This window comes from Trachemys scripta, chromosome 5 (assembly GCF_013100865.1).
Source record: "Trachemys scripta elegans isolate TJP31775 chromosome 5, CAS_Tse_1.0, whole genome shotgun sequence".
Classification (NCBI taxonomy): domain Eukaryota; kingdom Metazoa; phylum Chordata; order Testudines; family Emydidae; genus Trachemys; species Trachemys scripta.
In genome coordinates, this window is record NC_048302.1 from 13242573 (window position 1) to 13314661 (window position 72089).

The 72089-nt window shown below is 43.4% G+C and overlaps 1 protein-coding gene across 1 annotated transcript; it reads right to left on the reverse strand.

Annotated features, from left to right (window-relative positions):
• Window positions 1-293: 293 nt before the first annotated feature.
• CCNI (cyclin I) lies at window positions 294-52879 on the reverse strand. The gene is made up of 7 exons (XM_034772753.1): window positions 52650-52879; window positions 30875-31031; window positions 11462-11596; window positions 5503-5577; window positions 5194-5334; window positions 3529-3759; window positions 294-1973 (listed from the first exon to the last, which is right to left on the reverse strand). The coding sequence occupies exons 2-7, from the start codon at window positions 30986-30988 to the stop codon at window positions 1515-1517; spliced, it is 1155 nt and encodes a 384-aa protein (XP_034628644.1). The 5' UTR covers window positions 30989-31031; window positions 52650-52879; the 3' UTR covers window positions 294-1514.
• Between the last annotated feature and the right edge of the window lie 19210 nt (window positions 52880-72089).

A 72089-nucleotide genomic window follows, 5' to 3' on the forward strand; every position in this document is an offset into this window, starting at 1 on the left:
GAAGGAGTAACCAGAGAGGGATGGTCTGAGCAGTAAAGATGAAGGAGGAATGGATGAAATAAAATCCAGGTGGCCTGTGGCTGCAGTTAGCATCCTGGATCCTTGGCAGCTCTGGAAAAAAAAAAAAAAAATCACGACTATAGTGTATTAAAACCTACTCTTCCTTTTCTCTCGGGTGCCCTGCTTGGAAGAGTCCACCTGGCAGTGGCTTGTCAGCATTGCTGCAGCCCCAGCGTAACCCTCACCTTTGCCCAGTGCAAAAAGCAAAAGCAAAAAAAAACACAACTCACAAATTAAAGGACAACTTTTTTTTTTATTGCTACCAGAAGGCTTCCATCAGTACAATGGCTCTGAACACCATATCTTCCTCAGGGCTGCAGAGAGAGCTAAAGATTCAGGACAGGTCATTCTGAGGAACAGGGATTAAACATTTAAAAAGGACAAGCTTTTAAAGGGTTTTTTTTTGTTTTTTTAAACTTTGGGTTAAAAGTTACATAAACACAAACCTTGGGGTATTTTGTGGCTTATAATTACACACGTTCCAAAACTCAGAATCACAGAACCGTCCCAGCACCTAAATGAGCAGCATTGATCTCATGCTAAAATTTACAAACATATCAAAATCAATTGCAGACTTTACGGTTTGCATTTGACGCACGCATTAATTAAATCTTGTGTGAGCATCTACAACAGAGCCAATTGACTGCAAAAATCTGTGTGTGGATGTGAAAAAATAATATTTGAGTCAAATTGGCCTAATCATTTGACTGATTGCTTTCACTTTTTAAAATCAAAACCACAATCACTTAGTTTCTAATCACAATGACTTCTTATTTGTGTAAGACACTAAACACAGTCTCCCTACTGCTTTTCTATAGCATGTTCACACTGCTTTGGCTTTTTAAATGTGGGGCAGTTTGCAAATGCCGTAAGATTGTTTTTCCAAATCTTTTATTTAAAGCCAGTTTGAAATATTCTTACATTAAAACACCAAAGCGGCTAATGAAATAAAGAAGGATTTTTGGTTGTTATGGGGAAAAAAGATATCTGTGGTGAAGGGCAGAGTATAGAGAATCACACAAAAGACTTGCAGAGTGTTAAAGGAAGAGGAAATCGGAACAGAAAGACACGGGATGGCTGGAAAACCTGGAACAATTTTGCACAATGTGAGCTCTTGGACACGGAAGACGGATGATAATACACAGTAGCAGAAAAACAGGGGAACCAATGACACTAGAAAGAAAAAATTTTTTTTGCTACTTTTTTTGTTTGTTTTTTGGGTCTTTTGTAGATTTTTTATACTTTTTTGTGTTTTTAAGTGCTTAAATAATAATTGGACTATAATTAGCCACATGGGGGAGAAAAGGGGAATCTTCAAAAAAGGTTTTCTTGGCTCTCTTCAGTTCAGCCTAATGAGATACAGCTTCTTTCCCAGCCCACTCCCACAAACATCATAGCCTGATTTTGCATGGTTTAAAAAGTTGCTTTCCTCTGAACGCTTGCGCAGGCAGTAGCTACATAACAGAGACCGGCTGTAAAGGTGGGCAAGGGGAACTGTTCCCCTCTTGCCTCGACACATCGGCGCCACAAACAGACCCCACATTTTCTAGCGCCGCCACCTCTGGAGCACTGTCTTCATTGTAGAGCCGCTTGATTCCATCGTAGAAGTCATCCACCTCCATCTCTTCCACTTTGCGCTTGGCGGAGGCTTGCTTGCAGCCGGTGGGAGCTGGCAGACACTGGTAGAACCCGGCTGTACCTTTGATTGGCACTTCTGGTCGGCTGTTGTCCTTGGAGAATTCTGGCCCTGGGACAGAGGAGGGGTTGAATCTGAACGCTCCTCTGTTACAGGTCACCAGGGTACGCTTGAGGGGACTGTAGACATATACAGAATTGGGCGGCAGAGCAGACTGCAGAGTGGAAAGGTGACGGGCCACAAGCTCCCGACAGTGGATCAGCTGGGAGCTGTCCATCTAGATTGGAGAAACAGACACGGGCATTGCAAAACAAGGTGAGTCACTGCAATTCTGGCTCTCTACACGTCCATCGTCCACATACCTAGCTGCTGCTTGTTTACGTGCTGAAGTGATCAGTTGGAGGCGGGATTATTCTGTTTAAAGGCCAAGATTTTTCAAGATGGCCCAAGAGATTTGGACACCTGGTTCCCATTACAATGAATGGGAATTGGGTGTCCAAATCCCCTAAGTGGCTTTGCAAATGTCATCCAAAATGTTTATCAAAGGCCTGTGTGTTCCTACCTCTTACATATCGGTCTGTATGCAGCAGAAAAAAATTAACCCTTCCACAAAGCCTTCCTAGTTAGGAGACTTAACGTATTTAAGTGTGCTATAACCACTTCCATCTCTGGCGTATCAAGGGAATATTTTATACCTTCCCTTGCTACACTGGCGGGGGAGGGAGGGAGGGGGGATGGCTGGGAGGAGAAAAGAATGATCGCATCTTTCTGGTTAGTTTTAACCCCTTGTGGCCAGGCCAGTTGGGCCTTCCCTGCAGTAAACCATTTTGATTTGTACATTAGCTCATGCATTAGGCTCCCTCTATCAAGAAGTGAACATATTAATCACCAAACAATGCCAAATATTTGCAGAGATGTCTTAATGTCAGGCTGTCCCCTGAGCATCTTTGCAAAACATAGAAACTCCCCCCTCCCCCCCAAAAAAGAGAGAAAACAAAAAATCTCAACCACAAAACCTCAGAGGCTGGGAATCTGACAGCTCTTGAGGCCTTATCCACACCCCCGTACTCACAGAAAAAAAGTGCTGTTTTCAATCCTATTTCAGATACAGATCCAGAGATTAGCTCCACTGAAGTTGACACAGTTACAACCAGCTAAAGATCGGTGCCATAAAGTCAGATCAACCAAAGTCTAGGCTTATTTCCACTTTCTAATCTGGGGGCTCAATTCTACTCTCATGCCCATTTGACACTATGGGGGAGATCCTCTGACTTATACCAGCAAGAGAACAATCAGCCCCAGTCTGTCTCTATGCCATGCAAATATATCATTAAAGGTACATGCATCTTCTTGTAACTTGCCTATGACTTGACTCCGCTTTTATTGGATGGGTGTGTTACACTGACTGCAGCAACAACTACTATACTGGTGTCAAAGATTTCCTGGAGCCTAGGGACACAAATCAACTTGAATGAACAAGAAGTAGGTCTATGTTCATCTTCAGTAAGGTGGGAAGAGATGGTGTGCAAGAGACATGAAGGGGGAGGAAAAACCGCCTGTCCTGCTGAATTTCAATCTATTCAGCTCTCTCCATTAGCTTGATGATTCACTTCCTGGCCTATGGCTAACCCAAGTGATTATCTCTCAATTGCCTACTGCCAGAGTAATGGTCACAAGACGAGAGAGGTTTCATAACCACTGATGGCTGTTTAGTGCAGACCATCAGCTTCTCCTCCTCCTCCTTTCAGTGGCTGTCCCGGAAACACGGGACCCTTCTCCTACCCAGAATGCCAGTTAGCCGGGATGTCTGGAAGACTCTGCCCGGCCCTCACCTGTGCTTTCTGGAGCAGTTCAAAGATGAGCGCGAGCCAATCAGGAATCAGCTTCTCCAGTTCCAGACTGATGATGGCCAGTGCCAGCATGGACCCCTTGAACTGCAGCAGCTGGTAACAGGCCATGCAGTGCAGTAACTGCTTGGTGAGAACAGCCACATGCTGAGATGGGTTCATCTTGGGCAGGACTGTCAGTAACTGAGGCCTGGTTGACACAGCAACTGCATGGAACTGAGGAAAAAGAGAAGCAAACCAGTCGGTCTGTTACTGACAGAGTTTAACACACTGCTTCATAAGCATATGCAATGGCATCCGGAAGCCATTTGTTCCTGTGCCTTTGAAATAACATAGCCCACTTGAACCTCCAACAGCACACACGGAGTGAGATTTTCTCCCCCACCCCCCAAGGATCTCCCATCCCATGCTCTGCTTCACCCCAGCCAGGCACTGTCCCCCACGGCAGACAGCTCTGGGAGGGGTGGGAAGCCTCATGCTGGGTTAAGATGGGTCTAGGGGATGCACACTGTCCCCTCATTGGCCCTTCGGAGATACCCCAGGAAAGGTGACACAGCCAGGGGAGTCCTGTCCATGGTGGGGACTGCCTTGTAAGGGGTGGGGGAGCAGGGTCCCAGGGCAGCTGTGGCCAGGAGAAGTCCTGGATAGAGCAGTTCTATCGGCGTAGTGCTGCCAGGGAGGGCACGGAGCCCCTGTATGGATGGTCCTGTCCTCTTCCTGAACTGCAGACTCAATGGTTCAACTGGACATGGACAAACAGGGTTCTCCCCTGGGATGAAACCATTGAGGAGAGACAAAGTTTTCTTTGCCACTGTCCCCCTGCCATGGGTTTCACCACACGAAAGGGCTTTCTGGCCCCAGTTTTTAACCCATAAACAAAAACCTGGGTCAGTTAAGGACACATTGAAGCACATTTCACATCCACTGATGATGTCTTCCCTCCCTCCCCCACCCCACTCCTTAATTCCTTTGTGTTCTATTGTCGTCTTGCTTTGATCCTGGAGCAGATATACTGGCAATTAACATTTAGGGCCAAGATTTTCAAGAGGGACTAAAGGTTTTGGGTGCAAGTTTTGGGTGCTCAACTTGAGACATAGGGGCAGAACTGGAAGGGACCCTCTGTGTCACAAAGTCCAGTCTTGGGCCACCACAGGCAAACCCATCAGATAATCCTGTTCATAAACCTATCAAGCTCCATCTTAAAACTAGTTGGAGGTTGTTTGCCCCCACTACTCCTTTTGGAAGGCTCTTCCAGGAACACACACTTCTGATGGTTAGAAACTTTCTAATTTCCAGCCTGAATTTATACATGGCCAGTTTATATCTTAAGGGGGCCTGATTTTCAGACGACACAAGCTCAGCATATTCTGAAAATCAGGCACCTTTAAGGTGTCTAAAGTTGGTCCCCAAAAATCACTAGTCACGTTTGAAAGTCTTTGCCTAGATTTTTGTTTAGGCCATGTCTATGAACATGTGGCCAAATCCTAGAATCCTTACCCTACACCAGCAGTAGGGATTTTTGCCCAAGTAAAATCTGAGTAAGTCCCTCAAGATTTGGCACATACTCACATTAATGCCAATGACATGGGGCGGGGGGGGGGGGAAACCAAGGACGAGCACTGGAAAGAATGTAAGTAGTAACATATTTACAATATGAAGGAAATCCAGTGGCGTAGCCATGTGAAGATCCCAGTGCAGTTTATCCAGAATAATCTTCTCCATCCTGCGAATTTCAGCTGGGGAACAGCCACAAAAACTGTCTCTGGCCAACACCTTCAGTACTGGGATCCTCTGCCGAAACAGACGTTAAAAAACAAAAGAAAAGCAAGAACAATAGTCAGTCAGAAAAGCCGTTTCTTTCCTGTCCTGGCAAGTGGCAACCCCCCTGCTCAAGCGACCAAAGAATTAGAGGAGCATATCATTTAAAGTAGCTGCTAGGCCTTTAGAGAAAAATATTACCTCATCTTCCTCAATGGTCTTGGCAGCAAGGAAGAAGCAGCTGATCGCAATACAATTCAAGTACTTTGGACGGGCCTAGGAAACAGAAAAAAGTCGCAGCGTGAGTACAATGCAGAACCTGATTTGTGACCATTTGGCTCTAACTCCCTTACCCTGTGATCTCAGGATGCCAAAACAATGCGGACGGGATCAATGGGCTGCCCTCCAACTACACTGCTCCTATTGTGAGCCGCGGAAAGGAAAAATCCATACTCCATTACATGAGGCAGGAGAGAAGTCAGTCAGCCCCAGCGTCCTAATTGGCATCCAGTGATGCGCATCGCTGGAGAGGAACAGGAGCTTGTTTTTAGTGGGAGCAGTGGTACTTGGAAGGAGAAAAACAGAAGGTTGGATCCTCCGTTGGCATAACTCAGCACAGCTCCACCTACTTCAATGGAGTCAGGCCGATTTCCACCAGCTGCGGATCAGGCCCAGAGAACAACATGGGTTAGATGTGAAGCAAGGGAGAAGATAGAGCGGACGTGCTGACGTTGTATCTAGTCAGAAATAAACACCAAGGAGAATTATGTTTTATGGCAGCAGCTCTCAAACGATGGTAGCTGAGCCCTTTCTGGTGAAATATTTTGGAGTCAGCAAACAGTGGAGCGCAGGGAGAGGAGGGGACTAGGAGAGACCAAATAGCAAGTGTGAAAAATCAGGACAGGGAGGGTTAATAGATGCTTATATAAGACAAAGCCCCGAATATTGAGATGGTCCCCAATAATATCGGGACATCTGGTCACCCTAAGAGAACCTCTCTTGCAGAGTGACAACAATGAAGAACCCTTGTTATGGGCCCCAATTCTGCAAAAGCACTTAAGCATGTACTTAACTTCGGGCACATAGGTAGTCAATTGAAATCAACAGAACTCATGGGTGTGCCTGAAGTTAAGCACGTGCTTAAGAGTTTTGCTGAATCGGAACCTTAGTGGTTATATTAATGTGATTCAGGACTTTGTTTCCCATGCCAGCGAAGCGGGAGGGCGAGAAAGGAAGATGCATCCCTCGATTCTGTACGCACAGCGTACAGTATTCAGCCCTGTGAAAACCAGGAGCAATGTCTAATATCTAGGACAGCATGCTGTGCACAAACTGAGCAGCGCTGTTATGTCCTCCCCCCCGCCACTCCCAAACAGCTAGCTGACAATTTATCTCACGCTGTCGCTATTGACAAAAATTTAAATGCCCTGGTGGAACATGGAACTGAAAGAATCCGCCGGGCACGGGAGAGAGAGAAATAAGTAAAAGCCCTGCAAAGAACACAAAATCCATTTTTAACCTAGAGCACTTCCGTGATTAATTCCAGGCGGATTAATTCCAGCAGCCAGAATGGAGCTACAGGGCAGTTTCAAGGCCCGATCCTGCAATCCACACTCACACAACTAGGTCCCTAAACAGTCAACATGACTCCTCCCAGCAGGGAGCGAGGGGGAAGGGATGCAGGATCAAGGACAAACATAGCCTCTAACAGGTTCCTGTGACACAAAAGGAATCAGTGATCCCCAGGGACTTTGGCTTCTAATGGCGAGGCACCAGGAGGTTTGAATTAAACAGCTGTATAAAATAGCTGTTTCAACGTGTCCAGGTACTGCTGACAGTGAGGAGAACAATGTCCTTGAGGGGGAATCTGTGGTTTGTTCTACATGCCCACACAAGGAAATAAGGCAGGGCGGGGTGGAATTACCCACACCACAGGTGACAGTGCAGGAGGAAGCAGCAGCCTCCACAGGCCCACAAGTGGGGGAGGCTTGATTCAGCCCCTCTCCCACACAGCACAGCTCAGCCGGCACAGAGGGGGACGTAATCTGCACAAGGTAAAGGGCTGGCACCAACCATTTTCCCTTGGTGCAAGTGCGGAAAAACTAGACAGCAGAGAGGCTTCTCGAGTTCCCTGGTCTGCTCCAGTTAGGGCCCTGGGTAACGCCCCATGAGAGGTCTCAGTGAGTAACCCCTAAATCCACAGCATCCTTCCACACACTGTACAGCACCTACTGTCACCTGACACGGCTTGAGTCGGTGACACTAGTAAACGCAGCCAGGACGGAGATCAAAATCTATTCATTTCTACTACAAACCTAGGTCCCTTTCATGGTAGACAGGCAAATCCTTTCCAATTAATATTAACTTACTAAACTGCAGAGAAGAACCTAAAGTCTTTACCCCACATCAGTCAGCCAGTTCTGTAAGAGACCAACAGCTAATCTCCTGGGAGACCTTCTTAACAACTGCCATCTTCAATAGGAAACTGGGTTCTACTAGAGAGCCACTGCAAGACCTTGGACAAATCACGTAGGGCCATGGACTTCAACGGGCTTTGGATCAGGCCGACAATCAATTCACGCCTCAGTTTCCCCCATCTATACAATAGGGACAATATTTCCTTGCATTACAGGGGTGTGGCAAGGCTTAGTTAAAGTTGTGAAGTGCTTTGACATCTCTGGATGGAAGGGGCTGGAGAAGGGTGCAATGGAGCAAGAGGAAAGTATTGGGGATTTGTGAGAAACAGTACATTTTATTTAGTAGGGCGAAGGCAGATCCCTGCATGCAGAGAATGGAAAATGAGCTGTTGAAGACAGCTTGTAGGAGAGTTTCAATGTGTACTGAAAAATTCCCCCATAAAATATTGCATTATTTTAGCAGAAATTGTCTCCTGCTCACCCCTCCTGCCCCTGACATCATCGGGGCTCTAAACTAAAACAGATCAGAGTCCCTTTGTGAGACAGTATTAAAATACTCCCACACCACCCCCTCTGTGCTCCCTGTTTATTGGCAACTGCCACACAGTTAAACCAAGACTGTAATTATGTTGAGGATTAATTATTTAGTGCAGTGATCTACAGCAAAAGCCACTGCTGGTATGTGAATGAACCAGAGCATGGCTGGGCAACAGGACGGGGCGTAGAACAGTCTGAACTATTTCAAGGCCCATTCGAGTTCAAGAGAAGCTATTCTCTGTCTCAGTATAAAAATCCCAGGCAGTGGCTAAAATTCTCCTTTCACACTTCTGTACATCGGGAGTAACTCCAAGTCAATGGAGTTACCCTGTTGTAAATCCGGTTTAAATGCAGGGAGAATAGGCCCTGTTTATTTGCAGTAGGGAGGGGAAAAGGACATGTTTAAATGATCAGTGCTATACCTGGGGTGGGGAGACCATGTTAACTGAAAATCCGCCCCAAACTGCTTTCAGTGTTTTCTATTGTCACCACTCCTTGGCGTACAGGATGGAGTTTCTTTTAGTCCTGGTCTATGCCGCTTCATTTCACAGCAGCCTCTACAGAGCAGTCAAAGGCTTTGACTGCTACAGAAATACTGAAACCACAATATTTTCCTAAGGGCATTAGCTATTTAGGGGTTTCAATAATGCATTTTCTATCTGTTCAACATGTGACCCAGTCACTGAGATGTCAAAACGGTTAGGTCAGGATTTCTTTAAAAACAAAAAACTTTTCAGTGTCTCGCAGTTTAAGCACTATCAATATTTCACCATATAAAAGACGTAGAGTATGTCCACACAGCCGACTGCCGCTGTGTAGTCGCGGCTCCGGCACTGGGAGAGAGCTCTCCAGAAGTCAACGTGTGGAACTCCTTACCTGAGGAGGTTGTGAAGGCTAGGACTATAATAGCGTTTAAAAGAGAATTGGATAAATTCATGGTGGTTAAGTCCATTAATGGCTATTAGCCAGGATGGGTAAGGAATGGTGTCCCTAGCCTCTGTCTGTCAGAGGGTGGAGATGGATGGCAGGAGAGAGATCACTTGATCATTGCCTGTTAGGTTCACTCCCTCTGGGGCACCTGGCATTGGCCACTTTCGGTAGACAAGATACTGGGCTAGATGGACTTTTGGTCTGACCCGGTACGGACGTTCTTATGTTCTAATAAAACCACCTCCGTGAGGGGAATAGCACCCCGCACTGAAGCACTGTCTACACTGCCACTTTACAGCGCTGAAACTTGCAGCGCTCAGGGGGGTGTTTTTTCACACACTCCGAGCGAAGAAAGTTTCAGCGCTGTAAGAGGCAGTGTAGACAAGGCCTTACTGGAAGATCCAATTTGTACTTTAGTGAGACAAACTATGTTAATGATGTAACCATGGGGGTAAAAATTTAAACTCCTCCACATATATTGCTGACCTCTATTTTAGCAATGTTTGTAATGGGATTAAAAACTCAAGCAGAGGAGACTGCCCATTTACTGAGAACCAAGCTTAACAGAGCAAACAGAATAAAGGATTATATTAGTCAAAGGCAAGACTGCCAGTTTCTAGAACTCAAGGCCGGGGGACATGTTTCTCCACTGCTCTGCACCTCGTGCAGAGCACTACCATTTCGATTCAGTGGCATTTTCGAACCGCTTTGCATTTACTCTGCAAGCTGTAAGTGATTGCACCGGGGTTGGGCAGGACAGCACAGACTCGGGGGCCATGAGTCATGGTACCATGTATGCCCCAAAGGCTGGTTTTTAAAATATTTTAATCAGTTTTGTGGAATTTTATTTCTTAAACCACTGCGTTCACTGTACTCTTATAGGCACACTCACAGCTCCACTCCAATAGACAATACGGCAGGCCTCTTTGGCCTGCCACTCCTCCCTTTATGGCCTTCACCGAGAAGCTCCTGAATTTATTATTATTATTATTTATTTATTATTTATATTACTGCAGCACCCTTGTAGCCCTAATTGTAGGCCAGGACCCCACTGTATTAGGTGCCGTCTTTTGCCCTACCATCTGCATAGAGCCCTCCCTCCCAAACCTACCCCTTGATGCTCGGCCCATTGACATCAATCAGGCTCCTGGCGGTGAAGGTCTCCACACTTCCCTCCCTGTGTCACCCTGCTCCTGAAGCCCTTTCCGCCATACTGCTTTCTTTCCCCGCCTTCCCAAACATTCTTCTACCACCTCACACTCCAGGAATTACGCTGGGGCAGTTCTCTGGCCTGTCTTGAACAGGAGGTCAGGCTAAACCATCACAATGCAGCCTCAATCTATGAATCTGTTCCCTGTCATGCTTCTGGCTAATCCACGGCCATCCCACTACTCCTATGTCCCTAGCCCCTGGGCAACTGCAATGCCAGGTGATGCAAACCATACAAACTCAGACCTACCCAATGTCAGAGTTAAATATTATAGAAACACAGACCCTCCGTGTCATTCCATAGGACATACGAGTATGGCAAGGGCTTACCACGAAGGCTGTTGCATTTCAGAATCTATTTAGTTTAATGAGCTTTTTTGTATATTTTAAACCAGAGGATGCATTCCGATTTCTACTTCGATCCTTCCCACCCCTCTTCGGAGAAAATATCTGCATACAGCTTGGAAGACAAATGCCTAGGTGAGGCTAACTCAACATTCAAACAAGGTTAACAGAGACAGCATGAACATGGATAGCTTCTAGAGAGTGGAGCGATTATCTCCTCTCTTTGGTTAAACCGATGAGCTGCAGCACGTCAATGGAAGCTGGCAAAAAAGGGAAGAGAGCAGGTATTCCTGACACGGATACGCCAGATTCTCAGCTGAGGTAAGCTGGCATGTCTCCACTGCAGTCAATGCAACTATGCTGATTTACATCAGGTGAATATCTGGCCCATTAACTAAAAAATGAAACTGGTGCAGAAAGCCATCTACTATTCGTATTACTGTAGCACCTAGGTGCCCTAGTTGGAGATCAGGCCCATTGTGCTCTCATGATAATAGGGGGTTTCCACAGACCCAGCTGCACAGTTAGAAAAGGATATACTGAAGACACTAATCTCATTCAGCATCTGAAATCGAAGGCATCATGCAGTGTGTAAACCGGAAGTACGCTCTCTCATACAATGAGCCTGCTTGGATTTGGCCCAGCAGCAAGGAGTGTCACTTTGAAAGCCATGAGCTGGTGGTATAAATCCACTGGAAGATACAGATCCTGAAATGACTTACCTTTACTGTGGCTAAAAACCGGTCCAAGAGACTGACGGCCAGGGCGAGTGTTTCTGGATAAAGGTGGAACTGGTACTTGAGTTTGGCCAGCCACTGAATCACCTCATCCCGTTGTGCTGGAGAAATGGCTACATCCTGTTGAAGAATAAAAACAAGCTGTACTCACACCCAGAACCTGAAGGCTAAGTGAACAGAGAGAAGGCAAAATATTAACATATGCAGAAACAAAGCCCTATGTGGCTGTTCAAGGGAAGGGGGGACCAAGGGGGTGCTTTTAACATAGCCTGAAGCCACTTTCTATGTCTGCACCTGGGGTTCTTAGTGGTCATATTGACGTCTCCTGACCTGATTTGTGGGTGCGCCCATAGAGTTAGAAGTCTAGCAGGCTGGAGCTGCGGCATGCCCTAGGAGAGACTTTTAGAATGTGGCCCCATAACACTGTTGTCTAAACGAAGGTGTACGAAAATTGACAAGCTCCAATCAGATAGTGTTGTGGCTGAAAAGGCTACGTTAGGTGATGCCAGTCTCATGTTTAACAAAAAATAGTACATACAGAAAAATGCACTATTCAAGTGAAGATGCAAGTCAACAAATATGAACCCTAATCTTTATGGTAACCACAGGCCACATCCTGTAGAGTACTGAGCACTCTCTGCTCTGACTGGAGTCAGTAGGAAGCAAAAGTATTCAGCAACTTGGGGGATCAAGCCCTCGGCCCTTATCCAAGCTGACCTATGAGAGACACCTATGCCTGCAGTGATCCCTTCAACGACAACAGGGGTCCCCCCCGTAAGGAGCTTAGGATTCAGACCTATTTAAGTTCCAAGATAATATTTCCACCACCAACCATAAGCTCTGTACCATCTTGTTTGTGGGGTTTGTGGTTTTAGTGCGTCTAGGGAACAGCCTTTAGTGGCCGATCTAAACAGTAATGCCTCCTCTAGCCTAGTTTAGGCTTAAACAAAGAAAGCCCAAAACAGAACACACACAACCTTCTGTGTGTCATGAAATGTGATTTGGAAGCTCAAGAGACCCACAGTGCAGCTCCCACCGTGAAAGAGAAGACAAAGTGTGCTCCCGTGAAAGTTACTGACGTTCCAGCAACTTGAAGAGAACATAGTCGAAGCCTGATTTTCCAAAAACCTCACGCATCTAAAAAAGGAGGAGGCCATGCCCTCGGATACATATTCATTTCCTATTATCTGCACTGTTTATTATCTGAAATAATTTGATCTCCTCCTTTCCAGGCAGATGACAGATTTTGACTGTTACCAACTAAAAAGAACGATTATTGTTCAGCCTCGTTGGATGTTTCCCAGGACAGCTAGAATAACTATGTAATTCATAGTTGTGTTCTTGTTGCAACAATGGTTCCTTGGGAACGGTCAGATACTCCTGGCCTCATTTTAAAATATGCTCCGCAGAGTTGTCATTCTGCTGTATCCTGTGCTGGAAAGAGGGGTGAATTTTATGATCAAGTTGGTCTTTTCCATCTCTAATTACTAAGACCCTGGTATTTTACATCCTACAGTATCTAAGCAAGCGCAGGATTTGGTAACATGTCAGGTGTAATTATCTCATGGGGGAGGGGCGGGGAGGGAAGATGACTTGGAAGGGCATTTTAGGGCTTAGCAAGTACGTCTCCGCCTTTGAATGAACTTACCAATTACTGAGCTGTGTGGATAAAAAAAACCTATTAAGAGAAATTACTTGCCATCCCTGACCATGTGAATTCTGGAAAACCTGAAATACTCTATGTCTTTTGGCTGCAGGGGTGAAGCACCAACCCCTTGGGCATCGGCCATCTACAGTTCATTGTGTTCATACCGCAAGAGGAGAGCGACCACAGCATTAACCCATAAATCCCTGGTGTTTTCCAGACCACCAGCTAACTGAAGGCATTAGGTAAATATATGGCCACAAGTCTAAGGTATAATAATCCACTCCCGTAATATTTACTCTAAAATACGTTGCCCTAAGCAATATCTGGCAGATGTCCTAAGAATCAATGCAATCTTACTTTATGCCCTACCCACAGCAGGTGTTATAAGGTACATGCATGCTGTTTCTCCGCCCCCCTCCCCACCCCATCCTCAATCTACTTCTCCAAATGCAAACCCGGCAATAGTGGGGCCTGATTTTCAGAGGCACTGAATACCCACAGATCCCAATTGTCTGAGACCCTGAGCCCATTAAGCAAGGGGTCCATGAGGAGGGGTATGAGCACATCTGTGAGGTAGGGAAGCACTCTCATCAACATGAGACAGGTACCAATAGCGCTCAGGAGTGCTAAGCCCCAACCCCAGGGCTCTTCCCTTAGCCCACACGGGCTCTAGGAACCAGCACTCCCACAACGTCGTAACTTCCCTGTGTTTGTCAAGTTTTCTGCACTGTCTGGGTGGGAGTTTCAAAGAGTGACAAATGGAGCTAGACAGCGGATTCCCACTGAAAGTCTGCCTGTGGGGGGGAAAAAACCCTTACAGGGCTGGATCGAACTAGAGCACTCTGCAGCACTCCTGACCTAACCACTGATCAACCGAAAACCGTACGGCACGTGGGTGAGGGAAAAACTCAGCACTCTTAACTTACAAGGTACTGATCCAATTGCCTGCAAGCCTGGCTCCAGTTTTTTCAAAGATATCACTAACAGACAAACAAGCCCAGGCTCAACAAAACGGATTAAGCCACTGGAACTAGGCACGCACACAGTTTTGCTAGCAGCAAACGGGACGAGGGTTTTTTATTTTGTTTTTCAATTCCACATACACTTACTGAACTCGAAAACAGCGCAAAACACATTTCACTGAAGATTTCAACAACCAAATTACCTCTGGCCTCTGCCCAAGAATGGAAACATCAGCCGCAAAAGAGCTTGTTGGCTAAAGTCAGAAGCAACTGAAAATGAGGGTTTATGGCTGAAGTTACACATCAACCTTAACTACAGTAGTCACAGGCACTACCATTAAAACATTCTGTTCTGCTTGTATGCGAAGCCTCATTTCCTCTGCTGCAATATTTACAGTTGGTCTGCCTAATGTTTGGAGGCATGTGGCTGTTCCCACTTCAATTCTGGTGACTGCAACTTGCTGAGCTAGAAGGGAAGCAGCCATCAGGTGTGCTTTTTCAACCATGAAGGTGTCCTTGAGAGCCCTACAGCCCTCAGCGCTGCTGCTAATGTGGTTTCAAAATGTGGAATCGAATGATGGCTGCCAAGGCACTGTGGCAAAAGAGAACTAACAGCTTGCACAAACAAAACACCAGGCTACTCTGAGTTGTTGTGGGCTGCTTTCCTTTTCAGCAGAAGACCGAAGGAGAAAGGAGAAAAACAATTAAAAAATAAAATAAAAACAAACACCCACCACTGATGCAATAACTAATGGAGAGATCTGTTCTACTAAACAACAAGACCATCGAAAGGGATTAATGTATCTAATGTAACGCTATCTATTCTATACACCATTTCCTTTTTAAAAAGGGAAGTTAATTTAGTACAGCAAAGAATATATAAGGGACCAGCCTGATTATGCAGCCTCCTGCCTTAGGCCTGCTCTACATGGTTTTTGTACTGATTTAACTATTTCACTTGGGGAGTGGGGGGTGGGGTGATATTTTTACTGAAACAGTTCAATTGATACATACCAATATACTACAAACCACTATATCACATTTATACCAATATCATTGTCGACGCTGGGGTTGTACCGATTTAACTATTCCAGTTTCAAATGGATACAGTTAAGGGGTGCCCAACCTACTGCCCGCGGGCCATATAACGACCGTATTTCATAAAGTCTGCTTCAACACAATATATCAACGGCCGAATCATTTCTGTTTTGTCATGTTTACATCACTGTGTAAATAAACAATACTGTACATAGAAACAACCTATCTAAATACATATGAAATAAGCTGAACTTAAAATATAAATTAATAAAATTTAAAGTCACCTGTATTGAAGTATGCAGTATCTGTTTGGCCAACACAAGTGTAATAAGGGTGAGCACCACTGAACCGAGTGTAGACCAGTCCTTTCGATACCTCCCCAAATGGGCAGTGCACATCATGGGCTGGGGGAGACTGCCTTCCCAAACAGCCCAACATGGCCTGCCCACGCTCTGCCCAGAAGGCCCCCTCCTGCTTGCCCCAGGCAGGCTGGCTGCTCCTTTTCAGGGAAGAGTACTGGGGCTGGGCCCTGGGGCAAGGGCTAGGGCAGCCACGACCGGCCTGCGGAGGCTGGGGCCGCCCAGTGCTGGGGGGGCGGGGTGCTGGGGCCAGGCCGCCCGGGGATGGAGGGGCTGCCAGCGCTGCCTTCCCTGTGCTTCTGGGAGGGGGACTGGGGGCACTGGGGCAAGAGCCTCCCAGCGCTCGGGGGGGGAGGGGGATCCGCTCACTCAGCACTTGGGGGGCTAGCCTCCCTGAGCCGGCGGGTCACCCGCTCCCCATGCCTCCCCACAGGCAGTGGCCAGAATCACCCATAACAGAAGCCAAGTCTTCAGAAGAACTCAGCTCAAATTCAAAACTCAGTTAACCTACCCAGCCCAACAGCTGGGTCAGAACAAGCTGAGCCACCTAGAAGCCAGAACCACGTCTGAGACTCTACCGCAGAAGTAGCTGCAGTGCTGACAGAAAACATGCAACTTGCTTTTAAACTCACGCGTTTTGCCTGAATACTTCCATTCTGCCATCTTTATTTAGGCCCCGATCTTGCAAAAACTTTGCATGAGCTTAACTTTACAATGAACTCAAAAGATCCATTCACTGGGCATAAAGCTAAACACACGTTTAAGTCTTTGCAAGATCTTTGGGGCTGGAAATATTTCTTACTATGTGTATGTATAGCATCTAGCAGAAACAGGGCCCTGATCTCAGTTGAGACCTCTGTAATACAAATAAAACATAATTCAGTTTTTAAAATTAATCTGTCTTTTGGAGAGACAGTAAATTGATTTATTTCTATCTGTAGGGCGACAGGGTGGCTGCCCTCCGAACCTGAGGGTAAAGGGCCTTTCCCTCAGCCTGAGTGGGCGGGGCCAGCCCAAGCTTGCTCCACCCCCTGGAAGGGGAGGGGTGGAACAGGAAGTATAAAGGGCGGGGCCCTTAGCTCAGTTAGGGCAGCACCAGGGAGGGAGGCAGACGCAGACCGTGGGCTGCTCCCTTCAGACCCTGCTGCCACGCCAGGGGAGGCCCTGGGCCAGTGGAGACCTCACCTGGAGGACGGACTGGGGCTGCCAGGACTGCCCGCAGCCGAGTACCCAGAGGAACTGGAGGAGCCAGAGGGGGAGCTGGAGCTGGAGCTGCCAGCCGTCGGGTACCCAGAGGAGCTGGAGGAGCCTGAGGGGGAGCTGGAGCTGCCAGCAGCGGACTACCCCAACGCACCGGCGGGACCAGAGGGATTCGGACGAGCGATCGGGTAGGAAGTAGCCCAGGGACAGAGCTGCACAGTGGTGAGCCTATATTGCGGAAAGACCCCGCCGATCCAGTGGCAGGACCCTCGTCCTGCCGCTGTCAGGGCCCTGGGCTGGAACGCAGTGGTGTAGGGTGGGCCTGCGTTCCCCTACCCGGCCGAGCCACGCCGGGACCTTTGCCGGCGCTCCCCTGCCCAAGGGGCGCGCTACTGACTCTGGCTGGCGGCCGCCCCGCCGCTAATTCCCCGTGGATGGAGGCGTGACCCAAGTCGGCCAGTGACCTCGTAGCTCCCCACCACCCCCTAGCGGGGAGGTGGGCCGACACAGATCACACTATCACATTAGATCATTTTAGCAAGCGCCATTATGCTGTATGGGTGAAATCCTGGCCTCACTGAAATCAATAGAAAAACTCCCATTGACTTCAGATGGGGTCAAAATTTTACTCACTCTGGAAATGCCAGTTGTCATGTAATATAAAGTATTTAGTAACTCTGCTAAAAACATAATGAAGAGTTTTGGTAGTGGTGTGGTAGGGAACGAAGTTTATCCGAGGAGAAAAATGGGGGAACAGTATGTTAATATTGGACTATATTATAAGGAATATATATCAGATTCTTAATATGACAGAGATGAAATTGTACATCAAATGAAATATTATAACTCAGCCTACTTCTAAATACCCCAAGGTGAAAAGTGACAGAAGGAACTTCACTATCCTTTTATCTGGTGCTAATTTTTATTACAAGGCAAAATACACAAAGGGAGACATAACCACAACCAGGTTTGGACAGTATTGTTGACTTAAAGGGTTTCAAGTAGCTTAAAGGCTTAGTTTGAAAATGCGGTGTCTGGACGAATCTGGAAGCTAAGCTCCAAATGTAAAATGCATCAAGGCTGAACCAAAATGCTGCTTCAGACAAACCAAACACGTCTTTAAAAGCCTGACCCTCAATCATTGCCAGATTAACAACCCGGCCCTGTCAGTAGAAGTTTTGCCAGTGACTCCAATGGCAACAAGCAAAAGGAAAGATTAAAAATAAATACTACTGAAAATAAAACAGCAGTGTTGCTTTCTGAAGCGTTTCCTCTTGCTATGTGGGTCTATGTACAAGGGGGGAGGAAATGGAGGCTCTTGCAGCCACTGCTGATAGGAGGAGGCATGTCCTGGCAGTTGGCCAGGAAAGTGGTCAGAAGAAGGCACCTTCCCTGCCAATCTCCGACTCCAACCCTGTACAACTGAGCAGGGTCTCATCTGCCCCCTCCACTGAATTCTTCTGTTGGGTAAGGTTCTCCCTTCCAGCTAGGTCCCGAAAGGAGCAGGCAGTGGGAGATCACTTACCTGTACAGTAGGTTGGAGTTTATGTGCCTGTATCTGCTTCTGCAGCTTTGCAATACTTCCCTGAACCATCCCCTAAGCTATGGGTCTCTGGCCACACCCCTCCCAAAAGCTGAGTCCATATTATGTGGTGGGGGAAGAGGACGCCTTCCCAAGCTGGGATTCAGCCTCTAAACCCCTCAGGCTGCTAAGGGGACTTCTGACAGAGACCTCAGAGTGACAGTCCCAGGCCTTCAACTGGACAGGAGGCTGGGTAGTCACAAATTCAGTCTTAAAATAATAGGAAGCGAAAGGGCAGCACTTTGTGGACGCTGTTTCTTGTTAAATCTCTGGAATGGGAGGATGTTATTAGACCTAACATTTATTTTGTGAGGTGTTCTTCAGGCTCGGAAAAAAGTGAGCTCAGTACAGGAAGGTTGTGCTGGGAGAAACGTTTGGAATCTTGAAACGTCCTACTCCAAAGCTGGAATTAGTTGTTTTTATTTCCCACATGCAAATCCCCATTTCTCATTCACCCCCATTCAAAGGTTAAAAGTGACCTGCAGAGGAAAGCAAATTGGGTTTGTGATTTTGCCTTTTTTTTTTTTTAAATGCTCTACATTTAAATGTGATGGTTTTTATTCCCCCCCCCCCCCATTTGATTTTTTTACATTTGAAATTCAGGTCAGGCCTCGTTTTCCCTTGGAGACTCCAGACATCAGGTGTATGACATCACAGGCACTTAAGAAATGAAACCTGAGCAACAGAGAGGGAAGGGATTTTTAGTCCAAATGTTTACAACTCTTTGGGTTTCATTAGTACATTTAAACTTTAAAAAGGAGATTTTTTTCCCTCTCAGCTGTTTAGAGAGACAACACTCTCTCCCCTTCAATTAAGAGCAAAAAAGCACCCATTCCAGCACTCAAGTTCTCCAGCAAAAGAGGAGAGACAAGATTTGGTATTCCTTATATTTCTAAGGGAAGGAAAGACTTGGGGGGGAGGGGGGAGGGAAGTATTTTAAAACAACCAGCCAACTTTTCAAGACTTCTTGAGATATCAGAGTGGAAAGATGGTCCAGGGGCTAGAGTGTTCGTCTGGGATTGAGGAGGCTTATGGTCAATTCTCAGCTCTGCTACAGACTTCCTATGTAACCTTGGGCAAGTCCCTTAGTTTCTCTGTGCCTCGGTTTCCCACCTGTAGATTGGGAATAACAGCACTTCCTTACCTCACAAAGATGATGCCAGGATAAATACAGATACTATGCTAATGGGGGTACACATGTACTGAAAAAAGAAAGAAACAAAAGAGAGCCAACAAGTCTAATTCCTTCCCCCACGGTAGGTCACCTTTAATTGAACTTGTGGCCTAAAATTTGAATTTTGGAATAAACAGAAGGACTTGGATTTAATATATAAACCCACAAATTCAAGGGATAACAGGGTCACACGTAGTCAATAGTGACCTTGCCCCTCTTATGCAAGTGTGGTGTCTAATATCTTCTCTCATAGAGCTAGAGCAAACAAGGAGTATCTCTAGGCAATATGGAAAAGACTCTCAGGTTACTTTAATATGAACAGCGATTGCTGGGGGCGAAATGCTTTTAGACACAGACATGCACAAAATAATACTGCTTAAAAGAAAAATCCAGCTTCAGAAAAAGCCATGTGGGAAAGTGATTAATTCTTTTCTGAATAGCACCCGATAAGCGTCTCTACTTTAGCCTTTAATTTTCGATTACAGCAGCTTTCCAAAATGCTCTAGTCCTGAAGGAGCTGGCAGACAGGGTGGATAAAAATAAATAAATAAATATTAATGATTTTTTTTTAAAAATCGGATTTGTTTTTATTCAAATTGGATTTTTTTGATAAAATGTTTTTTGAGGAAAAAACATATCTAAAGATAGTTTTAATTAAGATATATTATAGCTCAAAGATATCTCATCATGGAATAGGGATTATAAATTCTAATTCTATAGTATGAGACAATATATTCATGTAATGTTTAAGAAAAGTTTTGTAAATAAATTCCAATAGTTCATGGATTAGGGACCCAATCTTATGGTGCTCCAGGGACTCCTGTAGAGATTATTTAAATTAATCTTTCTATCTACCTAATGGGACTTGGTATCTTCTAGACTGAGGACTATCAGAGATGCTTAGTTTTGCAGTTCTCAAACTGTGGATTTGTGTCTCCAGAGATAACATGCTTGTTAACAGCAAAAATGTTTTTAAAATAAATAAATAAATAATATATATATAGAAGTGAGAAATAACAGATCTCAACCCTATTGTCCCTCCGCAAATTTGTGTACACAGTGTCAATCCCTTACCTCTCTCTAAAAGTGAAAAGTTTCAAAAAGTTCAATGAATAGAAGACTGCTGGGGGCGGAAATAGATCTGGACAGGGAGAAGATGTCTGGAGAAAAAATGTGAGAAGGGAGGGACAGGCAGTAGAAACAAAAGTGAAACTGTTTGAGCAGCATATTCCAGAGTATAGCCTTCATTGGTATGGTAGATATCGAATAATTCTCTCACTAGAAGGGAAAACCTATAATGGCAGTAGACCGTAAAAGAGACCCAGTTTGGGAATATTTTAATGAAGTTCCTCTACCTGTGGGTAAGACAGGCATGTGTGCAAAATGCAAACAGTGCAACAAAGAAATGCAAGGCCTGGTTGCCCAAATGAAACAACATCATGAGAAGTGTTCCTTCTCAGCAGGAAGCTGTGTTGAAGATGAGGAAAGGAACATGTCTGAACCTGCAGGATCTTCAGGTTGGTAAACGTTTTTATTTCATATTTCTTTCTTAAAAGGACTGCCTGTCTTCCTTCAGGACTATTCTTGAATTCTCATGTTTGAGCAAAAAATATAGTTGTTACTCTATGGTACTATCATTTTAGATGCAGTTGAGATAAAAAATAAATAGCTGAAATAGGCAGATCTTCCTTTTACAATTTCACCTTTAAAGTAATACTGAGTGTCAGTGAATGCAATGAGTAATTCTAAATGAGCAGTATGGTGATAATAATTAAATAACTGCACTGACATTTTGTTTAGGAGAATTCATCCTCAACATACAGGATTCTGAAGACTATCCACCTTCAAGATCACCATCATTTTCTATAGTTTCAGAGCTTCATGATAGTGTTTCAGTCATATCACGTATGTCACATAGCCACAGTATATCACAGAAGCAAAAAGAAAAGAAAAAAATCTCCATCATCCAGAAACAACCATAGATAAGTTTGTGATAAGAAGCAGCAGATTACAAAAAAAGGTAACTGATGAAAAAATTGCCCAGTTTGTTTATGCAACAAACTCTCCTTTCGGTATGACTGAGAACCCACACTTCATTAACATGGTTCAGTCATTAAGACCAGGCTGTCGCAGGCAAATTGCTGGATAAAATGTACGAGAGAGAAATTGAGCAGTGTGCAAAAGGTCTAGAGGGTGAAATTGTTAACCTGAGTCTTGATGGGTGGAGCAATGTCCACAATGATCCTGTTGTATGTGCTTGTGTGACAACAGAAGAAGGGAATGTCTTCCTTACAGAAACAACTGATACATCAGGAAATGCGCACACAGCAGAATACTTACAAGAAGTAGCAGTAAAAGCTATAACAAACGGGGGGGGGGGGGGGGATTCAAATGTCTAGTACGCAGCTTGGTCACAGACAATGCTGCAAATGTATCCAAGATGAGAAGCAATTATTTAGAAGAGAGTCCCAAGCTAACAACATACGGTTGCAGTGCTCATTTGATGCACCTCCTAGCCAAAGACTTCAGTGCTCCAGAAATAAAGGCTAATGTTGTTGAAATTGCAGAATACTTCCATAACAACCACTTTGCAGCAGGTGCTCTGAAAAAAGTGGGAGGAACCAAGCTAACTCTCCCACAAGACATGCGATGGCACTCAGTAGTGGACTGTTTTGAGAACTATATCAAGAACTGGCCTAATCTTATGACAGTTTGTGAACAAAATCATGAAAAAAATAGATGGCACTGTCACAGCCAAAGTTCTCAATATTGGGCTTAAGAGAAATGTTGAACACATGCTGAGTACCCTGAAGCCTATTTCTGTAGCCTTGAACAAAATGCAGGGAAATAGCTGTTTTATTGCGGACGCTGTTGAAGTTCGGAAGGAAATGAGTGAGATCTTAAAAAGAGAAACATGCAATGACACAGTTAAATTACAAGCATTAAAAAAACGAATGGGACAAGCACTGTCTCCAGCTCATTTTCTTGCAGATATTCTCAATACTCAGTACCAGGGTCAAACCTTAACTGCTGAAGAAGAGGAGTTGGCTATGACATGGACATCCAACAATCATCCCTCCATAATGCTAACTATAGTAAACTTCAGAGCAAAGGATGAACCCATTCAAAAAATATATGTTTGCTGATGGTTTTAAAGAAAGTCACCCCAGTGAACTGGTGGAAGTCACTTAAGCACTTGGATTCAGAGACTGTTGAAGTGATAATCTCACTTTTAACAGCAGCAGCAGCTTCTTCTGCTGGTGTAGAAAGAATCTTTTCTTCCTTTGCACTAATTCATTCCAAATTGAGAAATCGTTTGGGACCTGAAAAAGCAGGAAAGCTTGTTTTTCCTTTTCCAGATTATGAACAAACAGGAAAATGAAGGTGAAGACGACTGAGTTAGCTGCAGAAGCCAATATTTTAAGTTTGTCATGTTGACCTGGCTGACAGAGTTGATTTAATTTTTTTTTTAATATTTCATTTAACTATATTTCATTTAGTTTTAACAAAAACGAACCTGATTTTAAAAAACTTGAACGTTTAACTAAATTCAAAAATTTATATGCTTGTTTTGTTAAAATACAATTGTTTGCCGTTGAAGGGAAAAAATCCAGAATACACATAATGTTGTTGTTTTAGTTAAATAAAACAATTTAAATGCCTATCTGGTGATGTTCTCCTCCTAATACAGAATGGCAAGAAAATCCTCCAACTATTAATGATTAACCTGTTGAATTGGAGATATTTATGAAGTCATTGGGAGATGAACTATCTGCTTCAATTACCTTTGGTATATGAAATAACCAAACAATCATTCATTTTCTGATACAGCTGTAAAACTAATCTGAAAAGTTTTCAAAATAAATCACTTAAAAAATGTATAGTGTGTACCTTCTAAAAATTAAATCTACATCTGAGTTATGAAGAATATGTATTAAGGTTATAACAACCAACAAGAATGCACTTTTATGTAGAAATCCATGATTAAATCAAGTCTTCCTGACTAGTGATTTAAATCAAATCCACCCTGCCAGTAGTTCATGCCTCTTCATATTGAGATGGGGAAAATTCACTATTTTCCACAGAGAAAGCAACGCTCCCATCACTGCAGAAGATGCCCCTGCTCTCAAACAGGGCAGGAACCCTCCTGTAGAGGAGTGGCCAATCAGACTGCTGCACATTTTGTGTTGGGGAAATGCCCAAGGAGATCTGCATTTCATATATCCCAACTGCTATAAAGCTAAACAAACAGCAGGGTCATAATTTCTTGAGCTACATGAGTTAAATTGAAAGCAAAACAAGATTTTTTGTTTCTGAGAATAAAAAGCCCCTTTCAGTTGCAACAGTAAAGTCCCTTCCTAGACTCCAAAGTGCTTCTCCTTAGACATTTTCTCACGCCACGAACCCATCACACGTCAGGGTTTTGTTTGTTTTGTTGCCACATACCAATCGCTGACACTTACGTAACATCCAGTGCTACTGCTTTAATTACAGCACCCCATGGCAGGGAAAATGAGAGGATACATAGCAATCACAGGGTTCACTTTAATTTCCTACACAGCAACAGCAAACTGAAGCAGCCCTACTGCATTCTGCTCTCAGGCAACACCAACAATGGGCTTCAAGATGAAGGGAAAGTTCAGCTTGCCCTGTGATTTCCAAAGGGACATTTTTATTGTTAAAAAGGAGTCCATGGGCCAGATCCTCAGCTGGGCAACATGACTTACAACCAGCCGAGGAACTGGCTGTATGTCTCTACAGGCCTTCTCTAGACCGATGATCTACGGAAACCTGAAGTCAGTGAGAGCTGGGGGTGCTCTCCACCCCTCACCAAAAGCACTGGCAGGATCAAGCAACTGACCAAGCCATTGTAACCATCCCGGTTACGGCTGGCTGCCTAGGATGTATACCTCCAGACTCCTGCAAAAGTAACTATTCCTCCCCACAACGGCCAATGCACGCCGTGGCCTGACGGGCCCATTCACAAAGCCACATCCACTCCTCCCTGGTGTGGCACAGGGCTAGCATGGGGAACGGGGCTGTGCACCAGCAGCGTACCCTCAAGGCGCTGAGTAGTCTGGCCCTGACACACCCAAGCACTTAAATACGCTCTCAACTTTAGGCATGTGAGCACTGGACTCCATGAGACTACTCACATGCTGAAGTTATACATGTGCTTTAGTGCTTCACTGTCTTGGGGCCAGCATGCACAACATCTCGCAGGATCAAGCCCTTTGACCCAGATCAGAGCCTAGGCAGATATTAGCACAGGGTGCAAGAAGCCAGAAGGTATCTGCGTGGGGCTTGAGACACCTCAAAACAGTTTGCTACATGGAAAGTGTCCAGAGGGCAGAAATGCTCTTAACCAGCTTCTCACAGGGGTTTACCAACACTGGCAGAGATGCATTTAAAGTATTTTTACATTCTCTCGCTAAAACAGTTATCAGTGCCTTTTTTAAACGGCCCACAGAGAACTACAGGTAGGAACACGGCCGTATGTTGAGAGGCTTTCAGAGCAGTATGAGAACCCACAGAGAAGAGTTGTCTAGTCACTGATTTCCTGGACATGCTCCCAACTGTGATGACATGTGTAACATGGCACCAAGATTAACACTGCTATTTAAAAGCCTTAATTCCTCCCACTTTAACCTGTTTACTGCCGTTTGGCACCTCTGCACACCCGTCCTACAGGAAGAAGCTGTTATGATGCTCCTGCTTCGAGATTATTAACCATGCACCTCCACTAACAGATTCTACGGAACCAATGGGGAAAGGCCTTTAAAAAAAAAATACATGCTTACCCTTTCCCCATCCCTCCTCTGAAGAGTAAGCAGTCCCCTCTATCTGGGAAGTACAGCGGTTCAATGGAGAGGGCATTGGACTGGGAATCAGGATACCAGTATTAGGAGGTAAAACTAGATGATCATGGTGCTTTCTTACCTTAAAATCTATTAATATAATCCAAGGTCCATGCAATTACTGTGGCTGTATTTTCTACTCCAAGTGGAAACGCTGCTCTAGTTCCCAGTTTCCCCGAGTGCAGCGAGATAGTGAATTGATCATCAGCTGCATATCAGAGATGTATAAAAACAGGGATCTTACTGGAACTGCAGAATTGAACTTGGGACATTTTAGGAAAGAGGTTGGCTGGGAAGGGGGTCATCTCATGCACATCCCACAATACTTTTTCCTGCAAATATTCATCTAACTCCATGTAGGCAACTCTCGCAGTTGGCTATTCTTGGATGCTCTTTCAAGGGGTGCACATCTGTAGAACTAGATATTCCTGTGAAAAGTTTAAGACTCTAGCCCAGGGGTCGGCAACCTTTCAGAAGTGGCGTGCCGAGTCTTCATTTATTCACTCTAATTTAAGGTTTCACGTGCCAGTCATACATTTTAACGTTTTTAGAAAGTCTCTTTCTATAAGTCTATAATATATGACTAAACTAGTGTTGTATGTAAAGTAAATAAGCTTTTTAAAATGTTTAAGAAGCTTCATTTAAAATTAAATTAAAATGCAGAGCCCCCCGGACCGGTAGCCAGGACCCAGGCAGTGTGAGTGCCACTGAAAATCAGCTCGCGTCCCATAAGTTGCCTACCCCTCTTCTAGACATTTTAACTAACGTGACGGCAGAATACAAATGAACTCAACTGCACGGCTGATACCCTATAAGGGGTTGGCGGCAGGGCTGCCTCTGATGGCATCGTTCTACCACCTCGAAATGAGTAACAGCAGAGGAAAGGAAGTATCCATAAGACAGGGAAGAGCAGCACCAGTTATGACCATTAGCTACTGGCTAAGTACATTCAGAGGCGTTGGTGTGAATTAATTGATTTCCAATTCAACCAAAAAGCCATTTATGTGACACCTGGGGAGGGGGAGGCTTGAAGTTATGGGCTTGGAGATGGCGAGGGAGGAAAGGGGCTTTTCTGCTGCTTTGAAACTGACCAGCTGAACTAACTTATTATGTCTCCAACTGTTCAATGCTTCTGGAAGGCTGGGTTTTGTGCTAGCCACACTTGAGTTTTTCAGGTTATTAGGTGGTTATTAATGGATGTAAGGTTAATTGCTAAGATGCCTAGAACTTGTATGGGCGGTTGTTATTTTTTACACTATTGTTTAAATCTAAATTAAAAAAAAAAAAAAAAAAAAAAAGCGCTCCCTTTCCCTCCCTGCCCCCCTGATCTTAGCCAGCACCAGCAGAGACCCATTCCCTACCTGCTCTCAAACCTAGATCTCCTCTAGAGCGGAGACATGCTAGTGCTGCACTAGCAGGCTAGCTACGTGGACTTTTTGCCATCCTCCCTCACTCCAACCTCAGAAATGCACACTTTACAGCTGGGGCTTCACAGGAACTTAGGGGAGTTCAGTGCCCAAATCTCTGGACCACCTCCCACCCAAAAGCTTGCCCACAGTTAGGCTGTGGATGTGCCAAGACCTCTGCCTACCATGCTGGCCACCACTGCCTCATTGTTTCCTTGTGTTCCCTTGTCTGTGGCCTCCATCTGTTGTCTCCTGTCCTACACTTTGATAGTAAGCCCCTTGGAACCAGGACTGTCTTCTTGTTCTGTGTTTGTACAGTGCCAAGCATAATGGGGTCCTGGGCCATGACTGGGGACACTAGGTGCCTACTGCAACACAAATAATAAATAATAGAACCCCACTGAACATTCCTTAGGTGCCTTTGAACACCCATCTTATTACATTCCGGACAAATTCAATGCTATTCAATTTTCATGTCTCAAATTCAGGTAAAACATTTTACTGGGTGAAATTAAAAAAAAAAGTCAGTGAATTCCTGGGTTTTGTTCTTTCCCCATTTTTCCCCCTCCTTCTCTTTCCCGGCTATTTTGCGAGCTGCAGTAACCTTTATCAGCATTGGCAGACTTAAAGGGCAGCTATAGCACTGCAGAATTAGGACCAATGTCCAACCTCAGATACACCAGTGTAAAACCAGTGTAACTCCACTAATTTCAGTGGGGTTGTTTCTCAGTTGCACCAACAGGAAACTGGATGCAGGCATCTCTCTGAAGTCTCCAGCAGTGCTAATTGATAGTGTTTAGTTCCAGTTTAGTGATAGCTACAAAATTCATAAGCAGTACAGTTTCCTTTCTGTGCTTGGAAACAGACATCTGGAGAGGCAAAAATACTATTTTGCACTTAGAGCTTTTCATCCAGTAATCTCTCAGTGCTTTACAAAGTTGGGTAAATATGATAATCTTCATTTTGCAGATGGGATAGCAAAAGGATTAAGAGGTTAAAAATGACTTGTTCAAAGTCACATGACAAGGCAGTGGGGGAAAAAAATGGGAATGAACTGAAGTCTCCGGATTCCCATTCTCATGAGGAACAGAAAAAAGAGGCGGAGAAAAAGAGGAACAGAACAAGCAGGGAAAGGAAAAAGAAAGATGAAATGGCATTAAGTTAAAAAATAAAATAAAATAAAATAATAATTTCCTGGCCCATGAACCTAATTGCCATAGAGAGTGTTACTTGTTAACCAGAAAACTAACCTTTGACCAGACGCTCCAACTTTATCTCTCAGATCTTATCCACATGCCAGTCACTCCCCTTTCACCTGACCATCATATGCAATATACATATAATATTTTATTGTGTGTATATGTATAATTTATGTGAACAAACAACTGAATAGTGCTAACAAAATGTGTTCCTAAACACACAAGCCAGATATCTCTTCTAGACTGAAAAACCCCTTTAACCTTTGGTTTAGAGCTATCAAACCTAGGCCGAGTCAGTGTGTCACAAGTCAGAGAAGGAAAACTGAAAGCAATACAGAGACTGGGGCTTTCCAAAACATACCTGGGACAGAAATTCCCACCAAACTGCTGCAGACATATGGTTACACCTTTATCATATACTATTTTTACTCTGTTTCCAAGGAGCTAAACTCTAGCACAATAAGGTCTAGAAACCGTGTGTGTTTTTTTCCCCCCCGTAAGAATTTAAAACACAGCCAAGAAGCTAGCTGAATTTTCATTAGCAGAAAAAAACCCTTAAATGTATTTTCAGTTTTGATCATTAGATCTTCCTTGTGTGTTTCTTCATTTGGAACCCAGAGTATCACATCAAAATGGAGTTTATACTTATAACAGGCAATGAAAATTAAGTGTCCACAGAGTCCCAGGATCTTAGATTTTCTGAGTGTCAAGGGAGACCAAACAATTTTGTGTTATTGAGGTTTCGGGCTATTGAGAACATTTTCAATGAAGTGAATAGATGCTAAGGAATAATACCTGTTTCAGATAACAGGAGGGTTAGGGTAATAATACGGGTTGAACTTTATGACTGAAACCGTGCCAAAATGAGCACTGATAAAATGAAATGATCTGTGACAGTCTGAAGTCCAGTGTCTCATGAACAATAAGCACTAGAAAGGAATATTTTATACCACTACAAAGCTGCAATTATCAGATACCGAGTATCTATAAAAATTGTATAGTTTTACATGTCAGCTTGTGCTCTCTTTTATTCATTTAAATCTGATTACCATGTATTTTTACCCCCACATGCTTAAATTTCAACCTGATTTAGTGATTATTTTCTCTGGAGTCGCTAATGCTAGAAAACGACACTTCATATCGTGTCAAAGCAGTCTGGCATTCCAGCTGATAGAATCTTGTCTGAATTGAAGTATGGAAAGATGCAAGATAATAATTAAAATGATGTGATTTTAATGACCTAACAAGACTGGAAGTGCTTGGGTGGACCACTACAAAAACCTTTAAGGCCAGTAAACTTTTCCAAGCATGAATCCTAACTCAGCAATCAGAATGAAAAAATTCATCCTTATGTGGAATGGCATCATGGCATACTAGAATCCCAAACCTGAATCACTCACGTCTGTAACTAGAAGTTCTATTGAAAAGGAACACTGTAGGATTTTTGCAGGTACTGTATCACAAACATCAATCAAGACTGTTTCCATGGCTTTATACTACTCTGATGTTTCACAGAATCCGGTAACGCTGCCTCCCCGTTTTCATATCTGCAGATGGCCAGAAACATTACAAAGTCAAATGACTGTAATTGAATACGTACCTATCCTGTGGGTAGCTGAGTACCATTAGCCCCACTGAAGTCAACCTCACAGGATAAGGTCCTGAAATATCCACTGACTAACACAGAAAGAGGTTCCAAAGAAGACCCAGAGCAAGACTACAGCCCCAGCAAGGTGTAAACATTGAATTCAAACAGCCACTACCACCTAAACGTGCCATGGTTGGAGAACCTGTACTTCAGTGGGTACTAAACCAATTTTACAATGCGATAGTTGTTACAAAGAATGACTAATGCCTTGAATGCAAATAACCTATTCTTGGCAAATCTGTAATTAAGTGTCCTGGATATTGTCAGCATAGAGATGCAGATCTGTGGCTAAGATACTGGTTTCCGATAAATATCTGAAGTCAATGGAAGCTACTGAGTGCCAGCACTACTGTGTTTTCTGTGTACCAAGCTAAGCAAGGATGGACCTTTTTCCTTCCAGAGCCCGTCAATACTGCTCTCTCTGTGTCAGCCACAAAGAGTCCCAAGAATAGGAGTTGATGCATTCCCAGCCTCCAGGAGTAAAGAATGGGAAGGTCCAATCCCTCACCCTGACACTGGGATATTTTGTTTAAAATCAAACTACACCTGTATGTAGCACGCAGGCCATTCATAAATAAATATGCTAGGTGGGGTTTTTCAGTACACAGAACACAAGCAGAAACTCGCCATTTACCAAGGCCAATTCTGTGCCCAGTTCTGCCACCTTTACTTACACTAAGTAGTACACTACTCTGAAATCAATGAGACTACTCATGGAGTAGAGTATTATTCACCATGCAAGATCCTCAGGTAGGGTAAACTGGAGTGACTCCATTGAAGTCAATGGAGTAACATTAACATATACTATCGGAGAATATGGCCCGATATGAGTAAGGGTGGCAGAACAGGCCCTACGTTTGAGTAAGAAAATTCAGAAGGGAGTGACCGCATGCCAAGCTAATACCAGCAGTAACACATAGAGCAACAATAGGATGCTTCATGCAGAAAATTGCCCAGGGTTTCAACATTATAAGTCAAACTTAACCTAACACAATTAAGTTGCTTTTCAAATCGACTGTATAGCAGCAAACATGTATTAATTATCAGTGCAATTCACAGAGTCAGTTTAATAAAACCAAAGTGTGTGTGTACTTCTAGAAGCAATAGCAGTGATTGAACACTGTATTCTGCACAGCACGTTCTGTACCTCAGACTGGGGTATGTTCCTGAAACAAAGCATTAGTCACTACATTGAATTAAAGGTTAATCTCCCTCCCCCAGGCAGTAGGATCACTTCTCATGTAACAGGTTCAGTTATTCACTGAAAAATATGCCAGAAAAATATCCCCATAGAGTAAAAAAAAATGTACATAAGAGACTTTACCTGATTGGGCTGAATTTTGGGCATATGCACTTTCCACATCTGAGCTTCTCTAGAGATCGCCGTCTCCAGGAGGAGACACAATCTCTGGCTCTCCAGGGATCCCGAAAACTTCATGGTAATCCTTGGATCCACCTACCACCCAACTGGATACAGCTACCTGCAAAAGCAAATACAAACCAGTGACAGGACTGTGCCAGGCCTATGTATTTAAAACACGAATAAAGACTGCTAGAGCTCAAGAGTTGCACGAAACGGAACTACATACACATCACTAATAAAGAGGAGAGCAATTTACCATTCAGCCCCTGATAAATATTTGAAACAAATGCTTTAAAAATTATATCTGAGTGAAAATGAGAGGACAGACAGCAGTGAGCATTAAATATCATTCCATCTACCGAATACTTTGGATGATTATTAAAAACATTATATAGATCATAAAGTGGATTAAAGTCTGGGCACTACACCCAGACACTAGGATCTTCCTAAAGTGGTTAACATGATGATCAAACTGCTTTAACCAATCAGTACTCCCATCGAGAAGGTATATAGAAAGAGAAATCGTATCAATTTGAGATCCATTGTCAGGAATTCTTGCTGCTCACACACTGCTCCATAGACACGGTCTATTTTGTAAATAATGCACTACTGCATTTAGGCACAGATCCTGAAAGCTGATCCACCAGGGCAAAACACCCGATGTCAGCTGGATTCCTAAGTCACTTCAGCACTTCTGAAAGTGGTTTATAATTCACAGAAATTGCAACTGGCTTCACATCCCCTGCAATGATACCTAGGAGGACAGGAAAGCTACTCTTGGATGTAACTAAAGTAGGTTAACTTCAACAACTGTGGAGGGAAACTTGACTGCACATGTCAATTTTTAAGGCCATGTCTACACTAGGGAATATTTTTAAAATACCAAAAAATCCCACCAGTGTTCTCCCAAGGCAGCTGAACCTGTGTTAGCCCTACTGCAGATGAGGCTCCGCTAACCTGAAGCCACCCATCACTAACACCAGTTCAGCTGAAGCATTAGTGGGAATCTATATAAAACTCATTAGCATAGAAAAGGCATAAATGCCCTGCAATCTAGATAATCAAAGAGGAAATTTTTCCCCACAGAAGCCTACAGAATTTAGGAGCACAAGTCCCATTTACTTGTAAAATCTTCCCACAAATGCACCAAGTAAACCAATGAAAAGGGGCTCGGGGGGGGGGGGGGGCACAGAAGCATGCCCTCTCCTTCAGTAGCTTTCAGAACTAAAACTTAGATGTTATTTGTTAATTTTAAGCAAAATAAATAAATAAATGAATAAAAAAGCCACACATTTTTTAAATGGACCCTTTAATATAGTTGAATCAGAGAAAAGATGTTTTCAAGGGACAAAGATTTAAGCCTGTTATTTAAGTTGGCTAGATATCACCTGCCACTTTTTGTGAGCACAGATTTCTTGATTGTACTAAGTCACTTAGGCAAAACGATTCATGCTGCAAATATAAGTCCATGGGAAAGTATTTAAACTTTGAACTACTTGTGTGCTCTCTTGTGAAATCTGAAACATAATACAGAGGAGGCTGGCCAACTCCTGGCCAGACTGTTTACAAAGACTGCAGCTCTTAGATTTATGAACAACATAGTTCATGCTTTTGTCAAATTTTACAGTAAATAAGGTAACCTGCTACTATTTCTGTCAAATGTAAAAGCACAGGTAGAAGTGACAAGAGAAAATGGATTCCCTCAGACCAAAAAAAAAAAAAAATTTTTTTTAAAAGGCAGATTCAGTATGCTATATCACAAATTTAAGGAAGACTAAACCAAGTTTTTAATCTGTTGCGAAGATTCCTGCAATTCTTAAGAGGTGCCATTCACCCCACTTGGGCTATGCACAAGGCTTAAACATCACTTCAATTCCACTTAAGCCCTCAAGTACAGTTTAAGTGATGTATATACCTTGTGTGATCTCTGTGCATAGGTTGAATTTCACCTCTTCTGAGAATCTTCCAAAACAAGCGCTTCAAAGTGAACGAAACAAACCCTAGCTAGCCAACCCTATGCCAGCCTAATACTAGAGTAACGAACCAGAGTGACAATGGATGGAGAGATTTCCAGATTCAAGTTCCCAGTGAATATTCTAAATGGATTCAAAATACTTAAAAATTTATGAAGAATACCAGATATTGGCTTCTAATGGATCAGCTGAGGATTTACACGGAATAAATCTTTAATAAAGTGCAATACCCCTTTCCCATTTTCACAGGGAAAAGTTATCTTTTAAAGGCAGAACTGAAGTTGCCCTGTTATAGAAATTATCCACATGGAACAATGCCAGAGAATGTACTTTTCATTTACTGTTTTTTCACAAGTACCTCTTCTCAGAGGGAGACACTAACAAACCTCACTTAGGCCAGGATAAATCAGGAGTAATTCCACTGGAATTACCCAGCTGTAAAACTAGTGAGAGATCAGAATCAGGCCTGTAGACTTGAGTCACGCGGATGGGGTCCAATCCCATACCCACTGGCAAAACTCCCTCCGAATTCAAGGTGTGCAGAATTGGAACTGTTGGTTCCAAAAATACAGATCTGGGGCCTGATCTACCCTTGCCTTTCACAGTCATTCACACCTGCACAGAGTGGGTGTAAAAACACCAGCAAGTCAGAATAATGGTCTTTGACACTCACTTTGCACAGGTGTGCGTGACAACACAAGGGTCCAGGCAGGGGAGAATCTAGCCTTCTATATTGGTGGCTGTGATGGCTACATTTAGGAAGCATAAAGAACAGGAGTACTTGTGGCACTCCTGTTCTTTTTGCGGATACAGACTAACACGGCTGCTACTCTGAAACCTGTCTTTAGGAAGCATGTTACAATAATTTAGGACCTGATCCAACTGCAATTAAAACAAGCCAATAGAAATACTCCCTTTGGATTTCAACACGAGTTGGATTTGGTCCTTACAAACAGATTCAGGTAAAACATAACACTAGCTCCCATGTCACAGAAATTGGTTTTCCACACCTCCTAAATAAAGCCCTCAAAATTGGATTTTTTCATGGATTCCACAGCACAGAAGCTGGACATAAACTTATTTTCAAATTCAATTAGACCCTTAGGAGTTCAGTTGCTACGTAACTGCTAAGTAATGAAACATTCTTTATACAGGTAATCCTAGCTGGGTAACATCCAACAGGATATCAACCGCAGCCTGTCAGACTGCACTGTAGGGTACATAATTGGAAAAGACTGTAATTAAAGGCTTATGTGAACACTTAACTTTATAGGAGATAAAATAAGTACATGGGGGGGGGGGAGAGAGAGAGAGAGAGAGAATGAGGCGGTGGGGGATGGGACAAGCAGGCTTTTAGTATCTGAACCAAAGCCCACTAAAGTCAATGGAAAGACTTCACCGTCTTCCATGGATTTTAGATCAGCCCCCTAAAGCACTGCCTAAACTCTGTTCTTATACCTCAAAACAGCAGCACCGAAGGCGTGAGCCCTGGGAACAGAAATCAAGTTCCAAGGCCTGTTTGGGAGGCACAGAGGTCCTTTCTCCGCATGCTTCAGAAGAAGCACGAATGACCTTTACCCTGAACATCATGTCCCTTTATTTAAAATATCTGTGAATATCATACCTTGATTTCCTAGCACAGAAAACATAATTAGCCAGGCCTTAAACTCCAGACATAAAATATCAAAAGGGGCTAGAGATTTCAAGCAAAAATCAATCAATCTTTCAGGATTTTACACCTCCGGTTATTTTGTTTAATATACACAATTCAGGTCATACCAGTCAGCTTTGATAACACAGGGCTAGATTCTGTTCCCATCACAGTTAATGGCAAATATCCCATTGACTCTAATGGCAGAAGGTTTGGGACCCTTAGAGATTTTTTGCACTTAAGGCTGGATTCCATCCTTCAGAAGAAAAGGAGAGCACACTTTGGCAGATTTTTGGATTCTAAGGAGAGCAAAATCTATACTCTTTTCTGGGCTGAGTTTTGAAAAAAGTTTAGTTTATATCAGCAGTTGTCAATTGTTTTTCCTAGATCACGGCCAAAACACCAACTCCAACAATGTTTACAGCACAAATGGATTTCACCACACTCTAGTCCAGTCTCTCATTCTTGCCTAACCTCTTCTTCCAAACATCACGCTGACCCAGTATCTCCTACCTAGCAACCGTTCCTCTCATGAGACGCTCTCCACAGGAATTCTTCTGAGATAGTCAGTGCTCCCACTGGTCTTCCCACTCACAGCAAGAGGTGTTTCTATGGTTGTATGTGCACTACAGCTACAAGAGTGGGGAAGTAACTGATGCAAGAGAAGAAAGCAATGGACTCACAAGAGAACATTTCTTCCTTTCAGCCCCCTCTCCTCCCAACAGTGACGCCTGGATGGTGAAAAAAAGTCGAACTCTTGCAACAGAAGGAAGCAGTCAGTGAGGGAGTGTATCGCATAAGACTTTAAGGGTAGTACTGGTCCTAGGGCAACGCAGGGCAGGCCAATCCCTGCCTCTCCTCAGAAGAGATCAACTGATGCAATGGAAGAGTAAGACTGCAGTGTAAAAAATAAAAATAAAGGCACAATTCTGGCTGCCCAAAGAGAGGTGTCTGACTCACGTCTTTAATAAATGCAGCAGACAAGGTTTGCAGTGGGCTTAGCATTACAGGAGAAATGAACAAACCTCCTTCCATTGAACCTTCTGCAGAAAAGGACCTAGGGGTTACAGTGGACGAGAAGCTGGATATGAGTCAACAGTGTTCCCTTATTGCCAAGAAGGCTAACAGCATTTTGGGCTGTATAAGTGGGGGCATTGCCTGCAGATCGAGGGACGTGATCATTCCCCTCTAATTGACATTGGTGAGGCCTCATCTGGAGTATTGTGTCCAGTTTTGGGCCCCACACTACAAGAAGGATGTGGAAAAATTGGAAAGAGTCCAGCGGAGGGCAACAAAAATGATTAGGGGGCTGGAGCACATGACTTATGAGGAGAGACTGAGGGAACTGGGATTGTTTAGTCTGCAGAAGAGAAGAATGAGGGGGGATTTGATAGCTGCTTTCAACTACCTGAAAGGGGGTTCTAACGAGGATGGATTTAGACCAGGGGTCAGCAACCTTTCAGAAGTGGTGTGCCGAGTCTTCATTTATTCACTCTAATTTAAGGTTTCGCGTGCCAGTAATACATTTTAATGTTTTTAGAAGGTCGCTTTCTATAAGTCTATAATAACTAAACTATTGTTCTATGTAAAGTAAATAAGGTTTTTAAAAAGGTTTAAGAAGTTTCATTTAAAATTAGATTAAAATGCAGAGCCCCCCGGACCGGTGGCCAGGACCTGGGCAGTGTGAGTGCCACTGAAAATCAGCTTACGTGCCGCCTTTGGCACGCATGCCATAGGTTGCCTACCCCTGATCTGTCATCTGGTACCACTGAGAACAGTCTAGAACAAGGAGTAATGGTCTCAAGTTGCAGTGGGGGAGGTTTGGATTGGATATTAGGAAATACTTTTTCACTAGGAGGGTGGTGAAGCACTGGAATGGGTTACCTAGGGAGGTGGTGGAATCTCCTTCCTTAGAGGTTAAGGTCAGGCTTGACAAAGCCCTGGCTGGGATGATTTAGTTGGGGATTGGTCCTGCTTTGAGCAGGGGGTTGGACTAGATGATCTCCTGAGGTCCCTTCCAACCCTGATATTCTATGAACCTGGAGAGTCTTAACAGCTTAGCACAAATATGACCAGGTTGTATCATACATGCCTTCATTTCTCTTTGATTACAACAGTCAATATATAATGGAATGTAGGCTAGGTATATTTTTATAGATATATTTTATGCACAGTTACACACAGGGCATTAATATATATTGTATGCTATTATACACCCACTTAATCATAATTCACTTTTTGTACCGCCTTTTTCTACTATACAAGAGAACACAACAAAATGTCAATATGAAGACTATTTTCATAATTCTATTGCGGGCTTGTAATGTAGTGATACTTGGATGACTTATTCAATAGAGACTATTAGACCCATTAATATCCATGCTGTATCTTTGACGGATGAACAAACTACATACATGAATGAATGAGATCTATTGGTCAGCTTATAAACCCAGACTTCAACCCTAGAGGGTTGATTCATCCCCAAGAGTGTAGACAAGGTGCAATTTGCATTTCTTCCCCCAGCTGAGGGCACTACACCTGAGGGAGGGAGTGCTGACTAATACATGCTGGGGTTATATTTTATTCACACCATATATAACTACTATGCATTTAGCACACACTATCAACATAACAGTATACTGTGTATATATTTCTAGCTGTTACATGGCCTGAATCAGCCTATGCCTTTCTATAATCCTGTTCACTTATGCTAAGTATCCGATAACACATTGCAGTCAGCTTTGGCATTGGAAAATAGGTAACTCATCAAAGGCAAAGTACATTAATATCCTACCCTGGTACAAGCTAAGGAGGTACATTCACAGACCAGAACCTGAAATGCTAGTAGCCAAAACAAAGATAAGAAGGATACAGAACAAGTTAAGGAGCTGGTACGAACTGGTGGGGTAGATTTGAGTGATATGTAAAGAGTTTTGTAACTTGTAAAATGATCCTCTAAATAGCATCAGGTGAAATGTGTCACTTTGGAAGCAAACCTTCTTTGTAAGGTGAATTAAACAATGCTACACGGGACAGCTTCCTGGAAACTGGCATCATATTGAACCTTTATTCCTGTACTATTCTATTATTGACTTTTAGCAATAAACCTGACTGATATTGGTTATTTGGTGTCTATGGAATATTTCATAATGAACCAAGCGTGACCAAGCCCTTGACGATACAATTTACCAGCAGAAGCGAAGAGGAGCAGGAGGTTAACGATTTATACAGAGGCAGCTGCTCCATTGCACGGAAGCACCAGGTGATCAGAGAGCACGTGTACCTCACTGAATAGCCTGACAGCCACAGCAAAGGACAGAGGGATGCTTTCAAAAGTGCCCTGAATTAATAAACCCAGGTGCAGCTAAGAAGGGTTAAATACCTCTAAGAATGTTAGGTTTCAGGGTAGCAGCCGTGTTAGTCTGTTTCCTCAAAAAGAACAGGAGTACTTGTGGAATGTTGAATCTAGAGCCACCACTAGGAGTAAGAGAAGGTGGTGTGTGTGGGGGCGGGGGGAATCAAAATTTGCCAAATGGAAGAGACATTTCGTTTCCAAACTAAGGAGCCAAATAAACTGGAAATGGGAAGGGGGGGGGGGGGGGGGGGGGAATCTACAATAAAATTAATCACTTGAAAGTGTCCCTGTAAGCCAAAATGGCACATGCCCATGGTGCTCTGAGTGCTGCAAAAGTTAACTTGCCAAGGAGCCCTGTAGTGAGTCGGTGTGGCTCCCCTCCTGCCCAGAAGAGGGAGCCCACGTGCAGACCCCAGAGTGGGTGGGACCACCACCGCCTGTCCCCGCCCCCCGGAAGTCAAGGGGCGGGACAGGAAGTATAAAGGCCGGCCGCCAGAGCTCAGTCTGCGGCCAGCCACCACAGGGAGTAGACGTGCGGCCGGGAGCTCCTGGCCAGGAGACTGTCGAAGACCGAGGCCTGGACCCTAGCTGGCCTGAGCTACCCCGGGCACGCTACGAGGAGGAGCCGCCGGAGCCCGTTCACGCCCGCCACTGGGAGAATCCCTGGGAACCCCATCCCACCAACCCGGAGGGCGAGACTGCACCCCAACCCCTCCGCCCCTGTTGTTACCCAGAGGAGCCGCCTGAGGACCGTTGGCCTGACTTCCCGGCAGAGCTACCGGACCTGCCACCGAGCCCTGGCCGAGAGGAGCCCATGCAGATGGACTGGCCCGAGCCCGGCGCGACGAACGAGGTAGGCTCTGAGGGGGATCACGGAAGTGGCCCGGGGGTAGCCGACCCCGGTCCGGCTGCAACTGAGTGTGAGCCAATGTCAGTGTGTTGCGGTCTGGATACCCCACTGACCAGCAGCGGCAGCAACCGCTGCTAGGGCCCCGGGCTGGAACGCAGTGGAGTGGGTGGGCCTGCGTTCCCCCACTGCCACCCTCCGCTCACGGGTGGCAGGCTTCCCCCTCAGCCAACGCTCGGCTACAGCAGCCTAGGCATATCCTGTGCTTCTGAACTATTTGCTCGCTCAGCCCTGCAAACAAGGGCCTGAGCTAAACTGTGTTTGCCCCGCCCTGATCCAGGGCCTGGGCTCTGAACTGCCTGCTCACTCAGCCCCCTGCAAACCAGGGCCTGAGCTTAACTGTGTTTGCCCCGCCCTGATCCAGGGCCTGGGCTCTGAACTGTTTGACCGCTCAGCCCCTCCAGTCAAGGGCCTGAGCTTTACTGTGGTTGCTCCGCCCCTGCAGTCAAGGGCCTGAGCTTTAACTGTGGTTGCTCCAGCCCTGCACCAAAGAGCCGGAGTTTTGGGACTAACTGACTGCTTGTTCCCACAGTAGTGAGTCGGTGTGGCTCCCCTCCTGCCCGGAAGGGTCGAGCCCCGGCTAGGACCTATTACATGCCCGAAGGCTGAAACTACCCTGTATATAAACTAACATACATTTTAACCAGATATAGTCTCACTTAAAAAAAAATTAGGGAGCACTGCAAGCAAACACTGTGCTTTACAAAGTGCACAGACCTAATGCACATTAAAGGGGCTGTACGGGAAGGAAACAAATGGAAAGACTGGCACTGCTTCTTTGAATCCAGCTTTCTGAAAGTCGGGCTGGAGTCCATTAGGCAACTCTGATGTTTTTATGTGCTCAGATTCGTAACAGACAAGCTCCCTCCACGAAAGACACTTTCCAAGGTCCCACCAGTGGTAATAATACTTACACATTTAATTGGATGTGGTATATGTGTGTGCACCTGAGGTACTATTGTGGCAATTGGGGGGGGGGGGGGGGCAGAAGAGGGGAGCCTAGAGCAGACAAACCTGCTTGCCCAAAGTCAGCCCTTGTACACAATTGGATATCTGTCACCACAAAACAGTCACCATAGAAATTCAAGAAGCTTGGTTCAAGGTGGATTGGACCACTGTAAAGCATTCAACTCCAGCTGAATTTTGGCCTCCGCTTTCTTGGGGTTAGAATAACACGGCTCCCTTAACAACTAGACTGATCTCTCTCCTTCCTCCTCCTCTCCCCTGCCCCCCAAATCTTGGAAGTTTTTGAATCACCGCTCAAACATCTTGTAGCTTCTTAATCCATTCAGCATAGGCTCAACTGGCCACCGTCATATTTCTTGAGGAATTGCTAGCAAGTTGGAAAGGGGGAAAGTCAGCTGTGTGAAAGCTTCAGTTTTGTTCTGAAGGCTGCTCTCTTCCAAACAAGGTCGTAACTTGGTGATTCTTGCCCTGAAATTAGAGGTTCAAGTCTTTTAGAGGCGATGCCTTCTCCATGTGCCCCCTCACGGCCACATGTTCCTCTGCCACATCTCCCTCTTCAGGGTCCCTTACAGTCTCTCTCATGAGCACCATCGCCCTCCACTTGGGGCTGAATAATGATCACACACAGTTCCAAAGGGTCCTTCGTGTCCACAGAATAAAGTCCATTTCTGCAACCTGAAGGTTTTCACTTATCTCTGGCTCTTCACTTCTCTCTTATCTTCTGGCTTTATGACCATTACAACATAAACTGTCTATGTCACATATCAAACTATACAAAGCAAATATCCTTAAATCAAACTAGTCAACTCTCACGCAGTATTTTTCTTACTTTGCCAATCTGTAAATTTCAATCAGCAATGGAAATATTTTTCTCTGGTTTGGGTGTACAGTGAAAACAACATTCACTGACATTTACCTATAAAAAACTAATCCTTTCAAGCCTAGTTGTAAGTATTTTACAGACATGAGTAGTATGCTATAAGCACATTGATAGATAGTCATAAATCAAGATTACAAGCAACCAGTTAGACTAACAACCTATGACAACTGTTGGACTCTAAAACAATTGATTAATCAGTTATTAAAACATCTTCTGTTTATAAGAGTTCCCTTATTATAAAAAGCATGACAGTGCGGGGGAGGGCGGAGGGGGGAAATAGCCACATTGCAAAACTTTTCAAAAAGGCAAAAATCCATAGAACTCTTCATAACCATTTACAAAAACTTTGAGACCAAGAAACAAGAAAACAGAAACTGGATAGTTCTAAATATAATAAAGTATCTCCAAGAAAACTGCAAATACTGGGAAAATATATCCAAAGGCTTCTTGCCCTGGAGAAGAAGTGTTACAAATGATTAAAAAAAAAGGACAGGCAAGGTTGGCAATAGCCCTAGACTTTTGGAAATAAAGCATCAGCCGTTTTTAGAGATGAGAATGTTGAATCCCAGGTCCACCCACACGTATTCAAGACGGGATTGTTGAGGACGGTAGTAAAAAAGTTGCCTTTGTTCTGCTCACCCTCTTTCTATAGGCTGGCCTGTATAGACAGGAAATAATTGGATACTGGATTTAGTCACAATGCCTTCTCCTGTACTGCTTCTAAGGCAGTACAAACACCCCCGCTTAACTATGGGCAACATGTAAACTCACAGTTGAGATTAGCTGCAGCAGCAAAATGTATGCCCCAATGCTCATTTTTTGATGAGTTTTGCTTTTAGGTTTTGATTTATTTGTACCCACATTCAAAGCAAAACAACCTCCTTCCACTCACAAGTTAATTTGTATTAAATTTAAACTCCCCTCCCCCACCCCCCTAAAAAGCTTTGCATGAACCTCCACAAACCAACACACTGCACCATAGAGCTGTACACGGCTCTTACCATGTGTCCCTTATTTTATTTGTCTGGATGTTGTTACATATCTAAGATGCTGTTTGAGATGTAAACTTCTATAACATCAGACTGCGTCCAATCCTGCAATTGCTGGGCACTCAAATCTCATACAATAGTCAGGCTGTCTTCAGTGCGTGCCATGACTGCAAAGTTATAATACATTTATTATTGTGGTAACACCTACAGGGAGGGGCCCTACTGTGCCAGGTACTGTACAAACATAACAAAGATACATATGATCCCTGACCTGATGAGCTAACAATTTAAGCACAGGACTATAGATAATACTGTATGTGGATACAGACAGGGAACCCTAGGAAACAACAAAATTGTTGGGACATATAAAACACTTTATTCCGGTACTAGTCACAATGAAAGGCAAATATGAGGTGGCAACTGGATAGTAATGAGCAAAATTGGATACGCCCTTACACCAGCGCAACCCATTCTCTTCAGTCTCAAGACCACAACAGTTGCACCGGTTTTACTCCATGTGGCTCATTACGACTAGAGACCGCGTACACCTTCAGTACATGCTAAAAGTACAAAGTTAAAACACCACCACCACACAGCATTATGAAATGGCTATTGCTCCCCTCATTACAAACATGTTAATACAGCAGATGCAGAGTCCAAGTCACCCCTCAGTTACACCAATCTAACTCACTAATTTCACTTCAGTTACTTCTGATATACACTGATGTAGATGTAAGGAGAATCAAACCCACAAAGATTGAGTAGTATATTTAGAATAAGGATCACTGGCTTTCACACTCATAAAATGCTCGCTTTTGATCTTCGTTTGTTAAACATTCAGAAACAAACACTCTGCATTGCTTTACAAGTTACACAACCATCCGAACAAGATGAGTGCAATACATCTGCAACTAGATACACATGAAACAGATTGAGAAACAGCTCAATTTTTTTGCAGCTCTAGCCAGTCATTAATATAATTGAACAGCAACAAAACAAAATTGGGTAAAAAATTACTGTTCTTAAGTCTTATTTCTGACAAATTATATTGTTTCTCTAACACACACACACACACACACACACACAGCAATTACAATAATTTGGTTCCTCTTGACAACTGCAAACAGGATGTTAAGAGAAAGCAATCTCCACCAGACATTTATTAAAAACAAAACTAAACACATAGCGTGTCCAACATTTTGCTCTGCGCACTCAGAACAGCTTCAGAGAAAGCTATCAGTGATTACTGCCAATATGAGGATGCAGTTTAAGGCACTAGGAGGAGACAATTATAAGGAAATGAGAAATAAGCCACCTTTGGCACAACAGATCAAGTAGGAGATCCGGTACAGTAGATGTAGAACAGCATTCTTAGGCTCTGAGGGTACCATGCCCTCCTATCATTAACTAAAGACAACCCAGTATTACAAAGCTAAATTGTCTGCAAGGATCACGTGTTCTCTGTCTCTACCAGTGGTTCTCAAACTTTTGTACTGGTGATCCCTTTCACACAGCAAGCCTCTGAGTGTGACCCCCCCCTTACAAATTAAAAATACTTTTTTATATATTTAACACCATTATAAATGCTGGAGGCAAAGCGGGGTCTGGGTTGGAGTTTGACAACTCGCGACCCCCTCCATGTAATAACCTTGCAACCCCCTGGGGTCCCGACCCCCAGTTTGAGAACCCCTACTCTACAAGATGCCAATTAGAGAGTGTGTAAATGATCCAATAATACAGGACTGTAGAAGCACAGTTCTGGCTCTTCTCTGTAAACACCTCCTGCAAAATTGGTGCAAATTTCACAGTGTTAAACTGGCCCTCCTGTCCTGGTTGGCCCTGGGGCATCTGCGCAGGTTACTCAAGCTGGGAAGGTCTCAGGAGGCCACCAATGGATCAGGGTAATTAATAAAACACATGGACTATTCTCCTATCCCCAGAATGCCACGCCATAGCTCAGAGGAGGCAAACTTTGCAGATTTGGGGAGTGCCAGCCTTTGCGTCTTGGAGTTCCCCTTCTGCTTGCTTTGCAAACGTTCAGTCTGAAGTTGCCACTTGTTCCCATCCATTCACTTACAGCAGCATGTGCAGTTCTGTGTTCCAAACTCTCGTCCGCTTCCCATTTTGTTTCACCAGTAAAGAACAAGCTACAGCTGGCGGTGAACTTGTTTATAGCAGTTTGATCTTTCAAGAACAGGGACCACCAGCTGGACAGTAGTCCTTACAGAGAGCAATCTGATACAGTTTGAATTTTGAAAGCAAACCCTCAAGATTCTTGGGACCAAGTTCCCAGCTGGTGTAACTCCACTGAAGTCAACAGTTACACCAGCAGAGAATTTGGGTTGTGGTACAAAGGCAAAAGTAATGTCACAAGGGCACAGAACCTCAGACTCAGACTTTAAGGTCAGAAAGGACCATTATGATCTTCTAGTCTGACCTCCTGCAAAATGCAGGCCACAGAATCTCACCCACCCACTCCTGTAACAAACCCCTGACGTATGTCTGAGTTACTGAAGTCCTCAACTTGTGGTTTAAAGACTTCAAGGTGCAGAGAATCCTCCAGCAAGTGACCCGTGCCCCACGCTGCAGAGGAAGGCGAAAAACCTCTGGCAAATGGTTTAATTCAGCACCTCCCTTACCAAGTTAAAGATAAGAAACATCTGATCTCTGGACTGATGAGCAAAACTGAATATTTGCCGTAACATGTTACGCATGAGTGAGCTTTTAGACCAGTTTATTGCATATCGTTACCAACGGCAGCTTTCCATTATGGTTAGTAAGACAGCACATCAATAACATCAGCAGTTAGTGAACACACAGGAAAACAACAAAGACTTGACAAACCTGAGATTTTCTTCACATCTGATCCACCTCTAACCCACTGGTTTTGTCATTTGACAAAACAGACATTTTTAATTGAAATTTGAAAAAAATAAAAAAAACCTCTTAACTTCAGTGAAACGAGATGTCTATGGAGCTCAAGAATGCCTTCTTTGTGGGGCCTGCCTGAATTTTCAATTCACCCTCTATTCCATTCAGAACCAGTTACATGGTTACAGTACTTGTGGCTCTGACATCTCTGGCCCCACCAAAACTCCTGAGGGAGGGTCTAAAAAATCCTCCAAACCCTGTAATCAGGCAGGTGTGACCTAGACACTCATTATTTTGCCTTCAACCAGCCACAAGGATAAGTTCAAGAGGACTTTTAGGACATGCAACCATGTTTCATCCAACCAGATTGTATTTGGAAATCCTAGAACATAAATTACTAGTATTATTATTATGGAATTTGAATGGTGGGAGAGAGATCAGAGTTTAGCACTTGCAGGTATTACCATAAAAAGTTTTTCCAACCATGAGAGTTCTCACAACAAAGTTTTTAGTGGCCTCAAAGCGTAGCCACAAAATCTTGCTGGTGGCCAGGCTGACAATTTTTGCCAAAATATTTAATTAACTTTAGGAAAAAAACAAATAAGTATGCACATACATATGTCCAAAACATTGTAATTTCTTCATGTAGGTGCTTGTTTTTGCAGACCCAATAATAAAAATAATGTACACTTGTCTCCATTCTTTACTGGACCTAAACAGAATAGAAACACAAATAAGACGCTTTGCACTTTTTTTTATTGTTGTTTCTTTTACTTTTTTGGTTTTGTTTTTTTTAAGATTTACTAGCTAGTAAGTCTGTTGCTGTAAAAAGTGATATTTTGTATATTTGTTAATATCACTTTTCACAGCAGACCTACTAAGCTCCGATAAGCCTGGGGGCAAATTAAGCCCTAGATGGGAGGTGGGCAGGGAGGCTGCGGGGGCCAGAAACAATGGGGGAAGGGGGGGGGGAAGAGAGAGAGAGTGAGGCCTGTGGCCAAAGCCTGGAAGGAACCCGAAGCCCTTCAGCCAAAGCCTGCCCGCCCACCCCTGCCACTTCAGGGCTGAAGCCCAAAGCCCGAGACCCACCCAAGGAAGTGAGGAATTTACCAGCTGCCTGCTCCTCCAGCTTCTGTCTCTCTGGAGGGGGGCAAGGCCCAACCCCTGCTAGCAGCCATGGGGGAGGGGACACTTGTCCCCCATCCCCCCCTCCGCCCCACCCATCACAGTCCAAGAGGCTGTGGCTGCAAAAACAAAACAAAACAAAAAAAAACCCTGGTGGTCGCATGCGGCCACGGTGGCTGCATTTGAGAAATGCTGACTTACAGCACAGCCATTATTAATCTGCAGCAGGCTTCATGCCCACGATGCACTTCCCAACAAACTACAGAATGCAAATACTCACCAATGACTTTTACCATTCAAACATCAGTATGTCAATTCTCTAGCCAGAGAAAATAGTATGATATGGATAGCTATTAGGAATCAGCACAGTTTAAACTGTGCTATCAATTACTTTTGCCCCTGAAAAATTAATTTTGCAGATCTCCACCTATGGGAATTATTCTGACATATAAGAATTTTCTAAACCTGACACAAATGTCCCTTTTCCATGTAAAGAACAGTACAAGCACCTCAACATCACTACATAAACTGAATGACGATTAGGTCATAGTCACCGCCTGAAAAAAATCTACTTGCCAATGACAGTAGCAGAAGGGACTTGGGCCCAGATCCTCAAAGGTATTTAGGTGCCCCACCTTTGAGGATCAGAGCCGCAGTCCTCCACTGCTGAGGTTGGTGGACAATGGGGAGAAAGAACAGGGCTGCCCTCCACAATTCAATCCCCACCCCTGATCTTTTGTTCCAAGACCCCCAGTGAAATTTACAAGCATCTGGTCGGTTCTGCTGCCCTTCAGAATTTGGCAATGAGCAGAAGGGGCACCATGAGCTAATGGCCTGAGCAGAGCCAGGAACTTCTGAGGGCTAATCCCAGCTCTGCCAGTGCTGTGTGTGAGCTTGTGAAAAATCATTAAAACCTTCCGTCTCCTCTTTAGTAAAATGGTGTTAACAATACTGAATTAGCTACTGTTTACACACTGCTTTGGAAAAAAAAATCTAAATAGGGCCACCAATAAAAGGTGCACTGCTAAAGTACCCAACTTTCTTCTTCAATTTAACACTTTCTTGTGTAAAAAAAAAAAAAAAAAAAAAAAAAAAAAAAATCTATCTGGCAGAGAAGTTTTCATTACCAGCACCTATGGCAAAATATTCATCAGCTTTTTAGAACTTCGGAATAGTAGCAGCTTCGATGCAAAATGGTTTATATGTTTTAGGTTTGTTTGGGTTATTTGAAACATACCATATACACCTCTACCCCGCTATAACGCTGTCCTCGGGAGCCAAAAAATCTTACCGCGTTATAGGTGAAACCACGTTATATCGAACTTGCTTTGATCCACCGGAGTGCACGGCCCCCCTGCCCCCGGAGCGCTGCTTTACCGTGTTATATCCAAATTCGTGTTCTATTGGGTCGCGCTATATTGGGGTAGAGGTGTAGTTGAAATACCTTCTGTACAAGACGTGCAGCATCTGAAGTTTCAGAGAAAATAAGGGACAAACTGAACTTTCACTACAAGAATTAAAAATCAGAGGTAAAGAAAATAAATCAGTACATAGACCTGATTCTCATCTCTAATCAGATGAACTCCTGATTACATGTTACACAGGTGCAAGTGCAAGTTAAATCAGGTCACATATCTTTAATAAATAATACCACCACCCAATTCCTACATAGTGCTTCATCAGGAGACCTCAAAACACTTTACAAAGACTGTACAAACACGGAGGCAGGCAGAGGTGAAGTGACTTGCCCAAGGTCATACAGCAGGCCAGTGGCAGACCCAGAAATAGACTCCTGGTCTTCTGAGTCTCACTCCAGTGCTCTATCCACCAGAATATTCAGTTTCTAAAAGCAGCTGAACACAGTAAATCAAAAGGATTAAACCTGTAAAGATGCATGCTTTAAAGGACTCAAGTCTGGTACCAGGTCAAGATTAGTAACCAGAGCCACAGTGAACGTGCAGACATGCAAAGAGAAGGATTCTTCCGTGGAAGAAAAGCTCCCATGGGGGATTCTGAGCTGCTGAGTTCCACTGAACTAGCATTTCTCAGTCGTGGGAGTAAGTATATTTTTTGTTTCTCATCGCTGCCACTAGCACAAAGTGCACTGGAAACCAGGCAACCGAGGGACACCAGAAGACCCAGCCCTCAAGAACAGGAGGATGACAGGAGAGAAAACAATTATGTGGGAGATTTTCAAAGGCATGTAGAGCAGTTAGGTGCCCAATTGCCATTAATGCCTTTGAAAGTTTATCCTAAAATAAAAAAAAAGTGTCTAAACAAAATTAGTGACACTAAGGCCAGGTCTACACTACACCCCTAATTCGAACTAAGGTACGCAACTTCAGCTACGTGAATAACGTAGCTGAAGTTCGAAGTACCTTAGTTCGAATTAGTTCGAACTTACCTTGGTCCACACGCGGCAGGCAGGCTCCCCCGTCGACTCCGCGGTACTCCTCTCGGCGAGCTGGAGTACCGCAGTCGACGGCGAGCACTTCCGGGTTCGACTTATCGCGTCCAGACTAGACGCGATAAGTCGAACCCAGAAGTTCGATTTCCAGCTGTCGAACTAGCGGGTAAGTGTAGCCAAGGCCTAAAACTCAAAGCATGTTTACAGTTCTGAAATGTATTTTAAAACATCAGATCTTTTTAAAGAGATTGTTTGTACAGTTTGAGTTATTTTAGTAACTAAGAAAAACATTATTAAAATATGCAGGTAAATTGCATTGAAGTGCTAGTTAAAGATGCCAGATTGCCAGCTCCAGAGACCGATGCCAGTTATTTGTTCACGGAACAGATACAGCACATGTACCTGTATGTTTTCTTCTATTGCCTCAACCCAGACCCAGACAACGCTCTTCTAAAAGTGAAAAGATACTTGGATCTTTATGGTCCATTTATCCAATCCAGAGTTCTGGGAACATGTACAAAATAGATCATTAAGAACTATACAATGACAAACTAAAATACCCACTGAGATGATTCCCCTCTAAACCAAGACTTTGCCCAACACTCAAGCCTAGAGAAAGAGCTTAAGATCAATAAATGTGGACTGTGTGAATTCCAAAGTCATAGCCTCTCATAGAAACAGCCCAGTGGCCAGCCCCATCAATGACTTCAGCAGATAATACCGTGGCTGCTGAGTGCTGAGATCAAACAAGGAGAGAGAGTCTCTGAGGTAATCAGGACACAACCCATTTAAGGATATACAGGTTAAAACCTGTACCTCAAATAGCATTTGGAACCAATGGTTAATCAGTACAGATCACAGGTGTGACCAACTCTTGTTAAGTGGTGGCTCTCATCCAGAGGGCAGCTGCATTCTGCACAAGCCATAATGGAGTAGTCCCAAAGGAGGATTAAGTTAAAGAGAACTAAGCCCCCTTTATTCCTGAATAAAAACATCCACACACAGTTTAATGTGCACTGACTTGACACCTTTAGTTCACTTGCCTTAACTTTGCTGAGTGTAGCCCTGCTGCGTAGGTCATATTTCATCACTGGCCTCTTCAGATACTGCTAGCAAAAGGGACAGTGAGAATGGAAAGGCCACCACCACCAGATCTGGCTCTACTTAGGCATATACACCACACTCGTCAACATAGGATCTGAGCACCAACTTCAAACCAGAGACTTGTCTGCTGCGAGTTGAACTGTGACCACCAATCTCATTTCACCTAGGCCACTGAATCATTAGTAATACCATTCAGTCCCTTCCAATCTGGGCTGGATTCTTATATACAAAATCTGTCAGCAATTGCCACTTTGACCCAAACCATCCCTACACTTTCACTTTCACCCTTCCCTATCTCTCAAAAAGCCCTTTTGTAAACCAAAGGCCAGATACATGGATATTTGCAATGGAGACTTAGTTATTAACAACGTGAACTGCAGTAGCACTAGGGGCCCTGGACCAGGACTCCATCATACCAAACACAGACCAAAAAGCCAGTTGCTACCCCAAAGTGTTTACAATATTAAACCTACCAGCAAGGCCCCACGTGGATTCACCCCAAAAGAAGAGAGGGCGTGTTATTGCAACAACCCCTCTTTCATGGTTCCCACCAGGTGTTAGGAGGTGGATATTGCTTTAATTTGTAAACTCCATGAGCAGGAGCTGCAGCTGGGAGACACTAATATGCATGTCCTACAGCCATCCTGGCCAGACCCCATCCCAGACAGCACTCCTATGTAGGGGCCAGCACTAACCCCACCCTGATACCAGGGAACTCCTAGTGGTTTCGTGGTGCCATTTCCCCTCCCGCTGACTTTCCATCTTGAAGGCCTTCACCAGGGTGTCTCCTCCAGCAGAAGCTGGAACAGACACAGGAGAGTATGTAGCCCCAGCTACACAGCAGTGCAATCTATACGCCTTCCAATAGCTACAGTGCAATATATTTTTGGAAAGGGCATTTAAGTAACCCAATGGATTTATACTAGCAGAGAAACATTTCATGCAAATGTCTCAGAAAGTGTTTAAAATTAGATCTCGAACACACAAAAGGCAAGAATCTGTAAGAATATATAAAGGCCAAATTAAGATCAGTCTCTTAATGGGGCCTTTCAATCCCCAGCTAAGAGAAAGTTCCCAATTTGGGGTGCAGGGCAATTAAAAGCACACACCCCAAAATGTTTAACTCCTATTGGGAAAAGCCAACAGATTAGCTTTGCAGAGTTCTAACCCCAGGCTCCGGAGCAAGGCACAGAACTGTGCGCTACCTTTACAAAGCATCTGAACAATTTTAAAAGCAAATCTAATTGTTAGTAGGGATCCAAGTAGATCCCCCAAGTCTGGAATAAGGTACTGTGGCTTCTTTCTGAGAGCTAAACTTCTACCAGCCGTGTGTTGCAAAATTTGGTGCCACATATATACATCCCCGAGGTGATTATAAACAAAGCTCTGCAATCAACCTAAAGGTTGCAAAAGCCTACAGACTCATCCCCATGACAGTGAAAACATTAGCCAAGCTTGAAAGGGGAAAACTAAAACCACATAGCCCGAGAGATTCTGTACAATTTAAATATGATAAAGGGGTTTAGAAAAAAATCAAAACCCTGTGCCTATGTCAGAGATGCAGCTGTCTGCAACCCCAGGGATACAGACTAACACGGCTACCCCTCTGAAACCCTGGGAAAGGGACATTATAAACTGAAAAGCAATTGTTTAAATTAGCCTTCCAAAATTCTGCCTGCCTAGGGCAAGTAATTATTATTTTTTAAAGCAGGCAAATAAAGCATCATTAATTTTTTCATCCTTAGGCAAAAAAATACATTCCCCCACTTTTACCCTAAGGTGGCAAATTTTCATGAGAATTTTTGCAAAGGCTTCTTTAAACCAGTTGCACGAAATAACCTAAGGTAACGTTATCAGTTGATATCATCCCTTCTGGGACAGTTTTACATGAAACAACATCAGCAATTCAGTCTTCTTTCAAGAAAACTCTTTCCGTGGGGGGTCCATTCTACTGCGTCAACTGATATAACAAAGCAAGAACTAACAAAAACAAAAACATCCAGGAGAGCTGCTTGCACAAGTTTAGCAGTCAGATCAGAAGAGTCTGAAATAAAGTACAGTTGCCATTTTTTTAAAGCACACTTTTGATACAGAGTAATCGACAATAACCCAAAGCAGCAGACAGAATTATGGACAATTCCGTATGGCCAGAAAACAGGAGCAAAAGTACAAGAGACACTGGATACGCTATTTGCAGTAAAATTACAGGATTGGGAACAAATATTCAAATGGAATTATGCCCCTTTGGACAACAATATTTAGAACATCTAAGGCCCCAAATCCTGAAATGACTTGATCATAGATCATAGAATATTAGGGTTGGAAGGGACCTCAGGAGGTCATCTAGTCCAACCCCCTGCTCAAAGCAGGACCAATCCCCAGACAGATTTTTGCCCAGATCTCTAAATGGCCCCCTTACAGATTGAACTCACAACCCTGGGTTTAGCAGGCCAATGCGCAAAACACTGAGCTATCTGTTCAGATAGCCCCCTGAACCCCTATGGTGCCCTAATGACTTCAAGGGAGCACCGTGCAGGTGCAGGTGTGCTCCAAAACAGAGCTTGTTGCAGGGCTGGGGACCTACAAATAAAAAGTCCATACAAGGTGCTGGATGTCCTCAGTTTCCCCCCAGGAGTTGAGGACTCTCTGAGCATCTTGCAGGAAGGGCCTGATGTTTTGCAGGATTGGGCTAACACATTATTTAGAAATATTACTCTTAAGAACAAAGAATAAAAGTGTGAACACTTGCACGCAAACTGAAATACACCCAGTTAATCTCTTTATTGTATTTGACATGCAATAAAAAAAAAAATCAAAGTAATGTATATATGGGTATTGCAAAAAAACATATCTACAGATGCAGCCACTTCCATGTAACCATTTCCATATTTTACACATGGAAGTAAACAGAAGCTAGATCACTTAAAGTTTAATATATACACACCCGGCGCACAGAGATATACACACATTGCTGCTTTAGATCTGCAAACAATGCTATAGACTGCAGAAGGTGTGTATACAAGTATATCAGCGTGTATTCTGTAACAACCACACACACACACTCTGCATGTAAACAATAACAATGGCAAACAAACCTATATTTTAGACATCTATAAACACGGAAACCAGGATATGTGCAGCATACTGCACCAAGAATGCGAGTGTATATACAAACGTGCATTCTGATGGACAGATTTTGCATGCAGGGTATGCACGTTATACGCTGCAGACTCCGTCTATACGACTACATCTGTTCGCAGCGGCATGTGTTATTTAGCCAAACCCCATCAACCAGCCGCGATTACTTATCTAGTGCAGCGCTGCATGCAAAGAGGTAGGTGTTTGTGTCACATCAGCGAGGCGAGCCTAGGATCCCCGGCGCGCTGCAAGGCAAACGCCTCCTAGGAAGCGCACCCCGCTTTGTTCGCAGCGGCGCGGCAGGCCCCCGCACAAAAGCAGCATGCCCCGCACCCGGCGGGCTTGCAGGGCCCTGCAGACCCCAGCTCACCTCCCCCGCGGAGCTGCCGGGTTCCCGGTCGGGGCTGGCCCATCAGAAGCCCATAGCGAGGGCGCTGGACGCGGCTAGTTCCCCGCCCGGGCCATGCTAGAGGCGGCGGCGGCTGCGGCGGGCCGCGGGGCTCATGTCGCCATGGCGGGCGGCTCGCGGTGCGGGGGAGCGGGAGGGGAGCCCGGCCCTGCTGCTGCTGCTGCCGCCGCCCCCGGGCTGAGACGCGCTTGGTGCTGGGGGAGAGGCGGAGAGGGAGCCGCGGCCCGGGCCGCAGGGCGGGGAAAGAAGGGCCGGCTGCCGCCGCCGCCTCCCTCGCTGCTCCGCCCCGCGCCTGAGGGCACCGGGGGGGGGGAAGGTAAACACACAGCTCCTGTCGCCAGCTGTGTCCCCTATAGACACGCCTGCTAGCGTGTATATGTGCCCCGTCGGCACCTAGATCAGGCGCACGCTTTCGGGGGCTAAACTCATGCCCATAAATGTCTCTGAGGTGCCACAAGGACTCCTCGTCCTTCTTCCTGATACAGACTAACACGGCTACCCCTCTAGCACCTATATAATGCGTGTGTCCCTTATGCCGCTGGGTCCCCTGTATACATGGATCTAGTTATGCTCTGTAGACATCTATAGAGTGCATGCATATTTCCCTAACACAGTGTGTCCCATAGGTTCTCACCTGTTTACCATTGTGGGCCGCAGATGCAGTTCTCCACGTGTTACGTGGGCCACAGCCACACAATATATAGTAGAGCGACCAGATAGCAAGTGTGACAAATAATGACGGGGTGAGAGGTAATAGGCACCTATATCAGACAAAACCCTATCAGCACTGTCCCTATATAATTGGGACAGTGGTCACCCTAATATATATACTACCTGTGTGGCCCCAAGGATGTCACAGGGGCTGTAGCTGTGTGCTGATTGGGCCGCAGGGTGAGAACCACTAAAATAGGGATACACACATATATACATGCCCACTAGTCATCTATATAATGCATACATATATTCCTCACACTGTGTAGCTCATATATATGTATATATTTATGACCTACAGACATCTATATAATGCATGCCTGTGACCCTAACATAGTGTATCCCATATATATATATATATATACACCCACACACCTGTGCACCCCTAATTTTTCCCAAAATAAACTGGTGCCCAATTTGAGATACCTTACAGGAGCCATGCTATGAAAATCAGGTCCCATCAGGGTGTCTCACTTTGGGCACCCAAAATCATTAGTCACTTTTGAAAGCGTAGGCTGCTGTACATAATGGAATTGTGTGTTATTTATGTAGATAAAGAGATGCATGTTTTCCTTGTATATTGGGCATACATGTGTCTTGCATGTGCCACATCACACATGGTGGGGAGGGGATTGTAGGTCATACATACAGTGTGTATATGATACATCCACACACCACTGGTTTTGGATGCCCAATATAGCACCTAGTACAATAGGGTCACAGTCCAAAACTGGGAGTCTTAGATGCTACTGCAATACAATTAATAAGGGGGCTTTATTTTCAGAAAGTAACAAGTGCCCTCTTCAAATCAGGCTCATATAAGGTGTCTCAGGTTGGCATCCAAAATCACTAGTCACTTTTGAAAACCTTAAGCCAGCATGCACATGCAGCCATACCTATGTATGCAGTGTTGTTGTAGCCGCAACAGACCACTTCACCTTAAATGATCCCTTGAAATACGTTAGCTACTTATGCTAATCAGTCTGTTCCACCTTGTATTTAGCTGTGACACTGTGAGTACATTGCCCAGATCTGAAGAAGAGCTCTGTGTTAGATCGAAAGTTTTTCTCTCTCACTGACGGATTTTCGTCCAATAAAATATTATCTCACCCACCTCGTCTCTCTAAAACCCTACCTATGGACCTAAGGAATACATGGAATATGGATATATCAATGGATGTCTACCAAGGAGACACATATGCCCAGGGCCGCCCAGAGGATTCAGGGGGGTCTGGGGCAAAGCAATTTCGGGGGCCCCTTCCATAAAAAAAAGTTTCAATACTATAGAATACAATATTATCATGGGGGCCTGGGGCAAATTGCCCCACTTGCCCCCTCCCCCCCCAGGTGGCCCTGCATATCCCTATGGGTATAGGGAATAATACACCTTATAAGAGGGCTATGTGCCCAGAGAATATATGTTTTTATACAGGAGATAAATAGTGGAGACATACTGATGGATGTGCAGAACATTCTGTATACAGTGGATATAAATTTACCAGCCCAAACATGAAATCTACTTACTCACCCTTACAATGCTGATGATCATTTAAAAACAAATGATATTTTATCAGTGCCTCAAAAAATATTACTTGACAAAGTTGAGTGGATGATTAAAAGGTAGATTTTAATATTTAAATCCTACCTAACCTTATGGATATAACAGCAATATATATCATGCATACTGTGGGGGAGGGTGAACAAAGTGAGTTACGAGCACTGAGTGTTTTTTCTATTCCAAACTTTCATGGATATGTTGTTTAAAAGGGATTTGGTTTTCCTTTCACTGCTCTGCGGAAGCATCAGACCTCTGTGTTGTGATGTTCCTCATCCTTCCCTCTGCTCCCTCCTCCCATTCTGAAGCAGCCTCACTGCGCATGCACCCCAGTGGCCAGCTGGAGAAGGCAGGGAAAGAAAACAGCAGAGAGCAGGGATGGCAAGATTGGGGGGAGCAAGTGACAGATGGGTTAGGAGACAGGGAGGGCCAAGGGAGCAGGAGGTGTGGAAGTGGTGGGACTGGAGCATAAGGGTGAGGGAACATAAGGGAGGAGATGGCGGGGACTCACTAGGGAAGGAGTCCCTTGGCAGTACCTTCCTTGCTTTAGCCAATCTGGTCTCTTTTTTCTGCTTGGGAAATGTGTGACAACAGCCCCCTCTCCACCACCCTCTTTCTTAGTATCACTCCCCTCCTACCACGTTTTAAAATCACATGTTTAAGCTTTAGGATTTTTGTCTTTTTTAAAAAAACAACCAGGAATAGCAGAAAGACACCACATTTCTTTCAATGAGACCTACGCAGTGAAAGTCTGACTATGGTTAAAGGAACAATCCAGGGGTGTAGCTAGTGATTTGTATGCACTGGTTAGTTCATTTCTCACCCTCAACCCCCATCCACTCCTTGCCCAGTATTGCAGCCATCTTCCGAGCTAGTCAGTGGACCAAATTCCATCAAAGGCAGCAGAGTTACACAGGATGAATTTGACCTGATAGGTTCACTAATGCAACTCACGCAATTGGACTAGGGTTGCCAACCCTCCAGGATTATCCTGGCGTCAACAGGAATTAAAGATTAATCTTTAATTAAAGACTATGTCATGTGACAGCGTCTCCAGGAATATGTCCAACCAAAATTGGCAATCCTAAATTAGCAAGAGATCTCTTGCAGTGTGTTAATAAAAGGCCTACCTGATGCAGAACAGAAATCACCTGCAGTTACCCAAAGGTTCCCTCTAGGAAATGTTACACGATTGGCATACATAGCATGTGCTTGCCTAGGCTAATAGAAACAGTTCCAGCACGGAGGAAAAATTTAGTTTGCCCACATCTCTAATATGAGATTGGGCATTTTGTAAGGTGCAGATTAAAACAATGCAGGCTCTGGGTGACGAATTTGTGTATTTATTCCTTCTTGTCACTAGATAGGCACACATACGGCAGTGGTAGAAAACAGCCTCTCATAGTCAGCTTTCTTTCTACCACCTACATGGGAGCAAAGACTTTGGGAAGCTCTGTCATGGCTTCACTTCCCGCCCCTACTGAGTGTGAGTGGTAAGCAGTTTTTTCTCATGTGACTCTGATCCTCCCTACTAGCGCAGAGACCACTCCTCTTCCTTCTCCACATCCCAGCAATTACCAGAGAGGTCATGTCCTCCATCCTGTGGTCTCACTCATGAGACTTTCACTAGAGAGAGAGATTCTTAGAGGTAGAAGAGCATCGCTATTGGCCAATATCCCATACTAGAGTGGAAACCTAGTTGAGATGATCTCTTGTGGTTTGATTTTCTGTACATACACTAGAGTGAAGAACTTGCGGGGCAGGAGGGGAAAGGAGTGTGTCACGGGAAAATGTCACACACTGGAACAGACCTTGAGAAATGCATAGCCTTCAGCAGTCTGTTCTCGTTTGTGTCTGCAACTCTTCTCCTTGTCTTCTCTCCCTCCACTGTCTTTTGCCATGTCTGTGAAGGTTGCCTGTGCAACCTTAATTCTGCTCCCTTGTGTGTATGTATTATGATATGCTCATTAATTACATGATGTGAGGGAGACACATACTATTATGCCTCTTATACAGATAGGGAAACGGATAGAGATCAAATTGCAGCTGGACAACTGTTCAGGGCTAGATTTCACCTGCAATAAGGGCACATCTGCCTATACCCTTCCTGCATGCTCTATTCTTGTGAGCAAACAGGGCATTGACATTTGCAAGATGCTTACACTTACATATCTTGTTTGCTCTCAAAACTAAGCAATCTTCTAAGCATAAATGTGGCATAACATGCTCATGAACCGAAAAGAAAGGTGGTAGAGCTGCCAGATTTGACAGTGTTTCTTTAGCACAAACAACTTTATAACATTGTAAGGGTCTGAGATTAACTGACAAAATGCATGTAAGTTCAGAGTGAAGGCAGACCCTTTTCTTTAAACTCTCTTCACTACATGTAGGGATTAGAGCAAATACTCTCAGCTACATAGTTCATTCAATAGGGTAAATTCTCTATGGATACTGAATACCAGTAGGTCAAGAATGGAGGGAACCTTAACTCAGAATTTCTTCCACTGATTGGCTGAAGTACAATATCTTATATTATCATATGAACAGGACTGAGGTTCTGTCTCTGTAGGACTGTAAGTAAACTCTTAATCTGAAAGGGTAACTGTGCAGTTTCAGACTTTCATGATCGGGAATCTCAATTCGTCACCCGCTCTCTGCAAGATGAATTCTGATCATTGCACTGCACTCTCATTCTGTCTTCACTCCTATGACTTTAAAGGGACCCTGGCTCTACAGCAAACCAGTAGCAGAGCCAGACTTGTTCTTGAACAGTTTTTTGTTTCCCCTTTTTAAAATGGAAATTTAATTTTTAGAAAGGGGGGTGAGGGGAAACGTCAGTGGCCCTAGTGGAAATTTCAGTAGACTCTATTGGAATCGTACTTTCGGTCTCTCTTGTTCCTACTGATCACTTTTGGCTCCTGTTGGAGGATCAGCATCACAGGAACCTGCAGAACAGTAAATCCAGTGCGCTTTCCCAAAATCTATTTTTCCAACTAGAACCAGCAGGAATCAGATGTAAATTAAACTTCTATTTCCAGTTGGGAAGCCAAAATAGAAGCGTTCACTAAAATTTCTGAAGAAGTGGCTGGGATTCAGGAAGAAACATCACAATATATGAGCATACATGGCCAAAAACAGCAGAAAGATGTAAAAGTAGACAAACTAATTTAAGCAAGAAAAAGAGCATAGACATAGCGACTCCAGGAGAACTATGCCATAAAGAACAAAGAGGACAAAAAGAGTGCTAGGAAAGACAAAGACTTTATAGACTAAATGGCAACAGATGCCTAGATCACAGCAGCACAAAATGACATGAAGGCACTGTATGGAAAGGAAAAACTAAAGCAAATACCAACTGACGTGTTCAAGATACCAAAGGCAATTTAATAATGAAGACATCAAAACACCCAAGAAAATGAAAATCAACACAAAACAAAAAAACACTAGTAACACTTTCTGGGAGTGACATAGAAGAGGCCCAATATTTCACATATTTTGACAGCATTGTAAGTACAACAGGTGGAACAGATGAAGACATGAAAGCCAGAATAGCAAAAGCCAGACATGCCTTTGTACTCTAAAGCCAATTTGCAGAAACAGAAATCTTGCCCTCCAAACTAAACATGGAATATTTAACACCATTGTAAAGTTGGTCTTCCTATAGGGTGCTGAAACTTGGAGACTTATTAACTAACCTTACCAGCTAAACTCCAAATTTTCATAAACAGCTGCCTTAGACAAATCTTCAAAATCAAATGGCCGGGGGTGGGGGCAGAGGGCGGGAGGAGAAGAATCACAAAGAACTCTGGATGATGACAAAACAGAAACTGACAGGACAGGAAATTACAGAATGAAAATGGAGATGGCTAGGATATACATGGAGGAAAGACCTGAACAACATAAGACTGGAACCACCTCCCACGACAAGAGCCAATGTGGTTAAACCAAGGATAACATGGAAAGCAGCTAATTGAAAGTTATCAAAATAACATGGGAAGAAGCTAAGACTGCTGCAGGAGACCAGCAAGGATGGAAAGCAATGTGAAGGTCCCTATGTTCTGAGGGCATGACAGAGAGAGAGAGAGAGAGAGAGAGAGAGAGATGTAGTGTGTGCCCAGAGCAGCTCGGCTGGCAACGCTCCCATAAACAAGTGACTGCCAGAGAGCATGAGATTAAGAAATCACTGAGAAAGGGGCAGAGAAGACCAGAAGCAAACTAACCGGTAGAGGCTTGCAGCCCAGGGAGGAAACACAAGAAGCAACATGGAGCCACCAAGGGCCTGGAGATGAGAAGCCCAGCAATTGTAGTGGAGAGGGCTGTAATGGCCTCCCTCCAGACCATGCCTTCAGCACATAGGGAACCAGCTTGGGAAAGAATTGATGTGTCAAATCCGTTCTGTAGGACAAAGGGGGCTCCTTTCTCAAAGAGTAGGAACCAAAAAAGGCTGATTGCCCTGAAAGAGGATAAAGGCCTTTCAGGACCATGTCAGCTGAGGAACTGCAGAGCTAGAAACAAACCAACGGTGATAGCTGTGGGGAACAAGGTTGCGGGAAGACATGCACACAGGAATGTCACTACCAGCAGTGGGGAGAAGTTGTAGTCTGTCACCCACAGGAACAAGACACTAAGGCCAGGTCTACACTCTAAACTTACATTGGTATAACTACATTACTAAGGGGTGTGAAAAATCCACATCCCTGAGCGATGCCGTTCTACCGTCCTAACCCCCGGTGTAGACAGTGCTATGTTGACAGGAAGGCTTCTCCTGTTGACATCACTTCAACCTCTCGTGGAGGTGGATTAACTACTCTGATGGGAGAAGCTCATGTTAGTGTATTCACTGAAGCATTAAAGTGGTGCAGCTGCACTGCGTCACTGCAATGTTTTAAGTGCAGACCTGCACTAAGTGCAGGACATCGGGCTATTGGTGCAGCTAGGTAACAGGGAGACAACATAAAACCCCACCGGTCCAGAGGCAGAGATTGAGTCAGAGTCAAAATGCTTAGCCTTCCCTGAGAGGGACAGACTGAGGCCCTGTATATTTTTAAAAGATTCACAGTGGTATCACTGCATCTGTTTAGTTACCACATAACGGAGACACGGTGACTTACACTGATGCAGATTAATCTGGTAAAATACCAACGTATTGCCCCAGCATTGTCCTAGTGCAGCAGGTCTGCTGAATCTGGATGGGTGTATCCATGCTGATGTAGTCAGTCACACTGGTGACAATTTCCTTAATGTAGACAGGGCCCTAGAGTGACAACGTAGGTAGTTGAGCCTATAAGACAAAGCATCTGAAGCACCTGTGGTGCTTACCTTCTTGCTCTTGGAATACCTGACCCTCCACCAGTGTCCAGAGAGTATGAAGGTGCACTACTACACTCAATTATCTTTTACCTGATTTGTTCACTAAATTGCCAACCCCAGAGAACATAATTTTCCCCTCCAAAACAATTTTCCTGTGGTTTGCCTTATCGTTAGCATAGTATTTTTCAACACCCTTTTTAACTTGGTCTGTAAGCGTTGATACTTTTACCAGGCTTCCCTCATCCTAGGAATTCCACCAGTAAATCATTGATTCTCTTTCGAAAACAGAGAGTCAGAAATGCACGTTGTAACACCTGAGGAAGGCAAACAGCAGATGAGACTCTGTCTTCTTCTCCACAATATTTTTCATTTTCATTTTATAGTCTTAGTGCTGTTACAATGAATTATATATTGGAGCTGCTAGTTGACATTAATATTTTATAGACATTTCTATCTAATTACGTCTCATGCACATGCTCTAGATCAGTAATTCTCAACCAGGGGTACATGTACCCCTGGCGGTATGCAGAGGTTTTCTGCGGGGTACATCAACTCATCTAGATATTTGCCTAGTTTTATAAGAGGCAACATAAAAAGCACTAGCTAAGTCCGTATAACTAACATTTCCTACAGACGATGACTTGTTTATACTGCTCTATATATTATACACAGAAATGTAAGTACAATATTTATATTCCAAATGATTTATTTTATAATTATATGGTAAGAATGAGAAAATAAGCAATTTTTCAGTCACAGTGTGCTGTGACACTTTTGTATTTTTATGTCTGATTTTGTAAGCAAGTAGTTTTTAAGTGAGGTGAAACTTGGGGCACACAAGACAAATCAGACTCCTGAAAGGGGTATAGTAGTCTGGAAAGCTCTACATACCTAGATCTAAATAGTTTTGGAAGACTTCAACATTAGTTTGATGATCAGCATCCAAAAATATTTTAGACTAATTTCTCTGATTATTGAAAAGAGTGCATAGCTGACATGTCAACACAAAATAATCAGATCATTTATGAATATGTTGAATAGCACAGGTCCCAGTACAGACCCTTGGGAGACACCACTATTTACCTCTCTCCATTTTGAAAACTGACCATTTATTCCTACCCTTTGTTTTGTATCTTTTAACCAGTTACTGATCTATGAGAGGACTTTCCCTCTTATCCCATTACTACTTACTTTGTTAAAGACCCTTTGGTGAGGGACCTTGTCAAAGGCTTTCTGAAAATATAAGTACACTATATCCACTGGATCACCCTTTTCCACATGCTTGTTGACCCCTTCAAAGAACCCTAGTAGATTGGTAAGGAATGATTTCCCCTTATAATAACCACTTTTAATCTTTCCCTACAAATCATGTTCATCTAGGTGTCTGATAATTCTGTTCTTTACTATAGTTTCAACCAATTTGCCTGGTACTGAAGTTAGGCTTACTGGCCTGTAATTGCCAGGATTGCCTCTGGAGCTTTTTAAAAAAATGTAAAAGTATACAGCAGTCTGGTAGTATTGTACCAAATCTTAGTTACAGAACATTGGGAATCATTTTACTAGATGCCCCAAAAGCCACAATCCCACAACTGAGGAAGAAGGCAGTGTTGGTTAAAAAACTGACTTGGTTGAGAGTGGAAGTGAAGGCAACTATAAAAATAACAAAAATGGAAGAAAGGGGAAGTTGATAGTAATAAATATAAATCAGGAGTTAGGAATTGTAGAAAGTTGGCAAGGGAAGCAAAAGGACACAAGAAGAAATCTATGGCAGCAGAGTTAAGGACAATAAGAAGTTGGTTTAAAAAAAAAAGTTTATTAGGAACTAACAGAATCCTGAAAATGATATTGGTCCATTACTAGATGGAAATGGTAGAATTATCAATAATAATGCAGAAAAGGCAGAATTGTTCAATAATTATTCATGTTCTGTATTGGGGGGGGGGTGATATAGTCTCATCATATGTTGACGATAACACTCTTTCCATTCCACTAATATTTCTGGAGAATATTAAACAGGAACTATTAAAGTCAGACATTTTCAAATCAGCAGGGTCCAGATAACTTGCATCCAAGAGTTTTAAAAAGAGCTTGCGGAGGAGCTCGCTGGACTGTTAATGATTATTTTCAGTAAGTCTTAGACCACTTGAGACATTCCAGAAAATTGGAAGAAAGCGAATGTGCTATTTTTAAAAAGGGTAAATGGCGTGACCTGGGTAATAATAGGCCTGGCAGCCTAACATCAATCCAGAGCAAGATGATGGATTGGCTGATATGGGACTCAATCAATAAAGTATTAAAAGGAGGGAAACATAATTAATGCCAATCAAATGGGTTTATGGAAAATAGATCCTGTGAAACTAACTTGATATTTTTTGTTAATGAAATTACAGGTTTGGTCAATAAAGGTAATAGTGTTGATGTAATTTACTTAGACTTCTTTAAGAAGTTTGACTTGGTACTGCACGACATTTTGATTAAAAAATTTTAATGATATAAAATTAACACAGCACATATTAAATGGATTAAAATGGCTAATAGATAGGTCTGAAAATGTAATTGTAAATGACATTTGTCATTGAGCGGGTGTGTTTTCCAGAGGGATCCTTCAGGGAACTGTTCTTACATTATTTAATATTATTACAATGACCTGGAAGAAAATATAAAATCATCACTGGTACAGTTTGTAGATGACACAAAGTTGAGGGAGTGGTAAATAATGAAGAGGACAGGACACTGATTCAGAGCAATACGGCTAAATGTAAACACATTCATCTAGGAACAAAGCAGGTAGGCCGTACGTACATGATGGGGGATTCTAACCTGAGAAGCACCGACTCTGTAAAAGATTTGGGAGTCATGGTGGATAATCAGCTGAACATGAGCTCCTAATGTGACGCTGTAGCCAAAAGAGCTAATGCAATCCTGGGATGCATAAGCGGGGGAATCTTGAGTAGGAGTAGAGAGATGCTGGAATACTGTATTCAGTTCAGGTGCCCACAATTCAAGAAGGATGTTGAAAATTGGAGACGGTTCAGAGGAGATCCATGAGAATGACTGAAATATTAGAAAACATGTCTTATAGTGATGAGCTCTTTGAGTGTAATCTATTTAGCTTGAACAAAGAAAAGGTTAATCAAGTCATCCATTTAAGTCTATAAATATCTACATATGGAACAAATATTTAATAACGGGCTCTTCAGTCTAGGAGTGAAAGGTATAACATGATCCAATGGCTGGAAGTTGAAACTAAACCAAGTCAGAAATAAGGCATAATTTTTTAACTGTGAGAGTAATTAACCATTGGAACAATTTACCAAGGGTCATGGTGGAGTCTCCATCACCGACAATTTTAAATCAAAACTGGATGTTTTTCTAAAAAATCTGCTCTAGGGATTATTTGGGGGGAAGTTCTATCATCTGTGTTATACGGGAAGTCAAACCAAACGGTCACAGTGGTCGCTTCTCGTCTTGGAATCTATGAATATGAAATCAAAGAATACTATGATCTGCCTTAGAGCACAGTTAAAACTCTCAGCTCCTTAGGCAGCAAAAGCTGCCTCTTTCTGACAACATCTGCCCTGAAGGAGTCTGTAGTTAAGTAGTAGCATGATGGTTTTAGGTGCCAATCTTTTTTTTTTTTTTTCATTTTCCTGTGGGGGGAAGAAAAGGGTGAGAGATAATACCTCCAAACTGCATACTTGTATTGAAGTTTCACTTGATGCAGCCTTTCTTGATTATATTATTTCCTTCCCAAGACACCTCAAAAATCCCTTTCCTTCTTCTATTTTCATACTGAGGAGGAGGAGTTCAAATTAATTACCAATGTCTTGGTTTCCCCATTCCCCTGCACTGGTTTTACCAGAAACCATTATCTGTAATGTCTGACTTGACTTTCTTGATAGCTTTGCTTAGACAATTATCAGTCCCATGAAGTTTATTGTATTTCTGCAACACCTGGCTACTGTGTATGTCTGGTCAAACAGGACTTTAGAAGGGGTAATTTGCTTTCAAATAGGCCAGGGATTTCTACACTTGTTTGTTACAGGACTTTTCCAGGTTCATGGATGGACCAGATGTTTTAGTACTTGACAGAGCAACAGTTTTAATACTGCAAATACAATTAAACACCATAGGCAACATTTTCAAAAGAACTCAGCACCCAGAAGTTCCCATTGTTCTCAACAGGAATTTCTGTGTGCCAAGCACATTTGAAAATCTGTCACCAATTGTAGGTGATGTGCTCTTTTGAAAATCTGACCTCATAAGTGCAAATGGAAGTTGTTTGGACAATTTCCACAATCAGAAAATGCTTTTCAATTTGATAGCTATACACCTCTATCTCGATATAATGCTGTCCTCAGGAGCCAAAAAATCTTACAGGTGAAACCACGTTATATCGAACTTCTTTTGATCCACCAGAGTGCGCCTCCCTGCCCCCCCGGAGCACTGCTTTACCGCATTATATCCGCATTCGTGTTATATCGGGTAGCGTTATATCGAGGTAGAGGTGTACTATCACTGAAATGCAGACAACTCTGGGGCATAGGGCATCAACTCTAGGGTGGGGATGGGAGGAGTTTTATCCTAATAAGCCATTGAGGCAAACCCATTCTTAAGTACCATGGATTCTTTAATGGCATTCAAAGCATATAGGACATAGATAAACTGCATGGACCTCAGGTTCCTAACTCAGAAGAGTGAAGAGATGAGTTGAGCTTTCATGGATTTGAACTTGATGTTCATTTCTTTTCAAACTGTTCAACTTTGTTATTGTTTCTTTACATTCAATTAGATAGTGTATAAAAAAAACAGGCAGTAAATGGAAGCAAAAGTGACAAAACAGTTTAGCATTACTTCCAACCACAGGGTGAGACGTGTCCACGTCTCACACACGCTATTCTTAATTCACTGCAGTTACACATGTGTAATGACAGGGTCTATAAAACATGCATCAAAGTGCAAAACATAGGATGATACTCCCGCACCTAGCTTGGGAATGTCTGGTATTCCATGTTAAGAGAGAGAGAAAGTATCATAATGCCACTATATAAATCCATGATTCACTCACACCTTGAATACTATGTGCAGTTATGGTTCCCCCAACTCAAAAAAAGATATATTAGAACTGGAAAAAGTACAGAGAAGGGCAACAAAAATTATTAGGAATATGGAACAGCTTCCATATGAGGACAGATTAAATAAACTGGGACTGTTCAGCTTGGAAAAGAAAGAGATGACTGGGCCGGGAGGAAATATGATAACGGTCCATAAAATCACAAATCGTATAGAGAAAGTGAATAACAACACACAGTCAACCTTTGGAATTCATTTCCAGGAGTTGCTGTAAAGGCCAGAAGTATAACTGGGTTTTAAAAATAATTAGATACGTTTATGGTGGATAGGTCAATCAATGGCTACTAGCCAAGATGGTCAGGGACATAACCCCATACTCCAGGTATCCCTAAACCTCTGATGGCTGGAAACTGGGATTGGATGACAGGGGATGGATCACCCAATAAATTGCCTTGTTCTGTTCACTCCCTCTGAAGAATCTGGTACTGGCCACTGTTGGAAGGCAGGATACTGGGCTAGATGGACCATTGGTTTGACCCAGTAAAGCCATTCTTATGTTCTTCATTATAGTTCCCCAAAACAAGTTCTTTGAATTAGAGTTAGTTACAGAAGTCAGAACGTTGTCGTTCACTTTCATACCAAATGCCTTGGGGGCTTTTTACAGCAAAGTTGATTATAATGCTTAATTGTGTATGACCTGCAGTCGCCACACACAAAATAAAACAAAATCAGTGAATTCCATGCTAGACTGAATGGAATGTAGTAAAAGCTACATGAATCTATGAAATGGAGAAGCACATGTATAATAATAGGTCTTGGGTTCAGTACAATGTATGCAATGTAAGGCCCTGATTCTGTAAAGACTTTCCCATATGCTTAACTGTACAAGTGGCGTAGATCCATTGGTAAGTCTTTCAGGTGAGAATGTCAAATAGAGATTTTGATCACTTTAGTGAAGTACTGTGGTGTACTATGGGATGATTTACATAACTGAATGCATGTTTCAGAGTAGCAGCTGTGTTAGTCTGTATCTGCAAAAAGAACAGGAGTACTTGTGGCACCCTAGAGACTAACAAATTTATTAGAGCATAAGCTTTCGTGGACTACAGCCCACTTCTTCGGATGCATATAGAGTGGAATAAATATTGAGGAGATATATATACACACATACAGAGAGCATAAAAAGGTGGGAGTTGTCTTACCAACTCTGAGAGGCCAATTAAGTAAGAGAAAAAAAACTTTTGAAGTGATAATCAAGCTAGCCCAGTACAGACAGTTCGATAAGAAGTGTGAGAATACTTACAAGGGGAGATAGATAACTGAATGCATGTAATCTCCCTGCAATACTTTTGTGCCATACAGTTTAGCTGTACAATAATGCCTGTATTCTCCTATAAGTTTAATCAATTTGTTTTCTGGTGACTGTCTTACGGCTTGATCCAAAGGCTATTGAAGTCAATGAGGGGCATAAAGGGGAGGTGTCTTTCCATTGACCTCAGTTCACTTTGGATTAGGCTTTTGACGCTTTTAGTTTTTGACATGAGAGTTGTATGTAATGGACTGAAATTGTAGATGGGTTGTTAAATCTACACAAATAAAAAAATCTCCTAATTTATGTTCTCTACAGTTGAATGTCTTTCAGAACGTCGTTTTACTCAGCAGCGGCCTAGCTGTACAGTCAGAAAGGTGACTGGTTCCTCTTTTGTCTTCAGACTTATTTAACTGCTTAATGACTATAATTTAAATTCCATTTTATTCAGATTCCATATGATTTTGAAAGTGGCTTTGAAAGTATGCACAGAGGTTTTTTCCCCTTAAACATACTTTAAAAAACCACAAGTACAGCACTGCCTAGAATTATCTTGTCAATTAAATGAGCAAATCATTTTGAAATAACGTGTCAAAAATGCACAGTGGATGAAAGACACCTTCAAGTGACAAGCCGTTATTAAAAGAGAAACTGAGAACTTTATGCAAACTGCTACTTACATGGTTATGATCAGACAAGCATACGGCCATTGAAACATACAGCTCGTTCTCAGACAATTTAACTTGCACCGAAGGGAAATCATTGTCAGAAAAGCACTGAGGCTGATTGTGCTCCCTTTTACGCTGGCGTAATTCTATTCATTTTCTAGGGTTAGTCCTGTTTCACACCAGTGTGAATGACAGCAGAATCAGACCTCATTATCTTTAATTGCTAATAGTATAAACTGCAAAAAAGACAATCAACTCAGCACAATTCCCTGCAACACATTCCAAGAGATTTTCAAATGATACACAGAACATGGTTAGAGAGGTGTTTACTTTGTCAATGTAAAGGAGGAAAGGAAGCAGATTTGCAAAAAGGCTGTAGACGCAAAATAGATTTCTGATACTAGGACAGAAAATATCATGTTGCCTCAATCTAAATCCATGGTACACCCACATCTTGAATACTGAGTGCACATGTGGTCACCCTATCTCAAAAAAGATACTTTGGAATTGGAAAAGGTTCAGAAAAAGGCAACAAAAATTATTAGGGGGTTGGAACGGCTTCCGTATGAGGAAAGATTAATAAGACTGGGGCTATTCAGTTTGGAAGAGAGACGGCTAAGGGGAGATATGATTGAGGTCTATAAAATCATGACTGGTATAGATAAGGAAGTGTTGTTTATTACTTCTCATAACACAAGAACTAGGGGTCACCAAATGAAATTAATAGGCAGCAGGTTTCAAACAAATAAAAGGAAGTATTTCTTCACACAATGACAGTCAACCTGTGGAACTCCGTGCCAGAGGATGTTGTGAAGGTCAAGACCATAACAGGGTTAAAAAAAGAACTAGATAAATTCATGGAGGATAGGTCCATCAATGGCTATTAGCCAGTATGGGCAGGAATGGTGTCCCTAGCCTCTGTTTGCCAGAAGCTGGGAATGAGCGACAGGGGATGGATCACTTGATGATGACCTGTTCTGTTCATTCCCTCTGGGGCACCTGGCACTGGCCACTGTCAGAAGACAGGATACTGGGCTAGATGGACCCTTGGTCTGGCCCAGTAGGGCCGTTCTTATGTTCTTATACAGTAGCTATATCAACATCAGTGGAGTTGAGCCCACTAGGGTGACCAGATGAGAGGAAGAAAATATTGGGACACATGGGGGGTCGCTGGTGGAGCAAAAAAAAACCTGGAGTGCCACGGGCGGAGCAAAACAAAAAACAAAAAAATCCAGGATGCGAAATATCGGGACAAATGCCTAAATATTGGGACAGTCCCTAGAGCCCATTCACACCTTACCTGAAATTGGACTACAGAATTCTAGTACAAAGATCACATAAAATCCTCAAACAAAAGCAGTAAATCACAAACAACAGCCATACTCAATATGCTGCGTATTAAAACCAGCATGTATCAGTTTCCTGGTCTCCTTATCTTTCTTAGTACATAATAAGCAAGTAGAACTTGAGTAAGCTATTTGCCCTGCCTGCAAGCTTACTCAATAAAAACAGTAGGGTCAGCCTTACAAACGATGTGACTTCCAGGAAAGAGAAAGAGTTTTTGTTTGTCGGGGGGGGGGGGCGGGGAGGAGGGAGAAGGGGCGTGAGAGGAAATCAGGCCATAAATTGCCTCTGCTTCCAGTCCTGTTGGGGGGATGACGTAAGTAGACTGGTGCTGGATTTTTTCTTCCTCTTCCAGAGCCATTGCTGGAGAAGGAAACAGGGCTCAACCATGAGCTGCAGAGCTTTCATGGCCTCCAAAAACCTCAGTCCAACTGATCACTAGGGCCCTGCATTCATTAGTGTGACAGTCTGTATCCTTATGTTCACCATTTTTACAATACTGTGATAATTTTTTGTACAAAGCATGCCTTGTGAGGTATCATTTAAAAACTCAAAATCTGCTGAACATTATTGTCACGGTAAAATATGTGTGGAAACATTGTATGAAAAGTTATAAAATTCTACTGTTTAAGACATATTCAAAGTCTGGGAAAACAACTTCAAACCAGTTCCCACAGAGAAAAAAAGGCTAGCCAGCACCTCATCTGGGTGTCAGCAAAATCAAATGGACTATCGCTTGGTTAGGTGGCCATTCTTTGGCAGAAAGAAGGGTCTGAGCGAGAAATTTACATCTTGGCAGACAGACTTGCTGTCACCTGAATGCCAGTTGGAGATGATTCTCAAATGAGAGAAACGCTGTAAGAAGGGAGAACAGAGTACACAAATCACCTCCCTCCCCTCATCTCTATTCACAGCATCAACAATATTTGAAAAACAAAGAAAGCATCTTTGAACTGGGGGAAGGGTCCTGGCTAAGAGATCCAGCCATACTGCTTTAAGTTCACTTAGCTTGTTAAGTTAGGTATTAGTTTGCATTTTACCTTTTATTTCTTTGTAACCAATTCTGACTTTTATGACTCATTACTTGTAATCACTTAAAATCTATCTTTCTGTAGTTAATAAACTTGTTGTATCTAAACCAGTGTGTGTTTGGATCGAAGAGTTTGGAACCTCCATTTGAGAGAAGAGGGTTTGTGCATATAAATTTCTATTAATAAATTGACAGACTTTCTATTAGCTTGTATTGTCCAGAAGGAAAGAACTGAGTAGTGCAAGAAGCACATTTCCGAGGACAAATCTGGGACTGGGAATTTGCTGGTTTCACTCTGCAATATAATTCAGGACTGGCTGACCTACAGCACTAGTATAACTCAGATAGGAGTAATTTACATGCTAGAGGCTGTGTGTGAGCAGGCCAGGAGTGGTTGTTCTCAGAGCAAAGCAGTGTAAAAGGCACCCAAGGTTGGAGAATTGAGGGGACACCGCTTTTCAGCAGTCCGGATTGTACCCTGGGGAATGTCACAATTAGGAAAGTGGTTTTGTTTAAAAACATGCTTGCCCGGATTGACCTCGACCAGCTAACACTTTTTTAAAGGTGTTAAGTCCTTTCTAGCAGTAGTGGTTAACGATATGTAGTTAAAATGCATGCATAGGGGATGCTCTGAGTCATACAGCTTGTCTATGTGACAAATATGGCCCTTTCCTGCAATATACTGGACAAACCTTATTGAATTAAAAGTATCTTAGGAGTTCATTGTATCAAAAAGGCAAATGTTTATGTATTATTGTGGAATTTTACGTAATGTTTCCAGGGGGAGACATGGCAAATGTAAACCCTGGAAAGTGTTAGGAGCTTCAAAAGACTATTGCAAACAGCATGCCAGACAAGAATGCACTTTAAAGCTGAATAGATTTCATCAGTAGGTGTATGCAAATGTACCCCCACCACTTACGCAACAACTCAGCCTTTTGAAGCTTCACCCTGAGGTAGGGACCTTTGTCTGCTGATCACCTGGTACATGAAGAGGCGATTAGAGGCCCAATGAACAATTCAGGGTGTGCTGGGTCTGATCCAAGGTGGTTATGAACTTTGTAACCCCACAGAAAATCCTTGGTGAAGTTTGAAGGACTGACTCCTAGCCAAGCCCTTGTTGGAGTTGGGGTGATTAGTGATAAGCTTTTTAGTATGCACGGAGGTTCTTTTATTTTTCCTCTGTAATGCCTTAACCTTAAGAATAAGTGGGCTTGCTTAAGAAAAGCTGTGTGGTACCTTATAATTGTGAGCAATTATGCTGTTTGTAGCCTCTGAAGGAATGAAAAGGTGGCCTATTTAGGCAGTCTGACTTGCTGGGGAATTCACAGAATAGGCAGAGAACCATGCAGCCTGGAAGGACCCCCCTCAGCAGGGAAAGAGACACAGATGTCCACTCAAGAGAGGTGATGACTGAGGAGCCTGGAGCGTAGAGTGGACACCCTTCCTGGACCACAATGGGGAAATACAGGTGCATTTGCCCTGAGATGTGACAGTCTACATTAGCACTTTTCAGGAACTCTCCCACTGGTAGGAGTGCTAGATAAGCCATAAGTGTTTTTCCATCATGTTGTCTAGGCACATTCTGAGTCACAAAATAATAACTATGGGTCTAAGCCTGAAGTCTTTATTCAAGCAAAAGCCCATCGTATCAATGGAAACGCCCATTAAAGACAATGAGATGGACGTCTGCCTGAGTCAGGACTTTGGGACTAGGTCTTTGGCCCAGGCAACTTGGCTCTTAGCTGTGGTCTTCATTGGCTTCTCATGTGTAGTCCTAGACAGTGCTGGCAAGAAGTAGTTCTTGTCCTTGGACAGAGGAGCCCAAGCAGGTGTAGATGTAAAGAGCTCTCTTCTTCCAGCTATCTCTTCTTAAAGGACAACGGTTAGTTTACCTATACTGGAACAGACTGTGTGAATTTCACAAAAAACAGTCTTGCACAATAAGGATCTCCGTTAAAGCCAGCTTGATGAAGAAAAAGGGACAATTGTATTAAAATAATATAATATGGAAGCAGATTTAGCCTTAATTCAAATATTACTCTAGACAGCTACAGAGTTACTGGTATGAAAATAGAAGTTAGAAATAGCACGTTGCATCAGCATGTCATGAGCTACCAAAGCTTGGCCATAACTTCCTTGCTGATAAGCTGCGGTTCTGCATATCAGTCTCAAAGCATATCTATACTAAAAAGCTTCACGGCTTTAACTATACTGGTATATTTCAAGTGGCAAATCCCGCTCCTCTAACGTGGATGCAATTACACCTCTACCCCGATATAACGCTGTCCTCGGGAGCCAAAAAATCTTACTGTGTTATAGGTGAAACCGCATTATATTGAACTTACTTTGATCTGCCGGAGTGCGCAGCCCCGCCCCCCGGAGCACTGCTTTACTGCGT

Bases quoted from the DNA above. Each gene is read 5' to 3' on its own strand.
- CCNI (XM_034772753.1), bottom strand. From the start codon at position 30,988: ATGAAGTTTTCGGGATCCCTGGAGAGCCAGAGATTGTGTCTCCTCCTG. The intron at 5,335-5,502 runs GTAATATTTTTC...CTGTTTCGGCAG, and splicing joins AGACCATTGAGGAAGATGAG to AGGATCCCAGTACTGAAGGT. The intron at 1,974-3,528 runs GTGAGGGCCGGG...TCTCCAATCTAG, and splicing joins AACTGCTCCAGAAAGCACAG to ATGGACAGCTCCCAGCTGAT.